Below are 70756 nucleotides of genomic sequence, written 5' to 3' on the forward strand. Positions count from 1 at the left end.
TTTCGTATCGAAAGAGCGTAAATTTATATTTAAATTTTTCATATTATTTTTTTATTTAAATATTTAATTTTTCTATTCGGTACAATTAAGGTTGGCTCTGTCGCACGGCACTTCTTCAAAAACGTGCGCCACAGGAAAAATTAGTTATTTTTATTTCCTGTGTTATTCTTTTTCAGGAAATTTCAAAATTCACGTTTTTTAATCCTCACATTCGTTCTTGTCAAAATATGAAAGAGGGATTGGGTCGTAATTGGTCTCAAAATGTTGCCGAATATAATTTTCACGTCAAACCATCGTGAGTTTTGCTCGATTTTCGTCAGCAACGCAGGGCAGGGGTCGCCTAATTTGTGCAATTGGCGCGTCTTGCCTGTCTCACGAGGTCGAAAAGACTGTTCCTCTAGCCATAATTATTGCTCAGGGGCGGACAAAAGCGTCCGAGAAGGAAGACGACCTGTTTATTGATGATAGCGGAGAAGCAGGAGAATTACCCTCTTGCTCGCGTTTCGTCAGGAGAGCGAATGTGTGTGCGAGTGTGGGTGTGCGGGCAGGTGAGCGCTCGCGAGAGAGAGGCTCTTGACTCTTGCGCTGCCTCTCCTGTGGGCACCCGAAAATGTACGTCATTACACATCGGTACAGAACAATTAGCAATGCGATCGTAATCTCGTCAGTTGCGAGTTGAGCGACCGAATTTTGCAAGTTTTCGAAAAAACACGAAATTTTCTCTTCCTCAAAAGTAGACTGGGTTGATGAAACTTTCACAATGTAATCTTCATCTGATTAAATATTCATTTTAATATTTAATTTGTAATTGGCAGGAAGAGGTAAGCCGCGTTACACTGCGTGCCACTGCACTACACGGCAAAAAGAATTAAAAACGCGCCACGAAAAGGATTTGAGGTCTCAGGTCGGAGAATTCTGAAAAAGGGCGCACACGCAAAAAAAGGAAATATTTTCCCCAGGGGTTCGGTGCGGCGCCCTGTGCCCATTTTGTAAAAATCCCCTCAAGTTTAACATGGGTGAAACGGCCCGCGGATCCAAATTTTGCGATATTTATGAAGCCTTCGACAATGCCGTTAGGTGGCATACCAAACTAAAATCCGGGTCAAGGTGAAAAATCCAAAATTTTTGAATTGTTTGGAAATATTGCCGTAATAAATTCGCCGCGTTTCGAAAAATGGATCGATTTTACAAATTTAGGCGCATCGACTGGCGCACGCGAACCGTGAAAATGGAAGCTCGGCTGCTTAATTGTACTGAAAACATGCCTCAAAATTAATAGCAGGAATGCTTTTTATATTTTTATCTTAAATTAAGGAAAGGAACCCGAAGAATGCGAGTTTAAAAACTATATTCTTACCATTTTTGTTGCGTGTGCAGCGGCAGCGGGAGAGAGAACAGAACACACACGTAGTGAGCGAGCGAGGGTGAATACACGACTGCGAGTCTTGCTTTTAGGAGAGAATCTGTTGGCCGGCCTCAAACGCGTTCCTAATAAATGGTGAAACATTCCCTCCTTTTGACGAGGCTGACCCTATTTATCCTCCTTCGCTGTTTATCTTCTTGCATTCCAGCGTATTTTTTGTTATATCACGTGCGTGCAGGGAAACAACAAAAACCTTTCACACAATGCGACGGATCCCTCGGCCAGGCCAGCCGCGTTTCCAGCAGCGCGGCAAAAGGTTGCTCGCATTCTCTCTCCTCATTTATTCGTATATGTTGCTCCACGCATTTATGCAATATCCAACTTATATATATTATATCCGCTTGTCCCTTTGGGTAGCCAAGCTTCACTTTCGCCGCTCTCATCAGTAAACAGGTCGTTTTCCTTCTCGGCCACTTTTGTCCACCCCGCACCCCTTACAACGTCAATTATGGTGAGAGGAACAGGGTCGGTTGGGCAGTCCCTGCCCCGCGTCAAGTATAATGAACGAACCAGATTAAAAAAAAATACGATGGAGTTGTCAAATGCAGTATATTTTGTGTTCATCTGCCACTAAAATGCATGCAAAAGCAAATCCGTCAAATGAATATTGTTTGCATTATTTTGAACCCGTTTTAAATTTTTCCAGGCCGCAGCCACTGTGCCGGTGCGGCCATTGAGCCGACCGCCACCTGACATTTTAGATATAAATTTTTTACAAATCAATGACGGGATCACAACTTCTAAGAAAATCACTCAGAGTAACGGTGTTAAACAAGGAGGCAGTCTATCCCCTTTTTTGTTCATTTTTGCCATCAGCGACTTCAACGATCCTGATGTTAAGGCAATAATGTACGCGGACGATATTGTTTTGTATAGTGAAAATTTGCTCGTTTTCCAAGATCTCATTCGCGATATTAAAACCTATTTAGGCAAAATGTCTCTATATTTAAATTGGGATAAATGTCAAATTATAAAATTTAGAAATAAAGGTCTTGGTAGATATAGTAAAATTGAAAAAGCATGGGAATCTGAAAATAACTTAAAATTTTCCCCTTCAGTCAACTATCTAGGCGTAACTTTTCAAGCATCTGGCACTTGTTTCAGTCAACATATTGATCGAAGGGTTAAGGCCTCTATTTTCGCAACATTAAAAATAAAAAATCTGTGTAAGTCCTCTATTGATACGGCTACAAAGTTATTTAATTTAGCAATCTCGCCTGTTGCATCCTACGGTATTGAAGCTATTTGGTCACATTTAAATTTAAATGATTTCAATAAATTAGAAAGTGCTAAATCTAGATTTTTTAAAAAGGCGCTAGGAGTTGATGCGTTCGAGATTGGTTTATGAACTTGTACAGACCGACCTATTTGTAAATGAGCTAAAATCAAAATTCTCTCTCACTTGTTCCGAAGCTTTTGTCAAGTTTGTAAGTAATATGAATATCAAAAAGCAAAATATTAATCCAAAATTCTATTATACTCCCGCAATGTTAAATACTGATTGGAAGAAAACGAATTGTAAGGATCGTTCCATGTTAACCAGATATTCATTTCATGGATATCATTTTCTTATTTGCACAAATTCTTGTTTTCACCTGGATGTTACCGACAAATGTAAATGTAGTTATTGTAATGCTGATCTGTATAGTATGTACCATATTCTTGATTGTCCTCTGAAACCTTTGACTTTAACCAAAGCTGCCTCATATAAATGCTGGAAATAGTTGTACGCCGTTGGCGTTGAATAAATATTCTATCTAAATAAAGAATGAATTTTAAATCACAGTTTTTTTATTTATTATTTTTTTTCTTATTAAGGAAGATTTCAAATGCACCGTATGGATTATTCCTGAATAAATCAGTGCATTTAATCGTTAGAATGTCACAGAAGTCAATTTAATTTAACCAGTTTTATTTTCTTTGAAACTGGGTGGTCTTCGCAGCTTCGCGAGAGATTTACGAGACAAGCTGAGCATCAAATACGCTCATTCCGCCTGCTGGCTAGGGGATGCAAGGTCGGTTTCGAGGGAAATAAAAGGTTGTTGCCCGTGGAAAGAACGGCGAGGGCGAGAATAAAAAGAAAAAGAGAGAAAAGACAGTGGTGAATGGAGAGCGAGCCAGAAATCGGGTAAGAGGATTATAGCGCGCGCGGGTTTAGGAAAATAATAAATTTTGAAGAAATGTAGTGTTAAAAATGAAAACACGCATTTGGATTGTTAAAAAAAAGAATAAATCAGATTTTAATCATGATACCGATTAAATAACAATTATAAATGAAGAGTGCAAACTGTTTGTTTCCGATTAAAATATTTTTTTCATATTTATGCTAAAATTACAATTATGCTCATTGGTTGAATTAGTTTGATTCGCACCAAAGGAATAAAATCTGCTCGTAAATACAATTAGTTCTCACTAAAAATAATTTCTTAAAATCACGTTGATGGCTGCATTTCCACCTGAATACCTCACAAAAACCCGCTTTCTTCCGAATTAAACCCACTGCATTGCCAAAAACTGTTCTTTTCGGGGTCACATTCGGAAAATGCGGTAAAACCCAAAACTGGGGGATTTTCCAGAAGTTTTTTGCGCAAAAACCAGTGTTGCAAATTTGGGAAATGCAAAATTGACAAAGCCTTCCGACATACATTAAACCTCACACCACTGTTCTCAACCAAAATGGCCTGACCTTGAAAAAGGCCAAGAAAAACCCAAATTCCAATGCATTAAAGCGACACTGTGATTTACTTCTTGACTTAAACAACCTCTGAGACCTCAATTTGTTCAATGCCTCCTAGGGTTGCATTACCTGTGGCGGCGGCGTCGTTATTTCGATCTCGGTCGCCGGCGGAGCCACGTTCGTAGCCGCCTCGCAAAACTGCATAATTATTCAGGTTGCCGTCGAACAAAAGCTCTTTTCATCTCACTTGTCTTTCGTTTCCACCGTCGCCGTCATTTTCCTCCTCCAAGTCCTTCTTCTCGGACTTCACTTTCAGCTTCTCATCCACTTAACTGTATTCTGCTTCCGATGAAGTTAAATAAATCACAAAACAGAATGGCTTTATTAAGCAAGAAAAAAATGATGCATTAAAAGACAAGCGTTAACTCTCCGCCATTTTGGAAGTTTTCCTATAAATATCGGTCTAGTTAACTTATCAAGTTTTTATAATTTCCAATTAGTGCAAATTCAGTCCTGACAATGGTAGAAAAAATTAATTGCAAGGTCCGCCATCTTGGAATATTGATTAATTTCAGGAGAAACAGGGCAGTTTGTGTAGCAATTGGTTTCTCATTTTTACAGTGAAAAACAGTCATTCGATCTAGCATATTAAATAAAATGCCGAAAATGGCGACCGTTCCCACAACCATATCAAATTTAACCATCTTAAGTTCAAGACCTTAACCAAAGGGAGAATTTAAGTCCAAAACTATCCCAAAAGGAGCTGGCTCGTGAAACGAATATTTTTTTCTTAAAGAACCTATCAACCTTTCACCATCTTGAATTTCAGTTAGTTAAGTGCATAAATATGTGACGAAAAATATTCGAAACTTTTCGTTTCAATCCCATTTGCCGTTAATTCCTTCAAGCAATAAAAGTGGGATACCAGCGGAAATGACCGGTTGTCCCCTCACATCAGTATAAATTTTATAATGAGCGTTTTGCCTCGCTCCTATGATCAATACATTAAAAAATAGTTTTAACTCTTGCTGGCAATTCTCTCGGTAAGACGACGCTTACACTTAGAAATCAAAAGGCTGCAAGCTAAATAAAAATAAGGTAATTTTGTTTCCCTAAATTTAATATAATTGTCTTTACGATTTAATTTTTAGATTCGAAATGACACAACCAGCATGACATTGTTGAGCGTTATTTGTACAATCACTTTCTTAATTATTAATTTCAATTTGATAATTTTGATGGTCAAAATGAAATGAAAGACGCTGCATAACTACTGTTCTCTGGTTATGCAACCTGCACGGCGCTTCTATCGAGCCGGATGCATAAATTTTGTCAGCAACTCTGGTGATATGAAAGATGCAAACCAAACACACTAAATAAATTTGCGAAAGTTTTTAATGCAAATAATTACAAAATAGATTTAGAATTTAATTTCAACATGTACATTTTTGAGAGCAGTGCAACTGAAAGTGGCTTATTGTGTATCGTGAACATTGAGAAGATGTTTTTCCATGTAACAGATGAGCATTTCCTTACCGCATAATGTGCACTTTCCACGGGCGCGATTCAAATGGGAAAATTTAATGTGCTTTGAAAGACTACCTTTCCAGATGAATTTCTTCTTACAGAAATCACATTCAAACTGACTATTGATCAATTTGTGTTTCATCGCCAAATGGTGTTTCAACGAGCTGAGGCATGAAAAGCTTTTGGGACAGTGCGCGCATTGCTTCAAATTCGCTGCGCTGTGTTTGTATTTCAGGTGACTTTTCAGGGTTACAGCACTTTTGAAGTAACATTTGCATGGTCTGCATTTGAAACCGCGATTCTTGTGTTGCAAACCACGCCACGAGTTGTTTCTGTGTGATCTTCTCACGTGGTAATGCAGCTGATACAGTTTTTGGAACGTCTTTGCGCATTTTTCACACTTAAACCGAGTTTTATTGCAAGTTTCACGGTGCATTTGATATAACCCTGAGCAGTCAAAAATGCTTTGACAGCGTCGGCATTTCTGCTTATTTAGGTGGTGGCGGAAGATTTGCGTAGTACCTTCTTCATCGCAAATTGAGCAAATTTTGAAAGAATGATCTTGACGGGCATGAACCTTCAGCAATTGCATCGAAGAAAATAATTTGTCACACTTTTTACACTTGATTGTCTTTGTCAAATGCTTCGCAGCAATGTGAATTTCCAAATGTATTTTTTGCTTTGCCCTATGCCCACAGTAATGGCATTCGTGGATTTTGGCCTCGACTTCCTCCTTGTGAGTTGAGTCCAAGTGAGATTTCATTTCATCAACAGTTTTGAAGTAAATTAGGCAACCTCGGAAAGTGCATTTCAACGTAAATTCAGCGTGAACACGACCAACATGCTTATGGAAGTGATCAATGCGCAGGAATTTCTTGTCACAAAAACAGCATTGAATAATTTTTTGTTCCTTCGGCATCTCGTGGAAATTCTTGACGTGCTCTGTTTTTTCCTCAATTGTGGGAAAATAGGTAGCACAGCTTCGTTTTACACACCTGATGGCGTTTTTGTGCGCATTATTTACGTGTTTCGCCAAGGTATTGCTATTTTTGTATGACTTCATGCAGTAGAAACATTTTATCTTCTTTTGCTCAGTTTCCGATTCTGATTCAGATTCTTCTTCTTCGCTCTCTGACTCATCAATTTCCTCCATCTGAACCCAGCACTGCTCAATTTTTCCATCTTGAAAAGAAATAAAAGTGATGTAAAAATGTTTTTTATTGAACGCGTTTTTAAATAATTTTACCAAAGTAAAATTTCCGCAGCTCTTTTGCCGCGTCATCCAAATAATCCAAATCCTGAGGCCACCAAGAATCAGCCCCAAAATACAAGCCGTGTTTGGCCAGAAACCTTTTAATACAAATTAGAGTAACGAATAAAAAAATAAAATTTTAATAGACTCACTCAACGTGCCAGATGCAAAAGTAGCAAATTAGGTCTTCGTCCTGGATTTCCTCAGCAAATTCGTAGCCGGTGACGTTCAGTAACCAAGTCTGCAGCTTCTCCTTGTCCACGTGGACTGCCTGGACAGCTCCGTCCGCCGTCGGACGCTCGCACAAAACGCAGAGTGGCCTCGCGGACGACATTTCCGAGCGAGGTCCTTCAAAGCAATGAATTGTAAAGAGAAGAAGAAAGGTCGTTCAAGTTCACGAAAATGCGCTTTCTAATTTTGAGGAATTTCGAATATTTTTCCTTCAATCTTAAACATTCAAGGAATTTTGCTGGATATTTTTCGTCAGCGCGAGTCACTTGAGCCTATTCTCATAGCCATGCTACTAAAAGGGTTGACGGCTCAGTCAGCACGTCCGAAAATCTAAGCAGGGTCGTGTTTTTTAAATGCATACCTTTGGATATTTATTGTAGTGGACGTCGACGCAAGGTCTACAGAGCGGCTACCCAAAGGTGGAGCAGGGGGAAAGAAAAAGAGCCAGCGTCGTGCACGGTCTGCTGTCGGAAGGAGAGTCTGCTGGAGTCGGCGCTCAGAATGCGTGAATGTCTCTAGCCCTCTCCGTGAGGGGTAGTTTTGTAGCTCAGGTTCCTCCCTTTGCTCCCCCTTTGGGCGCCCTAATAGTGAACATCGTTTACATCGATAACATTAATATCGATCGAATTCTCGTCAGGCAAACTCCTGACAGGAGTATTTTTTTCTACGAAATCAAGGAAAACATTTTCCACAGATATTATGGATGCATCATCTATTTGAATTCTAATAACTGCTATAACAATGCTTTATATTATGATTATAAAATGGAAAAACAAAAGTTTAAAATTAAAATTTGGTATTTAGGTAAGTTCCATGTTTTTTCCAAGAGCATCCGCTTTTAGTCCTAAATTGTTTTATTTAAATTTAAAAAGAAAACCAGAGTCATGAATCTTTACTTTCAGCCGTTTTTTTGTCCACCAGTCTGAATTATGGGACAGAAAAAGCCAACAACTTATTTTACAAGCTAAATAGCTGCGTGAATAAAATAGCAAAATGCAGATCTGCGGTTCAATTTTAATTTTCCGTTCTTATTCAAGAAAATTATACTGCCTGTCACTTTGTATTTGAGTCGAGCTTGGAACACAGAGACACGTGGCGTGCAGTGATTGAATTAGAGAGAGGTAACAATTTGCTGACGTCACACTTGGTGCGAATGCGAAGAACGAGGGTATCGATTGTTTTGTTGTCGTGGGCTGATTCTTCGCCACGAGAATCTTGCTTTCTCATACTTGAGCCGGGCCATTGTTGCAGGCGAAAAGAGCTGCTTCTTTTTCTCAATGTGATGAATAGCATTGTTTGTCTTTTACCGCCTTCAGATCGAGCAGGCAATGCAACCAGCAACTAAAGTTGCTCGCGACTCATTTGTGACGTCGCAGCAGCATGAATGGATTGGAGGAGGGGGAGGTGGAGGTGGAGGTAGGAGGAAGTAGGCCAACAGCGCCACCAATAAATGGATGAATGTATGACATTCTCAGTCAGGAAAAGGGAACCTGACTGACTGATTGGGAGTGTAAAGGCTGCGCAAAAATTATTTAAAATATAGAATTTTTAGCAGTCAGAATATTTTTATTGCATTTAAAAACTGTATACTAAATTATATTTTTTAAGGGCCAATCTGGCTTCCGTGCAAACTTTATTTAGTTCGTTTATGAGAAAAAATACCCATTGGTCAAAGTATGTCCAGTCAAGGGGAAATCTAAAAAAAAATTAAAAAATATGGTTGATTGGAAACTGGTTTTTATATTTCATTCCAAATATTTTCAACAGGCCCAAATTAAAACAAGCTTAAAAAGACAAATAAAAGATCTGAACATGGGGTTCAGGGTTTAAACATAAAAATCTTTAAATTTTGTGTTCAATAAAAACCATGTTTGGTGCAAAGTGGTGAGATTCAGGACTTCTGGAACGAAGCGAAAAAAATATTAAACAATAACACAATAACAACTATGCAGGCCCGGACTGGCTTGAAAATTCAACCAGGGTATTGCTGGTTCTGCCAGCCTTTTATTGACCCTTTTCATTTTGGAGCTAGCTTCTATATGGCCTATTTTAGCAGTAGCCAACCGGTGCACCTGATGGCCAATCCGGCCCTGATATCAGGCAACCGTTTGAACTTCGAGACATATCAGTTTCTCGGCGCGCCATTCAGTTTCAAAGAGAAAAGAGAGAACTATCGCCTTCATCTTTACCGTTTATTTGGAATAGAAAGAAAGACTAGGAGATTAAATGTTTACCTAAACACAAACACCTTTTTAGATAAATTATCAATATGTGAGAAAAATAAAAATTGGGAAAGAAATAGAATATTTATTTGCTTCAAGATTATATTTAAATCTTTACTATGATCGATTGTCTTGCTGAAGTATTAGTCCCGAAAATCCCTCTCCTTTTCGTTTACCCTGTAATCCACCTGACTACCCTGACGAACTGCAGCTGTTTCGTTCTCATTCGCGCCATTTCGAGTTGCCGTGATGCCGCTGGTAAAGCCGCTCTGCCGCGTTTGTGAGCGTCCGACGCCGGACGGCGCTGTCCAGGCTGTCCAATTAGACAAGGAGAAGCTGCAGACTTGGCTCTTGAACGTCTGCGGCTACGAATTTGCAGAGGAAATCGAGGATCACGACCTAATTTGCTACTTTTGCATTTGGCACGCGGAGTGAGCAGCAGTTGAATTAATTTTATTTTCATTATAGTGACGTATTTTTTATTTCAAGGTTTCTATCCCGAGATGTTCGCGAGTTTGAAGCTTTGCCATGGTGGCCACCGGATCAGGATTATTTGGACGACGTGGAGATGGAGCTGAGGAGGAAATATTTAGGTACACGAGATTGTATATTTTATTTCATAACTAGAATGGAACGTATTAATAGCACAATTAATGACGTGTAGCAAAGGGGACAATAGGAAAGAATACTGAATTCAGAATAACAATAATGTGATTTATGTAATATAGGGCTTACAAAAAACATAGTACCTAATGCGATCACAATACATTGAGAAGTATCTTTGTTTTATACATAATTTAGTTTCACGACAACTAGCTGCTAAAACTATGCTTTTACTTCGTTTGACGGTATTTTTGACCTTGATTTCAATATCTATCTCCAAAAATGATGTGTCGAGATGTATTTTAATATAATAAGTTTTAACGATTAAAATTTTAGCTTTTAACTCTATTTGAACTAAACTAATTGTTTCAGAAGGAAAAATAGAGCAGTGCTGGGTGCAGCTTGAAAAGATTGAGATGCCGAAAAGCGAGAAGGAACAAAATGCAGAGCAAGAGGCATTGCCGAACGATCGAGATTGCGGGAGAAAATGCTTTTACTGTGGACAAGTTGTCGCAAACATTAGCAGTCACATGAGATGTATGCACGAGAATGCCATCAGATGTGACAATCATAAATGTTTCACATATTTCCACACTGTCGAGGAAAAGGAGAGCCATACCAAGGAAGTGCATGAAAAGTCCCAAGCAAAGAAATTGTTCAAGTGCAATTTTTGCGAGAAAAAATTTCGGAAATCCTCACACATTAGAGAGCATATCCGTCGGGTTCATTCTGAGTTTCGCGTTAGATGCAAATTCTTGGGTTGCCTCTGTTATTTCAAAACCGAACCTGAAATGACTGTCCACTTTGAAGCTGTTCACAAGAAAGAAGACGAAGCAAAAGCCTTCAACTGCCATTATTGCCAGCACAAATCTAAAACTAAATGGGACTTGTCGTACCACGTTTCTTGTTTGCATTTGACAAAGACAATCAAGTGCGAAAAATGCCGCAAAATGTTTTCTACAAGGCAGATTTTAGCAGAACATGAAAGACTGAATCATAAGTTGCGGGTGTGCTCAATTTGCAATTCAGATGTTGCTGTTGGAAAAATTAGTCACCATTTGATAAGAATGAACTGCAAGCGCTGCAAGAATGAATTTGAATGCTCAGGTTTGTACCAGTCGCACTGGAAAAAGTGCAAAACAACTCTTCTCAAATGTGACAACTGCCCAAAGGCTTTTAAATTTCTTGCTTTGTTGGATTACCACGTGAAAAGGAAACACAGAAACAATTCTTGGCTTGGTTTGCAGTACAAAAATCTTGGATTCAAGTGCGAGCCGTGCAAAAGGTTCTACAAAAGTGAAAACATACTGAAAATCCACTTGAATCACATCCACAAGAAACTGAATTTGAAGCACTGCGCGCACTGTCAAAAAAGCTTCACTGATTTCTCACGCTTGAAAAACCACTTGGCTTCGAAACACAATTTGATTGAACGCAAATTCGAATGCGGTGAGTGCCAGAAGAAGTTTGTATCTTCACGTTTTCTGGCTTTACACAAAAAATGTACCCATTTGCAGAGAAAAAAACTGAAATCGTGTAACGTGTGTGGAAAATTAATGGGTGAAAAGTCGATGAAACTCCATTTATTAGCGATTCATGGCATGGAAAGTGCGTGAGAAACGTCCGTTCATTTGTCGAGAGTAATAATCATCTGTTAAAAATATTTAGAGTTTGATTTGGATTACTATTATTTCATGATTAGATGTCCTTATAACGGTTTCAGCTACTGTAATATTTGTTTTCCATTCCTGTGTTGAACTGTAGGTGTAGAGACATATTCGATGTACGAACCATATTTTCTGCTCAATCCAACTATCCCCTTTTGTCCCTCTTTTGTACTTCATCTTCTGTAGTTATAAGCGTTAATTCTGCAATCTTTGTATTTTACTTTCAAATAAATCGTGGTAGAGGGAAAACGCAAAAAGTCTTAATTAACTAAATAATAACCAATCCTTTATTATTCAATATTAAATACATTATTATCAGTTTTCTAAGTCTCTAGTCAAACAGAACATCGTGCGTCTTATTATTGGACACTTTTTGTTTAAAGCTCATATTTGGTGGCAAAGAGACAGCTGATTCTTCCAAAGCACCTGAGCCAGGTTTAGTTTTCAGCGCCATCGCTCGGATTTAAAAGGAAACATAGGACAGAAGGAGGCACAACGTGAAATCGAATTCATCCCACTCGTAGACGGTTGTGAAGTTTATGAAGTTTTGACGCCGTTGGCCACACAGATGGCAGCAACCAACGGAGACACTTTATTCGAGCTGAAAGAACAAAAAATCATATTTAAATCCTTTTTTTTAATAAAAATGTGTTGCCTTTGAACATTTTGGGAAATTTTAGAAAAAAACAGTATTTTATATCTGCGCCAGCCAGCCAGCTTTTTTTATTTCCACGTGCCTGAATTATAAATTTCCTCATCGTTACAATTATTTTTAGTAATTTCAAGCACATTGGCAATACTCGGCCACGATTTGAGACCTTTCCCTTCACTGACCTTGCTCAGGTCACGTGACCTGAGATTTAACAGCGGCGGTGTTGCCGCAGCCGCCTCGAATGACCCAAGCAATAAAAGTAGGCGCTTGCTCCTTGTTTTAATTTCCAAAATACAAGAGAATTATTTGCTTCCCTCTACTATATGGTTCAGTGTGTTTTAGAGAGGCAACTGTTGTCACGGCGTTGTCAAAGCTCACGCCGACAGCGCAAATTCCGCGTTGCTCGCGTCTGTCCGGCGTCTATAGTGGCCATCCGGCGCTCTGTTTTGGTTTTGTGCTCGCACCCGATGAATGCTGATATTTTTGTGTCTCGCCTCACTCGAGTCCTTACCTTTTACACTTGTTTTCTGACATTCAAACTAATTTCCTCACGAGATCCGTGGCTACAAAATTACAAAAATTAATAAAAAGCCACTCGAATGCACTCAATCAAATTGTGAAATTGGCCAAAATGGAAAATAAAAAATTCAATTATTTCCGGACGGGGAGCTATAATGGGTTCTTGCATGTTTCATCGCATGCGTAGGTCCAACACCGGTCTGCAATCCGAATTTGAGATTTTTTGTACCCATTGAAAAATTAAAATGAATTTTTTTTTTCAATTTTTTCTCTAGCGCACACGCGAAAAATGGTTTTGTTTTTTTATTAAAATTCAGCCGTTTGTCCGATCTTTGACCACGAACCCTCATCAGACACGTCTTGGACGGGGCGTTGGCCTGAGATACCCTAACGACCTTTTTCAGGGTACCCCAACCTGAAATCCGCTCCCGGAAGGTTTTTAATGCTTTTTCAGCGATTTCGAGCACATTTGGCGGAAACTTATGGGCTATTTTTTAGCCTCAAATGACACCGACCTTCCTCAGGTCACGCAACCTGAACACGTCGCAATTGCAGCCTCCAACTAACTTGTCCAGAGGTGTCCCGTGATTATCACCGCCAAGTTGGCGAATAAATCTACACAGCAAAAATTCTGCCTCGCTGTAAGTATCAGTGGAGTTGCTCTCAATGTATTCAACCGGTTCGACAAAAGTGCAGAGAAAATTGCATAACGGAAGGCCTGTCATTTCTGCTTTAACACGAAAATTGATTTTTTAACAAATTAAGCAAATGACAGTCCAACGCACAGCAATGCCAAGCTGGCTGTTTAATTTTAAACGTCAAACGTATATTCAAGCATTAAATTATTTTATTAAATAAACGGAAACAAAATTACGGCCCTGTTTACAAAAGTTTTATTTTGATTAAGCTTTATCTTTCAGAAAATATTGCCAACAATTGTTAATTATGCGTGGCAGAACGCTCGATACATTTTCGTAGACATTTATTAGAAAATTAGACTGATAATCTCTAGATTAAAACATGGATTAGATAAACAAAACCAACACAGTTTAATTATATAAGGAATATTGCAATATATTTTTTTATTTAAATCGAAAATTCCTACAAATTAAAGATTATCATGTTGAAAAAAGCGATACACCATAAAGCGTTATAATCATCTATGTTTTTTTTTAATTAATCCCCAAGTAAAATGCAACACGCACTTTTTATTTTATGATATTCACAGTAGAAGACTGTTTGCTGTCCGGGAAAACGAGGTTGTCCATCGAAATGTGCCTGGAAGAGGTTTGCATTTTTCTCATCGTCAGGGTCAGCCACGCAATGGCAAGTCTGCAAAAGGATCAGGAACAGGAGAGGGATTAGACTCAGCATAGACCAAAAAATTGTATTTTAAATTAGATGTCTCAGCCAAACGCCGAGTTGCGACGCGCTATAGCCACCAGGGTTCACCAGTGGTGCAAAAGCCGGCTGGAAAAACCCAACAGTCTTGAGTTTTTCCGCATTTTTCGTAATTTATACCAAAAATAGTCGATTTTGGCTCCAAATGAGTCTAAAATTTCGGAAAATTACGTTGAGAGTGAAAATTTTCAGTCTCTTGGTGCAACCAGTGGCTTTAATACTGATTTTGAAAGATCCGCTTTTGGTCATCAATCATGAGAATTTTTTATTTTTAATAAGAATGCATGTGTTTTGAAAAAATGCGAAAAACAGTTTTTTGCAATGCAGTGGGTATTTCCCGGAAAAATGCGGGTTTTTGCGAACCACTGGTGAAAAATTAAAATGTGCCACCTATTTTAAATATATATAATTTAACAGCTGGGATTTTTCTCTTTGGGGACAAAAAATAAACGCACTGGAATTTTTATTGAAAATATCTAAAATTGATACATGAGTTTTTTATCCAAAAATGTCGAACTATAAGCAAGTGAAATTTTCCTACATCTAAAAAATTCAGCACAAAGTTTTACCGTGTTTCTCTCGCAATGGAAAGTGCACTTGAATGTTATTTACCTGCGTCGACTGCAGCCTTGAGTAGTTTATGCCTCAAAGCCCTAATCCTACCCACAGCTACATATCTCTCCATCATCCATAAAATGCCGTTTGTGTCCAAGGCAAAAGTAAATGGCCAATTAACAGCATCATCCAGTTTTCCGACCTAAAAGAGTGCAGTGATTTGATATTGTTAGCCGATAACAAAGCAGAAATTGTGGGTTTTGTGGTGGGTTTTATAAATAATTTTCGGGTTTTATAAAACTTTCAAGTTTGTACGGCAGAAACCAAAGTTTTGATTTTTAAAGGGGAATTTTCACCTCATGAAATCGCTGCTCTGTAAAGGGCTCTGAAATATTCCATTTGAAGAGGTAATTCTGGTTTAAAAAGGCAGCAAACAAGACATTGGATCTATCGATTAGCATTCTGTAAGGGTCTTCAGTCCATTTGCCGATGAACTTCACAGCAGCGCTTCCGCCTTCATTCTTCAGCTCAGAGACAGACACTGAATACAATTCATTGGAATCATATCTTCCAAAAGGTACAACAACTGCCTCGCTTCCCTGTTAGGAGAGAGGGCCAAGGAAAGCCAACGTCTCCCTGGTGTTTTCACTGACCAGGATTTGTCCATTTTTCGGTTGTAAACGATGAAGTGCTCAATTTGAGAGTCCGCGATGTACGCAAGGTAATCGTCTAGCGTTTTGTCCAGCACGATATCACGCAGGTACCTTTTATCATATGAATGAGAGACGACTGAGTCCGGGAACTGGTGGACGCGCTCGGTTGTGTCGTTGTTGACCAGGTTGAAAATCCAAATTTTGCATGGACAATTTCTGTTACCTTCATCAAGCACCCACAACCGACCATCAGAGTCCGTATCCATACCTCTCGCCACCTGAATAGTGTCGCAGTTGTCTTTTTCCTGGTAAGAGAAATAAAAACAGTTACTATTAATATGTTAACAGACTTTCTATTATTAATCGAAATTTAGCGATAAATTCTTAAAGAAGGAAATTAATTAACTATATACTTTTGAAAACTTAAAATAATTTTCTGGACGGAATGATCTCTGCCTTTTGTCTCGTCCAGTACGAGCAGACTCCAAAAATAAAAGAAAATCATTCCAACTGTATAATTTTGCGTTGAACCTCTCACTGATATAAAAAAAGTACAAAAATTGGGGAGAAACTACATAACTCTAAAGAGTGAAGCTTCAAATAAGTCTCGAGTTCGTCTCAGAAACGCAGTAATTTTAGAATTTGTCCAACATTTTAGTCGTCACTCTTGAAATACATACTTTCTGTGAAATGCGAGTTTACTTCACGTCAAATTTTCCAAATTTATTTTAATAGAGGCTTAAAAAGGTTTTTTAATTCAGACTTAGAGACTTACATGTAAATGCCAGGATTGGAAAGGAGCAAGCTTTGGAGGTGCAGTCGACGTGTCGCTCGTTGGGAGCCACACCAAAGTGGCGGGAATTCCGGGATTCGCATCAAGACTTAGAAACAGCCTTTCCCCAAAAACAGCCATATGTGCAGCATAAACATTGCCTGGCTTGTATTCATCTTTAATCTGTCCGATTGAAGTGTCCGCTCCTGATGGCCAGACGAAATCAAATGTGTCCCACTCCCACTCGTAGACGGTTGTGAAGTTGACGGCGTTTGCCAGGCACAGGCCAAGCAAAAAGATGGCAGCAACGAACGCAGACATTGTGTTCGAGCTGAAAGCAAAAATAAGAAGAGCATCAATAGTAAATTTTGTTGCGTTAAAATTATTTGATAAATTCCTTCATTCATTTTAGAACTCTAATTGAAAGACTGAGCGGAGGTAAAAATAGCAAAATTCTCCAAGGTATAAAAATTACGAGAAGCTGCGCGCTAGAAGGATCTTCGATCCTTCGAGTGTCTTGCGCCCTGCGGGCCACTGACCGTAGAGAATCACGCCACTCGCGTCGACTCGCGAGGTCAAGTGACGCAACCAGAGCGTGACCTGGCGAGGGTTGGCGTTTTGGCCTTGCACCTCAAGTGTGCTCGAAATTGCCGAAAAAAGCAAATAAATCGGCTCGGGAGCGGAGGTCAGGTCGGATACCCTGAAAAAAGTCGTCAGGGTAGGGCAGGTTGAAGCGTAGACCGAGACGTGTCCAACGAGGGTTCGTGGTCGACGATCGGACGAGTGATTGAATTTTGACAAAAATAAAGCCTTGTTTTTTGTATCGAAAAGGCTTTCAAAAAAATCATTGTGTAGTATTTAATTTATCCATTGGGCTCCACTGCCCACCCGCAGCTGCCAAACGCTCCGCCAAACGTCGTTAGGAAAAAATATACATAATAGAAGCCAACTCTGCGCTCGAAAATGCGGAAAAAGAATAAAAAACGTGCCTCTGGAGCGATCTCAGGTCTGGGTACCCTGAAAAAGGTCGTCAGGGTATTACCCATGAGAGCCGAGACGAATAGCTATCCGATGAGGGGTCGTGGTCGCGGATAGCACTAGCGGTCGAAATTTGCGGAAAATAAAACCATTCTCGGTTGCGGAGCCGTCGCTGCGGCCAACCCAAAAACACGAAAAAATCGAATTTTAATTTTTCTATTGTTTCGAAAAATCCCAAAATTGGTACGCAGACCCGTGTTGGTCATCAGCGACGGGTGGAACAAATGGCATTCCATTTGGGGTCCGAAAGCAAAAAATCCGCGCTGTGGGGCGATAAAGGCGCTCGATCTGCACGTCCTGTTCGCGCGCGTTATCGCTGCCCCACCGTGAACTTGAACCCGTTTATCTCGGACGCTCACTCCAATGAAATTATATCATGAAGAAAATAGCCAGGCAGTTTTTGAGTCCAGAAAATTAAAAAAAAAACACGTAGGAAACAGGGTTCTCATCAGTGGTGTGAAGCGCAAAAATGCACCACTGGGTTATCGCGCAAAAACCGTCTGGAAAAACCCACCTCATTTTTCGTATTTTAAACCAAAAATAGTCGATTTTCGCTCCAAGAGTCCGGAATTTTAATTTTCAACCCGAATCAAAAGCATAGACGAGTTTCATTAAAAGAGGCCAACACGAAACCTTTTCTTTACCTTGAATGCAGCAAAAACGCCCCCAAGTGTCAGCTGAGCCGAGACGCTGCCTTGACGACGTTTAGAGAGCGTCTAAATTGCGCTTTTACTTTCGATAACTCGTCGGGTCGGAGGTCGGAAATGACGTCATTTCGCGTGATAATTTTTTAGGCGATGAGAGAGTCGCAAATGAATTGCTCGCCAGGCGTTTCTCAATAAATAGGTTTTAGTTCTGAGGTAAATTTCATACTAACCAAAAATTAGCTATTGGCGAATTTTGGCGATTTTATCAAAACTTTGCTTTTTTACTGTTGGTGCCTCAATGAGCAGCGTAAATGAGCACCCCGCCGACCTCCTGGTCAATTTCTTTCCCTTTTGTGATTGAATCACCGCGGGGAGTAAACAGAAACTCAAATCTCGAGTGTGGTAATTGGGAATTTGATTAATTTTTTTCCGTTTTGCTGCTGCATTTTGGGCATTCTTTTAGCCCGGCTCGCAAACACACCAATTTTGGTCTCCGCCCATAGAAAAATTAAAAATAAATGTTTCACGTCTTTTTTTCGCCACGCGTAGTCTCCTACTCGCAAAAATATGGTTTTCTTTTCGTTGGTCCGATCGACGACCACGAACCCTCATCGGACAAGTTTCGGTCTGCGCTTCGATCTGGAATACCCTGACGACCTTTTTCAGGGTACCCCGGCCTGAATGGAGCTAGCAGAGCATTTTTCGTGTGCTTTCCCTGTCTGCTCCTTTTGTGGTTGGCCTCGAAAGTCACCATTCCAGCCTCCAAAACTTGTTCCGTGATTTTCAGTGCCATGCGTGTGCGCTTCACAGCAGAAATTCTGCTTCGCAATGTGTGCAACCGGCTCGACACAAGCGCAGAGAAAATTGCATAAGAAGAGGAAATATGCACCGCTTTACATTTCAGCATTAACACGAACATTGATTTTTAAACAAATTGCGATAAGGAATTTCTAACGCACAGCAAAATGTCAAGCTGGCTGTTTAATTTAAAATGTCAAACGTAATGCAAGCATGAAATTATTATATTTAATAAAGGTAAACTAAAGCAATTTACGCTCTGCTGTTTATGATAATATTATTTTGATTGCAAGCTTGTCAATTTTAAATTCCATCTTTTCGAGAAAATTGCCAATTTTTTTAAGAAAGCAAGGTAGAACGTTCAAGAAATTCTTGCAAGCCTTTATTACAAAATTTTTTAACATGACCAAGATCTCTAGATTTAAAAATAGATTATATAAGAAAAACGAACATAATTTTATTTATTATATAGAGGATAAATTTTTATTTAACTTGAAAAATTCATACAAATTGAAAAAAGGCAAAATAATATAGATTTATGATCATCTCTAGGTTTTTTAAACTAACCATTAATTAAAATGCAAACAAACTTTATTTGATATTAGTAAATTATTTATTGTCCGGGAAAACGGACAGTTCCGCAAGAGTTTCCTTCGAATTGCACCTGATATAGGTTTGCATTCTTCCCATTTTCAGGGTCAGCCACGCAACGACACGTCTGCAAAAGGATCAGGAAAGGGAGAGAGATTGAACTTTGTGGGCGGGGCTGCGTCTTCCCAATAAATTTACTCTGGGGACTCAAATTGATAAAGAAGACTCCGAGTAGACTCTGCGCTTCTCCAGTTTTTAAAGAGGGAGGAGGGGTTGATTCTTCACGAAGGGATGATGTGGATGATTCTATGATTTCCTGCTGTGCTGAGGTCTCATCAAGGGTCGCAGAAACTAAAATTGAATCAATTGGACATATTTTATGAACTGAAATTTAAAATTAAGCAAATAAATGAGCAAATATTCAAAATTCAAATCATTTTAGCCAGTTTAGATGGAATAACTGACTTAAAAATCATTGATTTTGTAGCAAAAGTACATTTTTTATCTTCTGAGAGAAAAAACTGACCAAATTTTCTCAAGAGAACATTTAATTTTCACTGAAGAGGAATTTTTCAAAAAGCAACTCCGAATCTCGGGTTCTAGCCATTAGAATTGCAAAGACCACCCACCGTATGTAGGACTCGTCCCAACCTGCCCTGACCAGGTTTAGGGGTGTCTATACCTTCCACCCCTCGGCATCTATTCTTCAACACCTTCGAAAATAGTAAAAAAGTATGGCATCTCAGGGGTGGAGGGTAAACACCCTTTCAGCTTGCCAGAACAAGTTGTGACGAGTTCAAGTCTCACCGTGAAAATAGGCTAATAAATAGCATAAAAATGGACATTGTGTAAAAAAGAGGGGAAATAAAAAATGAAGAAAAATCATTTAAAACACAGTTTAAATTTATCTGAAACCCAGTTTAGACTATTTTCCATAAAATACCCGTCTTTTTAGACAAATATTAAGTAAATTTATGTGGTCAAGCGCGATATTTGATTTAATTTACCTGTGGAAGCGCCGACTGCAGCCTTGAGTAGTTTATGCCTAGTCTTATTGACAATCCATCCACTACTTTCATCACTATCCGTCATCCATAAATTGCCGTTCTTGTCCAAGGCCAAAGTAAATGGCCGATAAGCATCAAGTCTTTCGAACTAAAAGAGAGAGCAGTGATTTGAATTTGTTTTACCTGATAACAAGGGAATAAAAAAAGACTTTTAACCTTTAAATAAAATTTCAACAAACACGGTTCACCAATTGTATCAATGTGTAAAAATGTTAGAAATCATGATAAAATTTATTTATTGATATTAGAGCTATGAACTTATTTTAGCTTTATTTTGAGGATTTTACAAAATTTTAACACATTACGAGCATACGGAAATTTCAGTTTTTGAAAGGAATTTTTTACCTCATGAAATCGCTGCTCTGCAAAGGGCTCCGAAATATTCCATTTGGAGAGGTAGTTGCAGAATGTAGTGGTGCCATACAAGAGATTGCCACTGTCGATTACCATTCTGTAAGGTGTTCCGCTCCACTCGCCGATTAATTTTACTGTAGCGTTCCCGCCTTCATTCTTCAGCTCAGACACAGACACCGAATACAGTTCTTTGGAACGATCTCTTCCAAGGAACAACTGTCTCGCTTCCCTGTTAGGAGAGAGGGCCAAGGAAATCCAACGTCTCCCTGGTGTTGCAACTGTCCAGGATTTGTCCATTTTCAGGCTGTAAACTGTGATGTGGTCAGATCTCAAGTCCGTGATATACGCAAAGTAATCGTCTTGCGTTTTGTCCAGCACTATATCAAGGAGTAATCTGTCATTTATTGAATTAGAGACGACCGTGGGCGGGAACTGGTGAACGCGCTCGGTTGTGTCGTTGTTGACCAGGTTGAAAATCCAAATTTTACTCGAACAATTGCTGCTACCGTCATCAAGCACCCACAATTGACCATCAGTGTCCATTTCCATACCTCTCGCCGCCTGAATAGTGTCGCAGTTGTCTTTTTCCTGGCAAGACAAATAAAAACAGTGTTTTACTGTTAATTTAAGCAGAATTTCTATTAATTAATCGAAATTTAGAGATAAATTCTTAAAGCAGCATGAAAAATCAAAGAAATAATACATTAAAAATAATTTTTAGGACCGAATGATCTCTGCCTTTTGTCTCGTTCAGTACGAGACTCCGTAAATTAAAAAAAAAACTTATTTTCTAAACCATTTCCCATTCGATAATTTTGCGTTGAACATCGTTAAAAAAACCCAAAAATTTGGGGAGAAAATATTCGATTTCACTGTCATTTAGTATATAATAATTTTTACTAAACAACTCGAAGGAGTATAAAGGTTCAAAGTTTCGAGTTTGCCTCAGAAAGGCAGTAAATTGAGAATTTAATGTCCAACATTTTAGACGTCACTGTTGAAATACTATACTTTCTGTGAAATGCGAGTTTTACTTCACGTCAAATTTCCAATTTATTCTAATACTGTAGAGGCTTAAAACGGTTTTAATTCAGAGACTTACATATAAATGCCAGGAAGGGAAAGGAGCAAGCTTTGGAGGTGCAGTCGACGTGCCGCTCGTTGGCAGCCACAACAAAGTGGAGGGAATTCCCGATTCCATATTAATGCTTAGAAACAGCCTTTGTCCAAAAACAGCCATGAATTGAAGATGAACATTCTCCGGCCTGTATTCGTCTTTAATCTGTCCAGTTGAAGTGTCCGCTCCTGATGGCCAGATGAAATCGAATTTGTCCCACTCGTAGACGGTTGTGAAGTTAATGGCGTTTGCCAGGCACAGGCCAAGCAAAAAGATGGCAGCAACGAACGCAGACATTGTGTTCGAGCTGAAAGCAAAAATAAAAAGAGTATCAAGAGTAAATTTTGTTGCGTTAAAATTATTTGATAAAGTCCTTCATTCACTCTAAATAAAAGACTGAGCGGAGGAAAAAGAAACAAAATTCTTTTTTATTTCTTAATTGTCCTGTGGGGTGGATGGTGATTTTGACGGTCTGGCACTTCATTCGGCAACGCCCCGCGTCGACTTGCCCGGTTTCAAGACAATCAACGCCGATTTGGCAATTTTTTACCCAGAATGATAGGGTGACGTTTTACTCGCGGGGCCCCTGCGATGGGAACGCCAGATTTTCCCGGCTCAGCAAAATAACGTTCGGAGGAGCACAACCTCCGCAGGTCGCCCAGACAGAATGGGAAAAAATCAGCACGCGCACCGTATTATAAGCAGAGTAAGGGAAAATATAAACTGAGCTTTTTGGGAATAGCCGGAGCGAAATTCTCGATGGCTTTGCCTTCTTTAATTCGAGCCTTTTAAAAACTGGATGTTGGAACATAAATCGCGATGATTTTCAGAAAAAGTGGTTGAAAAATGCTAAAAAATATACTTAATTGTTAATTAATTCGGACCTGAAAATGAAAATACAATTATTTTAATGCGCAGTCAACATTCTAAATCTCCCCTTCAAAAATGTGTGTCCTTTAATTCTCGTTAGTGATGATTTTCACGTTAAATTTGATTCAATTTTGGTCGACTCGATTGTGTAAGAGAGCATAAAAATCCGCGCTGTGGGACGATAAGGCGCTCGATCTTTCTGTACATCCTGTTCGAGTAATCGCTTCCCCAGTTCGCTCGCTCCCGATTCTCCGGTTCGCTCAAATCAATGAAATTGACCTGAATATTATTGAATGTTAAAAATCGAGAGTTAGCCGAGCAATTCATGTCCAGATATATTAATAATAAAAAAAGGAAAACACGGAGGAAACGCTTCTTCTCCACTGCTCCAGAATTAACCGAAGCAAAATTTTATCAATCAAAATTTCCAATTCTTCATTATTTATGGTTCTGCCTGCGTTAAATCTCAGAAAATCTTTAATTCTTTAATATTCAATGGTCAAAATTAACTTTATTTTGAATTTAGCTGATGGATTCTTTAAATATTTAACAAAAATCAAAAGCAACGATGTAGCGGATTAGTAGCAATAAATTTGACCAGCATGAATAAATGTTTTCTTTACCTTAAATGCAGCAAAAACCGCTCCCCAAGTGTTAGCTGCGCCGAGAGGCTGCCTTGTCGACGTTGAGAGAGCGTCTAAAATGCGCTTTTATTTTTGATAACCCGTCGGGTTGGAGGTCGGAAATGACGTCATTTCGCGTGATAATTTTTACAGGCGACATTTGCAAAATTTCTAGGACAACTAACGTTCTGAATAAACGTCATGTCTAAATAAATCTGTTATGCGGAATTGTAAAAACGCACCCAAAGGACTGAAGCTAATGGCTCCGAGAGGTTGTCTATTCTTCACTACCAGTACCTTTCGTCAGGGATAATGTAAAAAAATGACACTAGAGTCGACGCGAAATTTATCCGACATCATTTTATGACACAATACGAGTCGATCAGATCAAAATCTTAGGAGGCTGTAGATTTTGAAGTTTGAAAAACGTGATTTTTTGTTTTCTCATGTGAATAACATTATTTGAACTAATTTTGTGACATTTTCAGGGTCCCCTAACCAGAAATGCTCTAATTTATTTTTAAAAATGAAGATATATATTCTCGAAAGTCGCAATTATTCCAGCCTCCAGTGCTGCCCCGTGATTTTTGCTGCCGTGTGCGCTTATCTTCACAGCAGAAATTCTGCCTCGCAAATCACCAGTGAAGTTGAAAATGTATGCAACGGACTCGACAAAAGCGCAGAGCAATTTGCATAACAATAGGAAATATAGAGCGTCATTCATTTCAACTTGAGCATCTTAATAAAAATTGAATTGATACGCTTTTTGAGAGGAACGTCATCTCTATGTAGATTTATAAATGGATTAGATTAAAAGAAAAACCAACACAGATTAATTATATAAAGGGAATATTGCAATATATATTTTTATTTAACTAGAAAAATTCCTACAAATAAAAGATTATTCTGTTAAGCAATAGAGAGTTATGATCATCTGTAGGTTTTTTAATTAACCCACAATTAAAAAGCAACACACTTAATTTTATATCGGAAAACTGTTTGTGTTTCCTGGCTAGAGAGGGGAACAGGGACAGGGATTGGGGGATTCCCGTCCCGTCCCTGAGGGACGAATTTTGTATTTCGGGACAGGGACAATCGGACGAGGGACAGTTTTTTCGGCAGCAATTGCAGCATTAAAAGCCTTAAGATTCTCAGCAAAAAATCTGCTTTTTCGCAGGTTTTTCCGCGATTTTGCGCATTTTTTTCGAAGCACATGTGTTTTTATGGAAAATAAAAAATTCTCATGATGGATGACCAAAAATAGGGATTTTTCAAAATCCCCAAAATCAGTATTACCGCGACTGGTTCCACCAAGAGACTAAAAATTTTAACTCTCTGCATAATTTTCTGAAATTTCAGACTCTTTTCAAGCGAGAATTGACTATTTTCGGGTTAAATTCGGAAAATGCGGAAAAACCCGAGACTGGTGGGTTTTTCCAGCTGGTTTTTGGCGCAAAAAACCAGTGGTGCATTTTTGCGCATTGCAAATTTGGCGAACCCTGCAAAAATAGCTAATTTTAAAAGTAAAGTAGAAATTTGAAAATTACGGATCAGGAAAGGGCTCGAGGGGGGACTAAACAGGGACAAGGTTAAGAGCTAACAGAGACAGGGACGAACCCGAGAGAAAAAATGGAACGGGACGGGATTATTTTTTTGGGACGGGACCAAAAACCCGTCCCGGTTCCCCTCTCTATTCTGGAAAAAGGACATTTCCGGACGATTATCCATCGAAATGTGCCTGAAAGAGGCTTGCATTCTTCCCATTTTCAGGGTCAGCCACGCAACGACACGTCTGCAAAAGGATCAGGAACGGAAGAGAGATAGAGCTTTGTGGGCGGGGCTGCGTCTTCCCAATAAATTTACTCTGGGGACTCAGATTGATAAAGAAGACTCCGAGTAGACTCTGCGCTTCTCCAGTTTTTAAAGAGGGAGGAGGGGTGGATTCTTTACGAAGGGATGATGTGGATGATTCTGTGATTTCCTGCTGTCCTGAGGTCTCATCAAGGGTCGTTGAAACTGTAATTGAAGCAATATTAAGGTTTTGAATTGAAAAATAAGTACGAACACAGAATTATTGACAAATATTAATCTTTTGAACATCGAGGACGGAAAATAATGGAATATTAAAGCCATAAGAACTGAATTAATCGATAACATAATGACAAGTTTCTCTTCCTCGTCTCTCAGTAAAATATTTAGCTTTAAATAGATTATTTTCCTATACTCGAAATCAACAACATTTTATAGGTCTGAAAAGCAGTTATTTGCTATTTTAAAGTGTAGACACGCGTAAATAAATAATATTATTTTATTTTATCCTCGTAATAGAAAGTACTCTGGGGTTTTATTCACCTGTGGATGTGCTGAATAATTTCGATTTCGCGCCGACTGCAGTATTGAGAAGTTTATAACTATTCCCACTCCTAGTTTCCTTTCGCTCCACCATCCATATTGTTCCGTTCGTGTCCAAAGCAAAAGTAAATGGCCAAGCAGCATCCAGATTTCCGACCTAAAAGAGTTCAGAGATTTGATATTGTTAGCCGATATGAAAGCAGAAATTGTCAGGAATGAAAGGAGACTTTTAATGTTGAAATTACATTTCTACAGTCAAATTGCCACGAAAATTTGCCTGTGTGACATCAGATCTGCCTTAAATTGCCAAAAACAGGAAACAGGGTTCGCCAATTGTTTCAATGTGTAAATAAAAAGGCGACAATGTTAAAAATTATTTCGTGATATAAAAGCTATCAACTTTTTTTCTTTATTTTTTGGATCTTACTAAATTTTAAAATTTGTTGGGCAGAACAAAAATTTCTCAAAGGGAATATTTACCTCGTGAAATCGCTGTTCACGAATAAAGGGCACCAATATATTCCATTTGGAGAGGTAATTCTCCCGTAAAAAGGCAGCAAACAAGACGTTGGAACTGTCGATTAACATTCTGTACGGGTTTCCATTCCACTCGCCGATGAATTTGACAGCAGCGCTTCCGCCTTCATTCTTCAGCTCAGACACAGACACCGAGTACAGTTCTTTGGAATCATATCTTCCAAGGTACAACTGCCTCGCTTCCTTGTTAGAAGAGAGGGCCAAGGAAATCCATTTTCTGCCTGCTACTGGTGTTATAGCTGTCCAGGATTTATCCGTTATACGGCTATAAATAACGATGCGCTCAGATCTTGAGTCCGTGATGTACGCAAGATAATCGTCTTGCGTTTTGTCGATCACGATATCGTGCAGCCACCTTTTATCATATGAATGAGAGACGACTGAGTCCGGGAAGTGGTGAACGCGCTCGATTGTGTCGTTGTTGACCAGGTTGAATATCCAAATTTTGCCTGGACAATTTCTGCTACCTTCATCGAGCACCCACAACCGGCCATCAGTGTCAGTTTCCATTCCTTTGGCCTCTTTAATATTCTCGCAGTTGTCTTTTTCCTGGCAAGAGAAATAAAAACAGTTACTATTAATTTAAGCAGACTTTCTATTAATTAATCGAAATTTAGCGATAAGTTCTTAAAGAAGGAAATTAATTAACTTAAAATAATTTTCTGGACGGAATGCTCTCTGCCTTTTGTCTCGTCCAGTACGAGGCAGACTCCAAAAATTAAAAGAAAATCATTCCAACTGTATAATTTAGCGTTGAACCTCACTGATATATAAAAGGGAAAAAATTGGGGAGAAAATATTAGATTTCACTGTTAATCAGTAAAATTACGCAGTAATTTAAGAATTCGTCCAACATATTAGTCGTCACTGTTAAAATACTTTATATTACATATGCCAGTTTATTTCACGTCAAATTTTCCAAATTTATTTTAATAGAGGCTTAAAAGGGGTTTTAATTCAGATTTAGAGACTTACATGTAAATGCCAGGATGGAAAAGGAGCAAGCTTCGGAGGTGCAGTCGATTTGCTGCTCGTTGGCAGCCACACCAGTGTGGCGGGAATTCCTGATTCCATATTAAGGCTAAGAAACAGCCTTTGTCCAAAAACAGCCATGTATTTAGGATAAACATTTTCCGGCCTGTATTTATCTTTAATCTTTCCAGTTGAACTGTCCGCTCCCGATGGCCAGACGAAATCGAATTCGTCCCACTCGTAGACGGTTGTGAAGTTGACGGCGTTTGCCAGGCACAGGCCAAGCAAAAAGATGGCAGCAACGAACGCAGACATTTTTTCGAGCTGAAAGCAAAAATAAAAAAATCAAATTGACTAAAAACTCGTTTTAGCACCGATATTTATTCGTGATGATCAATAGTAAATTTTGTTGCGTTAAAATCCTTCATTCATTTTAGCACTCTAATTGAAAGACTGAGCGGAGGTAAAATAGCAAAATTCTCCAAAATACAACAATTACGAGAAGCTGCGCGCTAGAAGGATCTTCGGTCCTTCGAGTGTCTTGCGCCCTGCGGGCCACTGACCTTAGATAATCGCGCCGCTCACGTCGAATCGCGAGGTCAGGTGGCGCGACATGGTGAGGGTTAGTGGTATTTCGTGATGCACAAAATTTGGCGGAGCACCGTCAAACGTGCTCGGAATTGCCGAAAAAAGCATAAAAAACCGGCACGGGAGCAAAGGTCAGGTCTGATTCCCTGAAAAAGGTCGTCAGGGTAGGGCAGGTTGAAGCCTAGACCGAGACGTATCCAACGAGGGTTCGTGGTCGACGATCGGACGAGCGATTGAATTTTGACAAAAATAAAACCTTTTTCGTGTTGATCAATTAGTATCGAAAAGGCGAAATCATTGTGTGGTATTGATTTAATTTATCCATTGGGCTCCACTGCCCACACGCAGCTGCCAAATGCTTGGCAAAACGTGCGCCGCGCCACGTCGTTAAGAAAAAAACACTAAAACCAAAAAGAAGTCGACGCGGCGCCCGCGTGCGCAAGGTTGACGAATTCAGCGATGAAATGAGCATTGCGGAGTAGCCGAAAAAAAACGTCGGCGTCGGCACTGAAAAAACCTCGTTGAATCAACCCTGAGGAAGGTTGGTGGCGACGACGGTTAAAAATCTACGCCAACTCTGCTCGAAAGTGCGAAAAAATTACCAAAAACACGACTCTGGAGCGATCTTAGGTCGGGGTACTCTCTGACTCTGAAAAAGGTCGTCAGGGTATCGCCCATGAAAAGTAAGCCGAATACCAATACGACGAGAAGTCGTGGTTGAGGGTAGCATGAGCGGTTAAAATTTGCGGAATATATTGGTTGAATATTTCTCTGAGCGAAAATGGAATATAAATCACGATGATTTTCAAAAAAAGTGGTTGCAAAAATAAAATTTTCATTTATTTTGACCTGACAATGGAAAAATACAATTATTTTAATGAGCAGTCTACGTTCAAAATCTCCCCATCAAAAATGTGTGTCCTTTAATTCTCGTTAGTGATGATTTTCACGTTAAATTTGATTCAATTTTTGTCGACTCGATTGTGTAAGAGAGCATAAAAATCCGCGCTGTGGGACGATAAAAGGCGCTCGATCTTTCTGTACATCCTGTTCGTGTAATCGCTTCCCCAGTTCGCTCGCTCCCGGTTCGCTCAAATCAATGAAATTGGCCTGGATATTATTGAATGTTAAAAATCGAGAGTTAGCCGAGCAATTCGTGTACAGATATATTAATAATAAAAAAAGGAAATCACGGAGGAAACGCTTCTTCTCCACTGCTCCAGATTTAACCGAAGCAAAATTTTATCAATCAAAATTTCCAATTCTTCATTATTTATGGTTCTGCCTGCGTTAAATCTCAGAAAATCGTTCATTCATTAATATTCAATGGTCAAAATTATTTATGTTTTGAATTTAGCTGATGAATTCTTTAAATATTTAGCAAAAATCAAAAGCAACAAAAGCGTTGCGGAGCCGTCGCGGCGGCCAACCCAAAAACCCGAAAGAGTCGAATTTTTATTTTTCTATTCTATGGGCATTAAAAAACCCGTGTTGGTCATCGCAGCGTCGGTTGGAATAGGTGGCATTCCATTTGGAGTCAAAATGGGGCGGATTCCGGCAACGCAACCTTGACAGAAAATGGCAACGCTGGGCATAAGGCTTGCATTGTACAGTGTTTCAAGGTCGAGCCAAAAAACGGTGCCGTAATTTGCCCCATTTTCGAAAAAATCTTCAATAATCGATTTCGCGTTTTATTCTTTTTGGAAAGTTAAATAAAGAGCGAGAGGATAGAAATCCCCGCTGTGGGACGATAACGCGCTCGATCTGCTCGCTGCTCGTCCTGTTCGCACGCGTTTTATCGCTGCCACAGTTTCTCAAGGTCGCTCAATCCTATGAAAACATCACGAATAATTTAACTGAAGTAACCTAGCCAAGTAGATTTGTGTACACAAAAATTAAAAAAAAAATAAAATAACACAGGTCTTTCGCACCACCTCTACTTCTGATATAAAACCGAAGCAGTGTCTTAAATTTACGCGGCAAATATTAAATCAATTAATGAATTCATTTCGTTTCTAAATCAGTCCAGTCTGTCTGTTATATTCATGAATATCTTTATTTATGGTCAAAAAAATTCATTTCGTGAATATAAAAACAATAAAAACGTTTTTAGGACTGAGCTGAAATTTTAATTTTTAACACAAATCAAAAGCATAGATGATTCTCAATAAAGCAGACCTACATGAAACGTTTTCTTTACCTTAAATGCAGCAAAAACCGCTCCCCAAGTGTCAGCTGAGCCGAGACGCTGCCTTGTCGACGTTGAGAGAGCGTCTAAAATGCGCTTTTATTTTTGATAGCCCGTCGGGTTGGTGGTCGGAAATGACGTCATTTCGCATGATAACTTTTAGAGGCGCCATTCGCTAAAGTGCTCTGACTGACGTTCTTTAATAAACGTCATGCCTAAATAAATATGTTAATTGGCTGGGAGTTTTTAGTCTCTCTTAACCAAAAATTACTTCGGTCTATTGTAAGATTTTCCCGAGTTTTTTTTATATGGATTAGAAAAAAACAACAATTTAATTATATAGGGAATAATGCAATACATATATTTTTATTTTCCTTGAGCTATTCTTAAGAAAAAAGATTATTATGTTGAAAAAGGCGATAAACCATAAAGCGTTATAATCATCTCAATGTGTTTTGAACTACCCCAATGTTAAAATAGAAAAAAATTAATTTTATATTAGAAAATTGTTTGCTGTCCGGGAAAACGAAGTTGTCCATCGAAATCTGCATCAAAATGGTGTCCATTCTTCTCATCTTCAAAGTCAGCCACGCAATTTCAAGTCTGCAAAAGGATTAGGAACGGGAGAGAGATTAGACTCAGCATAGACCAAAAAATTGTATTTTAAATTATATGTCGCTCACAGCCAACAGCCACCGGTGAAAAAATAAAAAGCGCAAGAGAAAAAATGTCTTCCGGCCCAAAATACTGTCAGCCGCCGGTGGAAATGGCAGCCCATTTTAAATATAGATCATTTAATTTCAACAACTACCATTTTCATTGAAAATATCTAAAATTGATGAGTAATTTATCAAAAAATGTCCGACTATAAGCAAGAGAGAGACTTTCGTAAATCTAAAAAATTCAGCATAAAGTTTAACCGTAATTCTCTCGCAGTTGGAGATTATTTACCTGTGGACGTGTCGAATAAATACGATCTGGCGCCGACTGCAGCTTTGAGAAGTTTATGCCTAGACTTAGACCAACCCTTAGCTTCGTTTCGCTGCGTCATCCAGAAAGTGCCGTTCGTGTCCAAAGCAAAAGTAAATGGCCAAAGAGCACCCAGTTCTCCGACCTAAAAGAGTGCAGTGATTTAATCTTGTTAGACAGACAAAGCATAAAATAGTCGGGAAGATCTCAGGAGAGGATGGTTCATTTTTTTTCTAGGATATTAAAGACAATGCCATGTTATTATCTTCTATTTAAAATTTTGCCCATGTGACAAACCACATGTTTGTTGCAACGCGCTGAAAAGGCAACCATTTGAAAATTACTGATTTTTCCGCAGATATATTACCTCATAAAATCGCTGTTCAAGAAAGGGCTCCGAAATATTCCATTTGGAGACGTAATTCTCGTATCTAAAGGCGGCATACAAGACATTGGCGCAGTCGATTAGCATTCTGTAAGGGTATTCAGTCCATTTTCCGATGAAATTAACAGCAGCGGCGCTTCCACCTCCGTTCTTCAGCTCAGACACAGACACCGAGTACATTTCTCTGGAACCATATCTTCCAAGGTACAACTTTCTCGCTCCCCTGTTGGGAGAGAGGGCCAAGGATTCCCATTTTCTCCCTGGTGTTTTAACGGACCAGGATTTGTCCATTTTTCGGCTGTAAACTATGAGGTGCTCAGAATAAGAGTCCGCGATGTAGGCAAGAGAATCGTCTGGCGATTTGTCAAGCACGATGTCACGCAGGTACCTTGAACCAGAGATGACTGTGTCCGGAAACTGGTGAACGCGCTCGGTTGTGTCGTTGTTGACCAGGTCGAAAATCCAAAGTTTGGGCCGACATCTGCCGTTACCGTCATCAGGCACCCACAACCGACCATCAGCGTCCATTTCCATTCCTTTGGCCTTTTGAATAGATTCGCACATGTCTTTTTTCTAGCAAAAGAAAAATACAAACAATTTACTCCAATTGATCAAATAAATCAAAGGTTTCTAAGAAATATGGTGTACGTAAACTAATTAAAATTGCAGTAAATTGAGAATTTTACCGGCTGCATTTTAGACTTTAGACTTAATAGAAGCATATAATTCAGAGACTTACATGAAATTCCCAGGATGGGAAAGGAGCAAGCTTTGGAGGTGCAGTCGACGTGCCGCTCGTTGGCAGCCACACCAGGGAGGCGGGAATTCCGGGAAAACCCATATCATGGCTAATAAAGAGCCTTTCTCCAAAAATAGCCATGTAGTCAAGATAAACATTGCCTGGCTTGTATTCATCTTTTATCTGTCCGATTGAAGTGTCCGCTCCTGATGGCCAGATGAAATCGAATTTGTCCCACTCGTAGACGGTTGTGAAGTTAATGGCGTTTGCCACGTCCAGGCTGAACAAAAAGATGGCAGCTAAGAACGGAGACATTTTTTGTCTTCGATCTGAAAGCAAAAATTAGAAATCCATATTAAAACGACTCGTTTTAGCACCAACATATATTCGCGATGATCAAGATTAAAATATGTTTTCCGTTAAATTTATTTATTCAGTCTAGCTCTCTGAGTAAATTTAAAATTAAATAATTAAAAGACTGAGTGGAGCTAAAAAATTTGAAAAACTCGGTTAAATTCTCTTTAAAGCGAATTAGGATTTCCAGAAATAAAATGTCGTCCTAAATTGTTTATATATTTTGAACTGAACATGAAAATACATTTAATTTAAATCACTGCTCTTTCGAAAATTTCTACCCTTTAATAAAAGTTGCTGATGATTTTCACGCTATTTCTATTTGCTCGTCATTCGTTCAATTTTCGTCAACTCGATTGTGTAAGAGAATGAAATTATTAAAAGTCCGCGCTGTGGGACGATAAGCAGGCGCTCGATCTGCACATCCCGTTCGCGTTATCGCTTACCCAGTGAACTTGAACCCGTTTCTCGTGTTCACACAATCCAATGAAAATATCACGAATAAATAAATTAAAGTAACATAGCCAAGTAGATTTGTGTACAGAAATATAAAAATTAAAAAAGAAACACACACACACTTCGTCTCCGCACCTCCTTCAGATTTCACCGAAGCGATTTAATATCTAAATTTTTCACGTTCAAAATTAAATCATTAAATGAATTGATTTCTTTTCAATATCAGTCCCTTTCTGTTATATTCATGAAAATCTTTTTATGAATGCTCAAAAATAAGTGTCAGTGCGTGAAGACACTTCAGAACTGAGCTGAAATTTTAATTTTTAACCCAAATCAAAAGCATAGATGATTCTCAATAAAACAGACCAACGCAAAACGTTTCTTTACCTTAAATGCAGCAAAAATCGTTTCCAAGTGTCAGCTGAGCCGAGGCTCTGCCTTCTCGAGGTTGAGAGAGCGTCTAAATAGCGCTTTTACTTTCGATAACTCGTCGGGTTGGAGGTCGGAGATGACGTCATTTCGCGTGATAATTATTTGAGGCGCGAGTTGCAAATAAGAGTGCTCAGACTGACGTTCCTATTTAATAAACACAAATTCTAAATAAATAATACATACGATAATTGGATAAGTTCGTCTTTACCAAAAAATTAGTTCGACCTATTGTAAAGATTTTCCTGAGAGTTTTTACTGGTACAACAAAAGTTTCAGGGTGGAAATTGAGAAAGTTAAATTGTAATATAATTTCAATGTTTAAAAACCTGAAATTGATTGTAATAAAATAATTTTTTCTTGTCCTAGTAATAAAAACATACCAAATTGAACCATTTGAGGTCAATTATAACTTTCAGGGTTTGATCCTGAGTGTCCAAACATACGAAAAAATATTTAAATTATTTTTCAGCTCGTAAATTAATTTAAAAAAAAGATGAACATGTACCTTGCTGGCGCCCTTAATAAGAGTCCTTTATTATTGCGTTTCACAGCGAGAAGAAATAGAGGCGGCCACCAGCAGAGACTCTATGAATGGAATAGCAAAGTGCAAGGGGAATAAAATTGCCAGCAAATTGTCATTTTTTTTAAGAATATGTGGCAAAACTATAGAGAAATTCTTTCAAGCTTTTATTTGATAATTAATTATTAATTATTGAATAGAATTTTTTAAGATGACCATCGTCTCTAGATTTAAAAAAGGATGCGATAAGAAAAACGAACAGAAAAATATAAAATGCAATATTTTATTTGCCTTGAATTATTCTTACAAATAAAAGATTATTTTGTTGAAAAAGGCGATAAACCATAAAAAGCGCTATGTTCATCTCTCTGTTTTTTTTTAACCAACCCAAAACTAAATTGCAACACACTTTATTGTATATAATAGTCTCAGTAAAAGACTGTTTGCTGTCCGGGAAAACGAAGTTGTCCATTGAAATGTGCCTGAAAGAGTTTTGCATTCTTCTCATCCTCAGGGTCAGCCACGCAATGGCAAGTCTGCAAAAGGATCAGATAAGAGAAAGAGATTAGACTTTGTGGGCAGTGTTTGGTCTTCCCAAGAAACTGACTCGGGGAACTCGCTCAGATTGATAATTGATACAGCGGCTGCTAATCTTATTTGAGAGATTCGCCGCTGTTGTCCGGATTCCTTCGTCGGACGTCCAGACTGATTCTTAGTATGATTTTAGGCTTATAAGGGAGAAACAATTAAACGAGTGTGTTCCCTTATTCAGCATCATTGTTTAACTGAAGCTTTTATTTACCGCAGGGCTGCCAACTAGTGGCGTGCCAACATAACATTATATCAAATCCTCCCCCTTTGAGACATCAAATTTTTTGAATTGAGGAGATCAGGAATTTGACTGATAGGGAAAATATCACGAAATAAATTACATCATTTATAGTCTTGAGTGATGGCTTGACTTACAATGCAATGGAGATCACAAAATTTATCTTGAGGTTTTTCTTGCTTAACAATTAATTAATTTTAAATTCACTTTTCACTTTTGGCTTGAATCACTAAACTGAAAATGTTTAAGTCATCACAAAGTCTTCGTACCTCTTTGGCATCTGTTTCACTCTCGCCGACTTCCTCGGAGACGGCGCCGGCAGCTCCATGCTGGCTCTGGGTGTGGCAGGATTTGGCGCCTCAGGTACCTGCTCAGATCCAGCAACAGGAGGTGGCTTTTCCGCTCTCTCTGGATTCTCCCCCCTTGATTGAGAGGATGATCTGTCTGGTGGCTCCGGAGAAGACAACTCGACTTCGACCGGAGTCGGCACGAGGTCTTGCTCGACTAGCGGCTCGAATGGGCCTCGGTGGAGCTTCACTTGGTCCAGGTGTCTCTGGATAGTGCCGTCTGCTGTTTCTGCCAGAATTCGCCTTGGTCCAAGCATTCTCACCAGCTTCGCTTGCTCCCACTTCTGTTTGGGGTCCCGATAACTCCGGACAGCGACTCGGTGAGGCTGCTCAGGTGGTTTAGGCTGCTTTGGGAGGGCTTCCAGCATTTTCTCTTCTCGGGCAACTGTTTTGTCTCTGTGGATCAATGGAACCTGTGACTTGGAAAGAATTGTTAGAGGTCTGCGTCCCAAGTTGAACTCAGCAGGTGCAATTCCAGTGGACGAATGAGGAGTTGAATTGTGGCCCAGCAAGAAACTATCAATTTTAGCTGGCCACTCAGCCTCTGGAATCTTTTTCAGGAAGTTCTTTACAGTTTGTACTCCACGTTCTGCGACTCCATTTGTTTGAGGGCTGTATGGTGGGGAGAAAATCAGGTTTACTCCATTTTGAGCGCAGAATTTCTTGAATGTGTCCGCGCGAAAGGCTGGACCGTTGTCACAGACCAGGGTGTCACATAGTCCTTGCACTCGGAAAAGCCGACGACAGTAACGAATCACCGTGTCAGCATTCATACCTCGGGTTTGTTCGGCGTCGAGCCAGCCTGACAAGCCATCTGCGGCGACAATGAATGTTTTGCCACGCTTCACCTCTAGAAAATCCAGGTGGACTCTGCTCCAGGCACGATTGGGCACTGACCAGGGGATGACAGGCGCTTTCGGAGGGGCTCGGTTGAATAACGAACACGGCTGGCAGTTTCGGCTAATATCTTCGATGTGCTCGTCCATATTCGGCCAATAGAAGAATTGCCTCGCCAGACTCTTCATTTTAGACTGTCCGAAGTGATTGAGGTGTAGCAGGGCAAGAACTTGGGGACGTAGAGCAGTGGGAATAACTGCCCGGTCTGAAAAAGTCAAAATTCCATTTGAGTATTTCAGCCTCGACCAGCGTTTCTTGTATTCGGCGAAGGCGACTGGAAGAGATTGCGGGCCCATACCTTTGAGGAGGTAGTTTTTCAATGCGAGCAAACTGTCATCTTCAGACGTTGCCTTCTGCAGCTCGTCAATTGACAAAAACTTGGCCCCATCAACCACGTTCATGAAGGCGATGGCGGGGGCTTCCATCTGCTCCTCGCAGTCCTCCTCACCGGGCAGGGGCAGTCTGGAAAGCGCATCTGCGTTTGAGTGCTGTTTCCCCGGTTTGAAAAGGATTTCAAAGTCGTAGTCCCGCAAAAAGATACAATAGCGGACTAATTTTGAGGTCAAATCCTCAGAAATTGGGTGTCCTTTCCCAAAGATGCTAATCAGGGGCTTATGGTCAGTCACAATTTGGAAATGCCTGCCCCATACATACTTCTTTAGCTTCCTGACGCTCCACACAACTGCGAGCGCTTCCAGCTCTACTTGGGAGTAGTTTTTCTCAGCTTTCTGCAAGGTGCGTGAAATGAATAAGATTGGAACTTCTTCTCTTCCATCCGCACTCACATGGCTAAGGACAGCTCCCAGGCCTCGCCTACTTGCGTCACACGAGATCCGCACGTCCTTCTGAGAGTCGTAGTACGTCAAGGCGAAGGCACCCAAAAGGCAGTGCTGGACTTCTTCAACAGCCTGCTGGCACTCTTCTGACCAGACAAACACGACGTTTTTCTTGAGCAGCCTGTAAACAGGGGCCAAGATTGACGCCTTGTTCCTGATGAACCTATCGTAATAGTTCACAAACCCAAGGTAAGCCATCAAGTCATCTTTGCTTTGAATCTTGGGCATCTCTCGCACCGCTCGGAGCTTATCCTCGGTCGGCAAGATTCCTTTTGGCGTCATACGGAACCCCAGATACTGAAGCTCTGGAACACCAAAACAGCACTTGCTTAGTTTGACTCGAAGACCCTTGGACAAGAAAACTTGGAGGACTTTTCTCGTAAGATCCGTCAGCTTTTCTTGGGATTCGGCAAAGAGGAGCAGATCGTCAAAATAAACGAACACTCCCCTTAAATGAGAGACGAGAGACTTGATGGTATTCTGAAAAATAGCAGGGCAAACCGACAAACCTGGCGGGAGTCTCTTGAACTGGAACAGGCCCAAGTGTGTGTTGATCGTCAGCACCTGGGCGGACTCGTCATCAACTTCAAGTTGAAGGAAGGCGTCCAGAAGATCCAGCTTCGTAAAGAAATATCCAGGTTTCAGTTGCACCAGCAAGTCATCCACACTAGGAATTGGGGTTGACGCCGACTCGCACGCAGGATTTACTGTGGCGCTAAAGTCGGCACACAGTCGCAAGGTTCCATCACCTTTCTTAACCCAGACCACGGGCGTGGCCCAGCTGCTGAACACGACCTTCTTCAGCACTTGGTTCTTCTCCAAGGCTCGAATCACTTCAGAGGCCCTTTCCTGCAGCCCATAAGGCACAACTCGAGCCGGCAGCCGCACAGGCTCGACGTTCTTCTTCAAGGGAATGTGCACTGGCGGACCCTTAAACTTCCCTAGCTCAGGGCGGAAAACTTCTTCCATGTCTTGGAACTCAGGTGGTACAGATGTCATCTTCAAGACCTGCGGCACCTTCAAAGCTGGGACCGCCTTCTGCACCTTCAACCCTGGAACCGTAACCTTAATGCCCAGCGGAGCAAACCAGTTTCTTCCCAGCAGAGAGGGCCCATCCTGGCTCATAATCAGCAAGTCGAGGTCACAGGGTGGCAGTCCTTTGGGTTCAAGGTGGAGGGAAACCTTACCAGCGGCTTGGATCTCATTCTTCTGACCCCACGCCGTCATCTTCACTGAGCTAGGACGGAGAGCTGCTTTATTTGGGAAAAACTCCTCAAAAGTAGACCAGCCAATCAGCGAGTAGGTGGCTCCACTGTCCACCTCAAGCTTCAGCCTCTTCTTGTTTACCTTGATGCTCAGGTGCACCTTCTGGGTAGCAGCTTCCTCATCCCTAACGCCCTGCATTTGCAGTAGATAATTTACCACTGCCTCTGCTTCCTCCCCCTCTTCGCCGGAGTCACCCTGGACATAGTTTGTACTTGACCTCTGCGATTGGGCACGGCACACCGCCGCTAGGTGTCCTCTTTTGCTGCAAGTGTGGCATTTCTCATTCTTAAATTTACAGTTTGGTCTCGTGTGTCCGGCTTTTCCGCACGTGTGGCACACGAGTTTGGCTTCTGTGGCTGATTTGTCAGACTGCTCCTTGTCAGTCTTTTTCTTCTCATTGCCCTTTTGCCAATTTTTCTTGTTCCGAGAAGGCCCAACTTTAAGGACCTCTTTAACAGCCGGATGCGAGAGGGATTTGGCACTTGCTGCCGCCTGCTCGTGTGCTGTGATGAAGGACGTTACATACTTGAAAGTCAGCTTGTCGTCGTCTTCCGTCAGCAGCTTCTGCCGAATCACGTCGTCGCTGAGTCCTGAAATGATTTTCGGCACCAGGAACAGGTCCCTAAGGTCGTCATCGTCGAAGCCGGCACGCGCGCTTAGCTCAACAAGGTCCGCAATAAACTCGGCGGTCGGTTCTCCCGCCTTCTGGAACCTCCTGAAGAACTTGTCTTGGTAAACGATGCGCTTAGGTTCTACCCGTTGGTAGTACACGGCCAGTCTCGAAGTCAGGTCGTCGAACGACATCTCAGCAATCGGCTTACCCGCGCTGAGTTTCAAAATGACACGAAAGGTTTTCGCGTCTTGGTTGTCGACAAAGATATTTCGTTTGTCTTCGGGGGCTGTGATGCGGCGCGAGCGAAAGTACATATCCCACCTTTGCATGTAGTCCTGAAAGCTCATGTCCTCGTTCGGGTCAAACGCCTGAATACGAGGCTTGTCATTGTAGACAAAAGCGGGCCTTTGATGAGACGCGTCGGCCATGCTCGCCGGTTCTGTAGCCATGCTGCACTCACGTGATGATCTTTTTTACCGCGATTTATCACGGTAATCCTCGTCGCCAATTGATACAGCGGCTGCTAATCTTATTTGAGAGATTCGCCGCTGTTGTCCGGATTCCTTCGTCGGACGTCCAGACTGATTCTTAGTATGATTTTAGGCTTATAAGGGAGAAACAATTAAACGAGTGTGTTCCCTTATTCAGCATCATTGTTTAACTGAAGCTTTTATTTACCGCAGGGCTGCCAACTAGTGGCGTGCCAACATAACATTATATCAATAATAATATCGGTTATTGCTGGTCGCTCCCACTTTTGGCACACTCGCCCACAGTAAGCGGCGTCAATAAGTGACACTTTGCGCGCTAAAAGTGGAAGCGACCAGCAACCAATCAGCGCGCTCGCCCGCGTCACGTGACCAGAACCTCTCGCCGGAAAGAGCATGAGCATGAAATGCATGCGCTAATTTCTCAAAATCGATTCGTTTTTCGTTTTTTGTTCTAAAATGTGTAATAGTTTAACTCGTCGGCTTCCCATTGGTACCGACGAAATATTTTTTGTCCAGTCAGAGCGCTTTGAGGAGCGATCACGCGAGGGTATTTAACATGGCCAGTATAGGGAAAAAAGGGAAAAAAGCAGCGTAGTGCTGCAGCCGAGCACATTTCTTACGCGCGTCACTTTCTTTATACACTTTGGTGTCTTTTTTTTTTAAAAAAATCTTAAATTAACATAATTAACTGGTGAAAGCTTTTATCAAACAAATTCCAACAAAACGCGAAACAGATTTAAGTAACAACTCAGAATTTTTGATAATTCTAATATTTTGAATCTTAATAAGGAGGGAAAATATTGCAATAATGTATCCAAGAGAACTGAATTATAAAAAACATGGCATAATGACAACTTTTTCTTCCTCGTCTCTCAGTGAAAAAATACAAATAAATTAACGATTAAAATTTTTAGCTCAAACCAGAATATTGTCTATTTTTCCGTACTTGAAATCAACAATATTTTATGAGGTTTGAAAATCAGTATTTGATATTTTAAAGTTTAAATGAATTTCAATAAATAACATTGAATAGCATTTATATTTATCGTTTTATGCTCTAGGATTTCATTTACCTGTGGATGTGTTGTATAAATAAGATCTTGCGCCGACTTCAGCCTTGAGTAGTTTATGCCTAATCCCAAATTCAGTTTCATTTCTCTCCGTCATCCAGAAACTGCCGTTCGCGTCCAAGGCAAAAGTAAATGGATATCCAGCACCCAGTTGTCCGACCTAAAAGAGTGCAGTGATTTTATATTGTTAGCCCAACAAAGTATAAATTATCGGGTATAAAAGGAGACTTTTATATAATTACGTTAATTAAATTTCCACCAAAATTTGCCTGTGTAACAGTAGCAGATTGTAAAAAAGGGTTCACCAATAATTGTTTCAATGTTTAAAAAGGGCGTCCGTGTTAGAAATCACGATAAAAAATTTTCGTGACATAATAAAACTATAGATCTTTTATTCTGTTAAACATTTTTCTCCATTTTGCAGAACATTTGTTAGGCAGCACCAAAATTTCAGTTTTTAAAAGGAAATTTTTACCTCATGAAATCGCTCCTCGTGAAAGGGTGTCGAATTATTCCTTTTAGAGGTGTAACTCTGGTAGTTAAAGGCGGCATACAAGACATTGGCGCTGTCGATTAGCATTCTGTAAGGTCTTGCAGTCCATTTGCCGATTAATCTCCCAGTAGCGTTTCCGCCTTCTTTCTTCAGCTCAGACACCGACACCGAGTACAGTTCTTTGGAACCATATCTTCCAAGGTACAACTGCCTCGCTTCACTTTTAGTAGAGAGGGCCAAAGTAGAAATACGTACCCCTGGTATTTTGACTGACCAGGAATTTTCCGTTTTACGGCTATAAACGATGATATTCTCAGAAGAAACTTGCGTGATGTACGCAAGGTAATCGTCTTGCGTTTTATCCAGCACGATATCATGCAGCCACCTTTTATCAAATGAATGAGAGACGACTGTATCCGGGAACTGGTAAACGCGCTCGGTTGTGTCGTTGTTGACCAGGTTGAATATCCAAAGTTTGCCCGCACATTTCTTGTTACCGTCATCTAGCACCCACAACCGTCCATCGGTGTCCGTTTCCATACCTTTGGCCCACTGGATAGAATCGCAGTTGTCTTTTTCCTGGCAAGACAAATAAGAAAAACAGTTACTATTAATGTAAGCAGACTATTATATCGATTTTTTTTTATTAATTAATCGATATTAAAAGTGATGAAAATTATTATAAAAGCAGCAACAAGGAAATTAATTAACTACTTAAATTAATAAAAAATGATTTTTCCGACTTAATGAACTCTCCCTTGTGTCGCTCAGTACCAGACTACTACAAAAGTTAAAAGAACTTTTTCTAATTTTTCCAACTGTATAATTTTGCGTGGAACACGTCACTGAAATTTGCTGTTATGTAAATTTTTATTTTCACTAAAAACTCAAAGGAGTGAAGGTTCAAAGTCTAAGAGTTTTCCTCAGAAACGCATTAATTTGAGAATTTGTACGACATTTTAGACGTCATAACTGTAAAAATATTATTTATAATATGCAATTTTATTTCACGTCAAAGTTTCTCAACTTATTCTAATATGGTATAACATAAATTAGTATTTTCAATCAGTAGAGATTTACGTGTAAATTCCAGGAAGGGAAAGGAGCAAGCTTTGGAGTTGCAGTCGAAGCTCCACTCGTTGGTAGCCACACCAAAGTGGCGGGAACTGCGGATTGCGTTTCAATGCTGAGGAACAGCCTTTCTCCAAAAACAGCCATGTAATCAAGATAAACTTTCGATGATTTAAAATTCTGTTTGATCTGTCCGTGTGAACTGTCCGCTCCTGATGGCCAGATGAAATCGAATTCGTCCCACTCGTAGACGGTTGTGAAGTTGACGGCGTTTGCCAGGCACAGGCCGTGCAAAAGGATGGCCGCAAAGAACATTGTGTTCGAGCTGAAAGCAAAAACAAATCAAATTGAAAAACGTAAGTAAAACATATTTCATCACTGCTTTTCCCCTAAATTGTTATTAATTTTTTGTTAATGTTTTGCTCAACAAACACTCAAAAAGGAAGTTATCATCAATTATAGATATCAAGCGCCGATATCGAGAGATCAGAATCGTGAAAATATATATTTTTCGAAACATAAAATATTTTCTAACGAGTCTACGGTGAATGGCTGGACTGATTTTGGATTTCAGCACGTTAGAAGAAAGCATACGAATGTACTGGAGCAGGATTAGGATTGAGTCTGAAATCGCAGCGGAAGTGCCTTTAAATTAAAATTTTTAACAGAGTATACGGTGGCGCCATCTGTTTGCGGCTTCAAACATTAATATGGCTCGTGCAATTTTTGTTGTCTCGATTGAGTAAGAGAACGAATGAATAAAATCCGCGCTGTTGGACGATAAGCGCTCGATCTGCACGTCCTGTTCGCGCGCGTTATCGCTTCCCCAGTGAACTTGCACCCGTTTCTCACGGTCGCTCAATCCAATGAAAATATCACGATAAAATAAACTGAAGCCGATTTTGTGTCCAGAAATTAATAAAAAAAAATTAGTCTTCACTCCTCCTTCAGATTTAACCGAAGCAATATCTCAATTTTCGGGTTCAAAATTAAATAAATTCATTTCTTCTATATACCTATCTGTTAAATGTCTAAAAATCTTTATTTAAAAAATTCAATGGTAAAAAATAGTTCGATTTTGCGCTGAGCTGAATTTTCAATTTTTAACCCAAAAGCAAAGAGTTGCAATAAAAGAGATCAACACGAAACCTTTTCTTTACCTTGAATGCAGCAAAAACCGCTCTCCAAGTGTCAGCTGAGCCGAGACGCTGCCTTGTCGACGTTGAGAGAGCATCTAAATAGCGATTTTACTTTTGATAACTCGTCGGGTCGGAGGTCGGAAATGACGTCATATCGCGTGATAATTTTTAGTCGCAAATTTACTCGGGCTCACGTTCTAAATAAATATGTTTTTAGTCCGTGTTTTATACCAGATTCAAAAGGCATTTTCGTGCACATAGAAAAAAAAATAAATGGTTCACCATTTTTCTGCTTCACCGCGCATGCAGATGAACTGCTCGGGCCACTGCGATAGAGAGAGCGTTTGATATCACCCCAGTGGCCATTCCACGTGGACTCCACGGGGATCCTACGTGGATGATCCACGGATCCCACGTGGAAACCACGTGGATGGTCCACGTGGATTCCCCGTAGAAATTGTCCGCCCGAAATACGTGGTATCCACGTGGATGATCTATGAAGATTCCACGGGGATAGTCTATGAAGATTCCACGGGGATGATCTATGGAGATTCCCCGTGGAACGGCTACGTGGAATCGCTGGGGATTTTTCGTGGATATTGTTTCATTTTTCTGGGTAATAATATCGCAAATAAAATTCATTTATTTGTATTTTAAATTTTTTTATTTATTTATTATTATACAATTTTGATTACAAAAAGATGACACAATACATGTACAGTAACAATAGATCAATACAGAGAATTTTTATCAATTTACAGTAGTGTCAATAAAGTTATGAGAAACAAGAAAATTAATTAAGAACGCTTAAAAATTTTAACATTCACACGCTTCGAAAACCCCTTAGTGTAATAATGCTCCCGAAAAATGGTGCCAGCTGTTTCTTTTAATTGAGAAAATAAGATTGAGAAAATAAAGACACACGATCTTACCGCTCTGCATTCAAAACCCTTTAATTGATTTGATTTGATGTACTAAAAGCAAAAGTCAGTCTAGCAAATCCCCTTCGAAACGTCAGATTTGATAAAAATATTATTTCCATGTTTCTACGGAGATTGGCTGAACTGATTTAGGTTCTCAGAATCAAAATAAATTATTTAAAACCCATAAAATAGCATGATTAAATCCTTGACTTAAGTCAATGGGAATTTAAATTGGAAGTATATACGGCTACGCCGACTTCGAACACTGAAGGCTTACACAAATGGCAAATTTAAATCCTATAATGACTATCAAAAATATTTAATTTAAAATTTCCAGCTGCCTAAACGTTTCTGGCAAAGAAAATTCAATGAATGAATGTCAGCTTCAACATAAATTTATTGCACACATACCTGTATTCACTAAAATAATGTTTGGAATTTAATTTAATTTTAATATCAACATTACAGTGAACACAGGTATGTGTATGCAATAGCTATTAGCCTTAAAATGAATTCTCTATACATAAAATATAACAATTTAGCTAAAAAATAGCCTCACTTAAAAACAAAATTACACATGAACCACTCAATCTTCGTCAAAGTTGTGGTCCAGCAATCAGAAGTCCTGTCACATAATTATGTAAGCTATTCGTCTTTGAGCTCCGAAGTCGCGTCGATTCCATCCGAGTCATAAATAGCACCAGCAGATTTAAGACTGAAAAATAAATTAAAATTGTTAGTATTCATGTTCATTATTGCGCAAAAAATTTAACTGATTACCTGGAAAATGCAGCATAAGTTCAGTGCAGGCTGGAATCCATCGTGCTGGAAGCTCTTCCCATCCATGACCGTGTCTTGACATCGTCGGCCTGATCTGCCGCAGCCAGAGTATACAAGCCTACAGACACAGACATAGAAAGGATGATTGTAAATATATGTAAAATGATAATTTTGGTGTCGGTGTACCTGTTAGCTTGTATTGATCTTGCACTTCAGCTGCAAACCAGACATCCTTTCAATAATTACATTACATAGTGTGTGGGGATCGCAAAGTTTCAGGACACAGCTTGCTCGAGTTGAATTGTTGTCACACAAAAAGTCAGCCTCTGGCACAGGTCTGCAAAAAACACGGCCAGATAATTAATTACAACGGAACAAATTGGCTTAAAACCAACTGAATTAACTATATTTATGTAGTTGAACTTTAAAACAGCGGCGAGAACATGACGTAACAAATAAATAATTCCAAGTCCTTACCTTTGATTTGCGGCATCTTTGCTGGGAGGGTTGAACAGGACAGGATTCGGATTTCACTGCAATCACCGACTTAAGAACATTGCTGGTCGACTTAGTGGCGAAATTGTGGCCGAAAACTGACATTAATTACGCGGCGGCGTCGTCCAACGGCTTTTTCGTTGCGCTCGGCTCGCGCGTCCGCGGTCCGCGCGCTCGCGGTCGTCTGTCAACAAACAGCAACAGGCAAGCGGCAGCGCTCATTGGCTTGCTGCGGCCAGTAAGAGTGCGCGCGCTTTTCAAAAGTTTGAAACACGGCTGCGGCTATTCTGGCGAGGTGGCGAGTATAGATTTCGGAATATATTTGGAAATATTGAGTTTTCTGAGCTAGCAATTAACTTTGATGATGGTTTATTAAATAATACTAACAATTTAACGTACCTATAGGAAATACCAACGAACCAAAAATGTTTTAAGTGTCCGGGGATTCATCCACGAAAACTCCACGGACACTTAACCAATTTCCAAAATTTAGAAATTTAAACAAGAATGACATGACCAATGAATTTAAAAAAGCGAAAAGGGGCAGCTCATGAACTGAACAATTTGCTTCAAATACATGCTATTTTTCATTTTTGCGTTAAGAGAGTTCCGTGGATCATTCGCGGATCATCCACGGAGCATCCACGGAGACCTTTCCACGAAGTGAAATTACACAAAATTTTAAAGAAAAATCAAATAAAATAGTTTTGGAGAGGCACTTAATTCATTTACCGATTATTATTCAGACACATATATTGATTATAAACACATGCTTTTGGGAAATTGGGGATCATCCACGTGAGTTCCACGGAGCATCCACGAAGACTTTTCCACGGAGTAAAATTTTAAAAAATAATAAAAAATTAAATAATCTAGCTTTGGAGGAGCACTTAATTCATTTACCGATAATTTTTAGACACAAAAAGTGATTTAAAAACACGATTTAGGGAAATTGGGGATCATCCACGTGAGTTCCACGGAGCATCCACGAAAAATTTTCCACGATGGGGAATTTTACAAAATTTAAAAAAATCAACTAAACTAGTTTTGGATGAGCACTTAAAATTCATTTACTGATAATTTAGACACAAAAGAGTAATGAAAAACATGACTGGTGAAATTGGGGATCATCTACGTAAGTTCCACGGAGCATCCACGGAGTTCCGTGGATCGTCCGCGGAACATCCACGGAGCATCCACGGAGACCCTTCCACGAAGTAAAATTTACAAAAAAATTAAGAAAAAATTAAATGAAATAGCTTTAGAGGAGCACTTAATTCATTTACCGATAATTTAGGCACAAAAAGAGCTTCAAAAACTCAATTTGGGAAATTGGGGATCATCCACGTGAGTTCCACGGACGTTAATTTTGCCCTAAAACCCCAAAAATTCAAACTAAATCTGCTCAAAAATGGTCAAATATCGAAAGGGAAAGTATTTCCAAACGAGTGCACTAGAAAAAATGGCAAAATAGGTTCGTGGAATTCATCCACGTAAAATCCACGGACGAGGTTTCGTGGTGGCAACGTGGATGGCCACTGGGGCAACTCGCGGTGGTTTTCCTTGTTTGTATACTGATTGTGAGCCGCTAAAGCAGTGCTCGGAAGGGTACGAAAAATAATAATAATAATAATAATAAATTCATTGCTAAATTAGCTCACGTAAAATTATTCCATTTTCGCTGGCTGAGTCATGAATATTTTTTACTGTTTAATTACTAATTACTAAACGGTATTCACCGGCCAGAAGAGCGTTTTGCGCGTGATTTTCCGTCTCTCCTTGTGCGGTCGGGCGTTCGCTAGAGTATAAATAAATTTGCAAGGATAAGAATGTCAACATTTTGAAAAGAGCAATCACCGAGTTGAATTAAAAAATCAAATTTATTTTAATTTATTAGAAAAATAGATGATTGCTTCTGTGTTATATGATTCCTTAAAAATTACATCATCTCTAAATATACACTTATAAATGGATTAGCTAAAGCAAACACGAGAGTTTAATTAGGGAAAAAGCAATAAATATATTTTTATTTTGCTCAAAACATCATAACAAGAATAGAACATTTTGTTATAGAAAAATAAAAAAACCGTACGAAGCTTTATGATCAATTTCTAATATTTTCATAAACTAATTATTTATTAAAATAAAACACACGTTAATTTATATTAGTCTCAGTGCTTGCTGTCCTGGAAAAACGTACATTTCCTCATTATTGTCCATCGGATTCTGCCTCAAAGAGGTTTGCATTATTCTTCTCATCCTCAGGGCCAGCCACAAAATAACAATACCGCACAAGACCAAGCAACTGAAGCAACACACGAGCAACCAAATCAGAATTTTGTTCGAAGACTGACATTTGCGATCATCTTCTGCAATACCAGCAGTTTCCAAGCTTTTCACGACTTCCGTAGTCTCTTCATTCGCGTAAATTGTAGTCAAGGTTGTGAGGGGAGGGGCAGACGAGTGCTGGCGGGTAGAAGCCGTAGTAAAACTCTGCCGAGTTTGCTCTTCTGTTGGATTTTTCATCGTAGTCTTAGAAACAGGAATCCGAGAAGACGTGGTCACTGATGTTGTTCCATTTGCTTGAGGCGTAGTCATGGCTGCGAAAGCAACAACAACGGGAGAGAGATTTTAGACTCTGTTGGTCGTTTTTTGGCGGGTCTATCTCCCGAAGAAATTGACTCAGATTTAAGTTTTTGACTCTAGTTTTTAAAGAGGGAGGAGCGGTTGATTCAGAACGAAAGGATGATGGGGATTATATTCTGTGGTTTTATTTTAGAACTGCTGCGAATCAGTATTTCTATACACATATTGAAATAAATATTTTGTGGTAAAGCACAAAATTTTATCCTAGATAGAGAGTACAATTTGATTTTATTTACCTGTAGACGCGCTGACTGCAGCCTCGAGTAGTTTATGCCTTTTCACATTGATAATAGTTTTATTTCGCTCCGTCATCCATAAATTGCCGTTCGTGTCCAACTCAAAAGTAAATGGATATTCAACACCCAGTTCTCCGACCTAAAAGAGTGCAGTGATTTGATAGTTAGCCTCAAAAATCAACTATTAAATCACGAGGAAAAATAATTTGGGCGTTAAAGTCAAAGTAATGCCACATGAAAAATATTTTTCTTTAAATTGCATGCTTTTTAACGTTCGTGTGCAGCATAATTAAAATTTAATCAATTTAAGCATAGGTATATTACCTCATAAAATCGCTGTTCAAGAAAGGGCTCTGAAACATTCCATTTCGAGATGTAACTCTGTTCGTAAAAGGCGGCATACAAGACATTAGCGCTGTCGATTAGCATTCTGTAAGGTCTTTCGGTCCATCTGCCGATGAATTCCACAGCAGCGCTTCCGCCTTCATTCTTCAGCTCAGACACAGACACTGAATACAGTTCTTTGAAATGATCTCTTCCAAGGTACAGCTGCCTCACTTCCCTGTTAGGAGAGAGGGCCAAGGAATACCATTTTCTCCCTGGTGTTTTAACTGACCAGGATTTGTCCATTTTTCGGCTATAAACGTCGATTTGCTCAGATCTTGAGTCCATGATGTACGCAAGGTAATCGTCTGGCGTTTTGTCCAGCACGATATCACGCAGGAACCTATTATTATATGAATGAGAGACGACTGAGTCTGGAAACTGGTGAATGCGATCTGCTCTGTCGTTGTTGACCAGGTCGAATATCAAAAGTTGGCCCGGACATATGTGGCTACCATCATCAAGCACCCACAACCGACCATCAGTATCCGTTTCTAAACCTCTGGCATTCTGGATCGTGAAACAGTTGTTTTCTTTCTGGCAAGAAAAATTAAAACAGTTGTTATATTCAAGCAGAATATTATTTTAGGTTGTTTATCTAATTGATCGATATTTAGCGATAAATTCTAAAAGCAGCAAGAAAAATCACGGAAATGATATTATTTAACATATTTTTTTGGACGGAATGATGTCTGAATTTTGTCTCATTCAGTACGAGACTCGTCTCTGTTGAAATACTTTTTATTAAATGCGAGTTTATTTCACGTCAAATGTTCCCAGTTTATTCTAAAAAGTTTTATTTATTCAGAGACTTACGTGTAAATCCCAGGAAGGGAAAGGAGAAAGCTTTGGAGATGCAGTCGACGTGCCGCTCGTTGGCAGCCACACCAGCGTGGCTGGATGATTTCCCAAAGACGAATCAAGGCTTAGAAATAGCCTTTCTCCAAAAACAGCCATGTATCGAAGATTAATATAGATTGGATTAAAATTTTGTCCAATCTGTTCATTTGGCCACATGAATTCAAATTGATGCCACTCGTAGACGGTTGTGAAGTTGACGGCGTTGGCCAGGCACACCCCAAGCAAAAAGATGGCGGCAAAGAACGCAGACATTGTGTTCGAGCTGAAAGCAAAAAAAAAATCAAATCGAAAAACGGATTTGATGTTGTTAAGAGAAAAAAAGTATAAAAAACACCGTTGTGGGACGATAAGGCGGTGGAATTGTACGTCCTGTTCACGCGTGTTATCGCTTCCCCAGAGCGTTTGTACCCGTTACTCCTGCTCGCTCAATCCAACGAAAAGGGGAATAAAAAAAACTGAATAATAATAGCCAAGCGGTTTTTTTGAGTCCAAAACACACCTCTTTTAGATTTAACCAAATTTTTTACTCAATAAATTAATTCATAAAATAAATGCATAAATTTTCTTACTCTCCTATCTGTTAAATCTCATAAAATATTTTTTTTTAAATATAAACAACGGTTAAAAATAATTTAATTCTGAACACAAATCAAAAGCATAGATGAGTTTCAATAAAACAGACCAACACGAATAGTTTTCTTTACCTTAAATGCAGCGAGAATCGCCCCCAATTTTCAGCTGAGCCGAGGCACTGCCTAGTCGACGTTGAGAGAGCGTCTAAATAGCGCTTTTACTTTTGATAACTCGTCGGGTTGGAGGTAGGAAATGGCAAACCGCATCATTTCACGTGATATTTTTGAAAAGTGCTTGGCCGGACGTTCTTAATAGTTAGTAAACATCCTGTTTAAGACACATGTTAATCGGCTGTTTTTAGTCTTGAGATATTTCTTAACTTACACCATCAAATACAACTGGCGGGAGGCGAGGAATAATTTAAAAAGAGAAATTGTAATCGACAATGCTAACAATAATGAAATTAACTAAAAATTCTAGAATTTATTAAAAAAAATGCTGGTAAAATTATTTATAAGACAAAAAAAATCAGAATTTTACGTTACTCAGTCTTTCCTGTAATTCATTAAGATGTGCATCATTCAGAGAACGATAATTATTATACAAATTAAATAAACAAAATTTCATAGATGAACTGGAGGCACGGCGTTATCTAAGCCAATGCTAACAACTGATTGCGGTTTTTTTCTTGTTTGTGGCAACAGCCGCAAAAGCAGTGCTTGGACGGGCACGAATTTTTTATTTATTTTCGGTAGAGTCATGTAGAAAGGAATAATTATTAATTTATTTACTATGAGGTTTTCACTCGGTAAATGTTTCGAGTGTTTTTCCCTGCTGTCTCCTTTGGGAGTTGAACACGAATGCGATGTTTTGAAAAAGAGCAGCACAAGAAAAACGAATATATAATAATCAGATTTAATTTTTAATAAAAATAGCTTGATGTGAAATGCTTCTTGTGCCCTTAAAAAAATTAAAAATTTATTTAAAAAGGATAAAGATGCTCACGAAAGTCTCAATTCCATCCTTCTTCACGTGCAGTGCTGCGCCGTGATTTTCACTGCCATGTGCGCCTTATCTTCACAGCATAAAATTCTGCCTTCTGCCCCCAGATATAAGGCTAGAGTTGTTGACAATGTACGCAACCGGCTCGACACAAGCGCAGAGCAAGTTGCATAGCCAGGGGAAATACACACAGACTTTTTTTTGGCTTGACTCTTAAAATATTTTAAAATTAAATAGTAAAATTAGGAAATGTACCGTTCAAACTCAGCAATGTCAAGCATTTTATTTAACTTTATTGTAAAACGGTGATATATTTGCAAGTTTTATAAGAAATTTATTAATTAGAATAGTTAATTAACACGGCCATCATCTTAATTAATTTTTGTAAATTGATTAGATATGAAAAACCAACAGTTTGGTTAGGGAATTATGCAATATATTTATTGATCTTCAAATATTCTTACAAATAAAAGATTATATATCCTGTTTAAAAATACGAAAAATCATATAAAGCGTTATTAATAATTTAATCAAATGCAACACTCTTTATTTTATATTAGTATCAGCAGACAACTGTTTGCTGAGAGATTAATATTACAGCAATGAAGAATGCAGAATAAATCTCATTAAGTTGGCCACTAAAGCCGAGTTTAGCCACTCTTAGGTAAAACCTCAAGATATTGCACCGACTCTGGTGGCTTGCGTCTCGAGTTTTTGTTCCGTGACGGTCCAGAAAAAGGTCCTAGTCCGACGTCATCGTAAATACATATTATCCTGCTCCGTTTTACCAACTTCGTCTTAATCTGGTTAATTCTGATCCCTACGAGAAAAACACGTGTTGACGTTGACACGAGTGCGGATTATCAATTGTAGACAAAAATATGAAAAGACATTTATTGGTTACTCACGGCATAGACAATCCTTAACAGTGCTCTTTTTTAAAAATATTGTTGATTTGCGGGGGTGAAATTTATATATTATATGTACTTTCCTTTCCAACGATTATAATTTAAATTTATTCTAATATGAAACCTTTGGTAAAGCATGAACGGACAAGCATTTTTCAGCAATTTGAGATGAATAAACAAATTTCCATTTTTTTCATCCGATTATCCAAAACGATGAATAATATGCAACCTGTAGCTTTACTTTCTAATAAATTGTTTGGAATCAAATTTGAATTTCCCTTGATTAACCAACAACGGCGTGAAATATTCCAAAAATGATAGAAACAGTTTATATTTCCGCCACTGCGTAGCAAGAGCAGGTTATGCAACCCGCAATAAGAGTGGCACGCGACTCGAGTGACGTCAGTGGCACACAATTGAAGGAGGGAGGGAGGAGGAAGAAGGCCGACAGCGCCACCAATGAACGAATCACATTTCCAGTTATAAAAAAGGAGGTGTTCTGGAAAGACGGCGCAGATTCTGATGTGATGAGTGATGAGTAAGAAAATAAGCTTTTCCTTATCCTCCTTGCATGCCATACGCGTGGAACGCGCCTTGTAAAAACTGTTCTCTGGTTATGCATCCTGAGAGGCTCATCTGTCAAGCCGGTTGCATACATTTTGTCAGCAACTCTGGTGATATAAAAGATGCAAACCAACCAAACACACTAAATCAATTTGCTAAAGTTTTTAATTCAAAGCAATTACAAAATAAATTTCGGATTTAATTACAACAAGTACATTTTTGAAAGCTGTGAAACTGCAAGTGGATTATTCTGTATCGTGAACAATAAGAAGCTGTTTTTCCATGGAATTGATGAGCATTTCCTTGCCGCACAGTGAGCATTTCCCACGAGCGCGATTCAAATGGGAAAATTGAATATGCTCAGAGAGACGACTTTTCCACACAAATTCCTTCTTACAGAAATCACACTCAAACTGACTTTCGATCAAATTGTGCGCCCTCGCCAAATGGTATTTCAACGATCTGAGAAGAGGAAAGCGTTTGGGACAGTGCGCGCGCATTGCTCCAAATTAGCTGCGCCGTGTGTATATTTCAGGTGAATTTTCAAGGTTCGAGCACTTTTGAAGTAACATTTGCATGGTATACATTTGAAGTCGAGATTCTTGTATTGCGAACCACGCCACGAGTTGTTTCTGTGAGAACTTCTCACGTGGTAATTCAGCAGTGAAAGCATTTGGAACGTCTTTGCGCATTTTTCACACTTAAACAGAGTTTCCTTGCAAGTTCCCCTGTGCGTTTGGTATAACCCTGAGCAGTCAAAGTTGCTTTTGCAGCGTTGGCATTTCTGCTTTTTCAGGTGGAGACTGAATATTTGCGAAGTTACTTCTGCATTGCATATTGAGCAAATTTTGAACGAATGATATTGACGGTCATGAATCTTCAGCAATTTCATCGCAGAGAAACATCTGTTGCACTTTTCACACTTGATTTTCTTGGGCAAATGCTTCGCAGCAATGTGATTTTCCAAATGCCATTTTTGCTTTGCCCTATGCCCACAGTAATGGCATTCGTGGATTTTGGCCTCGTCTTCCTTCTTGTGATTGGTTTCAAAGTGAGATTTCATTTCATCTTCAGTTTTGAAGTAAATTAGGCAACCTCGGAAAGTGCACTTCACCGTAAATTCAGCGTGAACACGACCAACATGCTTATGGAAGTGATCATTGCGCAGGAATTTCTTCTCACAAAAACAGCATTGAATATTTTTTCTTTCTGTTGGCCTCTCGTGGAAGTTCTTGACGTGCTCTGCTTTTTCCTCAATTGTGTGAAAATAGGTGGCACAGCTTCGTTTTTCACACCTGATGGCATTTTTGTGCGCCTTCTTTACGTGTTTCGCCAAGGCATTGCTATATCTGTATGACTTCATGCAGTAGAAACATTTGCTCTTCTTTTGATCAATTCCAGATTTCAAATCAGTTTCAGTTTCTTCTTCTTCGCTCTCCGGTGACTCATCAATTTCCTCCAACTGAACCCAGCTCTGCTCAATTTTTCCATCTACAAATGCATGAATTGTGATATAAATTTTCTTTATTGACCACTTCTTATAGAATTAATTTACCGAAATAACTTTTTCGCTGCTCTTGTGCCGCGTCGTCCAAATAATCCATATCTTGCGGCCACCAAGAATCAGCCTCGAAATCCAAGCCGTGTTTGGCCAGAAACCTTTTTATAAAAAAGAATATAGTAACGATAAAAATGACATTTCAAGAGACTCACTCTCCGTGCCAGACGCAAAAGTAGCAAATAAGGTCGTGATCCTCAATTTCCTCTGCAAATTCGTGGCCACAAATGTTCAGTAACCAAGTCTGCAGCTTCTCCTTGTCCACGTGGACAGCCTGGATAGCGCCGTCCGCCGTCGGACGCTCGCACAAAACGCAGAGTGGCCTCGCGGACGACATTTCAGAGCGAGAACCTATGAAGCAATGAGTTTTAATGAGGAGAAGAAGAAGGGTCGTTGAACTGCACGAAAATGCGCTTTCTAATTTAGAGGAATTCGGGATATTTTTCTCTAACATGTCAAACATTTAAATTGTGTGGCACCATAAGAATTATAGACCGAACCAAGGAATAATTTATACACTGATATTATCGGGAAGATTCCTCTATGTCAATTATAACAATATTAAATTGATTACTTTTCTTTATAGTTTTAGTTATTTACAATTCAAATGAGTCTGTGAGAGTTTAGTTCGTGGGGCTCCCGGCCGGTCGTCATCACCGCATCGGCCGTCGGGGCCCTAGTTACGTGTCTCCTCCGTGTAATAATTCGTTCGGCTATATTGAACTCATAAAATACGTATAGTTTCTCTCTTCCTTCTTGGCATGCTTCATTTTGGGCAAGGGTTGCGAGAAAGGGAAACAGTGATTTTACCTTATTTATGTTTGTTGGGTGCCGGTCTGCTACAATCAGGGCTGCGAGAGTGGAGAGAGAGATATATAGGGCTCGACTGCTTGCGTCGGTGGTTCGTCTTCGAATTTCGTCTCGTCCGCTGTCCTCTGTTCACCCTCGCCTAGCTAACAGCTGTTAACTCTGTATTTGCCCCCTCTCTTACACCCTGAACGACACCAAATCGATTCATTCAGATATCGGTTACAGTAACATTGATCGATCGATTGCTTCCGCCAGGGTAAATCTTCCCTGATAAATGTTTGATTTTTAATTAATTTCAATTTTCCAAAAAATCTTTCGAATTAATTTATTTAATAAATAGAAAACACGTCTGCTAAAGACTGTATTTTCATCAATTCGTAATACATATTTAAAACAATAATGAATAGGAATTAATTATTTGTAAATCTGTACTATCTTACTAAATAAAATTTATTACAAGTTTCTTTTCTTCCTATCAAATTTGAACCGAATACGAATCTGACAGCCAAAATAGTTGTCTTTTTAGATCTCAGTTTCGTTTTACTCAATTGATGCGAGATGTTTCTGGCGTAGGTGTTTTGCGGTAGCCTTGGGCTGCTGAAAGCATCAATTTGCGCTTTTTCCTGCGGGTTAATGAAGCAACACTGAAATACATACATTAATATGTTTAGAAGCTCTCTCGCAGAACGAGTCTATCTTCCTCTTTCGCCAACGTCGAGATTGAATCTGCAGTTAATTGATTTCCGCGCGGCAGATAATGCACTCGGCTGTGGATTTTTCTTTTGTGTTCCGACTCGCAGGAAAAGTATTAAAAGCACGTGGGACACCGCCATTGAAAAGAGTCGGCGCAGAGGCTGAAAGTGTGATTCTGGACATGAACGTTTACAAGCTCTACATTTGCTAGTTGCTAAAGTTTTCATCATTAAGATTGTCACCAGCCGTGGATGCACTATTCTCATGCATCGGAAATTTCAATCAAGGTCGTTAAAAAATAAAGAAGTTGAGTGAGATTTGCGAATTGCGAGCTAAACAACTCCGGCAACCGTCGTGGAACATCAGACGACGCGCCATAGAGTTTCAAAGGGTGAAAAGAGAGTGGGAGAGTACTGTTGCTTCTACCCCTGCCACTCTATATTTAGTATGGGAGATTTATCTGGAGTTGAATTAACTTAAATACTAATGCAGTTACTGATAATAAAATTTTTAATTCATATTACAACTATTTGACAGTATTACAAAATTGATAATAATTTGTTTCAATTTTTAGTTTTTCCTTTTCAAATCGATAGATTTGTTGAAGTATCATCCGGTGATTCCTTCTCCTTTTTGTTTACCCAATAATCCACCTGACTACCCTGACGCAGTGCAGCTGTTTCGATCTCATTCGCGCCATTTCGAGCTGCCGTGATGCCGCTGGTGAAGCCGCTTTGCCGCGTCTGCGAACGTCCGACGGCGGACGGCGCTGTCCAGGCTGTCCAATTGGACAACGAGAAGCTGCAGACTTGGTCCTTGAACGTCTGCAGCCATGAATTTGCAGAGGAAATCGAGGATGGAGACTTGATTTGCAATTTCTGCATCTGGCACGCCGAGTGAGCAGCAGCGGGATTATCTTTTTTTCGATTTGAGCGACGATCTGATACTTTTTATTTTAAGGTTTCTGTCCAAGTATGTTCGCGAGTTTGAAGCTTTGGCTTGGTGGCCATCGGATCTGGATTATTTGGACGTCAAGGCGAAGGAGCTGAGGAGTAAATACCTAGGTAAACAAACGAAAGGAAACAAAATATTATCAATTAATTCTTCTCTCGAATTTAACAAATTGACACACTTTATTTAAAACTTGCATGCTTGAAAATTAATTTTAGATTTATTTAATGTAGATATAGCTAGCAAGCCATGAGTGTTATGTGAGTGTTATGAGCAAGAAGGTCATTATAAAGCTTAGGAAATATAAGAACCTAAAACAATCATGTTATATCTTTCAAGTGATATAAACAAATATCGCTCAGAGCACTCGTAATTTTTAATTTCATGAAAAGTGTGGTAAAAAATTAGCTTAGTGGACGGTACATTCCTCCCTTGTAATTTCAAATTAGATGAAAATATTTTTAAGGTATTAATATATGTTATTAATTAAATAACCACCTATTGTACTGTAAATTGGACTGCATTAATTATTACAGAAGGAAAAGCAGAGCAGTGCTGGGTGCAGCTGGAGAAAATTGAGCTGCCGAAATGTGGGAAGGACGAACATGGAGAGAATGAGGCAAAGACTGAAGGTGGAAAAAGCAATAATAAATGTTTCTACTGTGGACAAGTTGTCGCAAGAATTAGGGATCACATGAGAAAAATGCATGAGAATGCCATCCGGTGTGACTATTATAATTGTGCCACATATTTCCACACTGTTGATGAAAAAGAGAGCCACGCTAAGGAAGATCATGAAAAGTCCAAAGCGAAGATATTGATCAAGTGCAGTTTTTGCGAGAAAGAGTTTCATTGGTCCAGTGACGTTAGAAGGCATGTTCGTCGATTTCATTCCGAGTTTCGCGTTAGATGCAAATTCTTGGGTTGCCTCTGTTATTTCAAATGCGAACCAGAAATGATTGCCCACTTTGATGCTGTTCACAAGGAAGAAGACGAGACAAAAGTCTTCAATTGCAACCATTGCGAGTTCATATCTAAATTGAAAGACAAAATGTCACTTCACGTTTCTAGTTTTCATTTTCCAAAGACCATCAAGTGCGGCAAATGTCAAAAAATGTTTCCTACAACGCAGATTTTGGCAGAACATGTAAGACAGAATCATGAGTTTCGAGTGTGTTCAATTTGCAATTTAGATGTAACTGTTAAATATATGAGCCACCATTTGAAGAGAAAGAACTGCACGCGCTGCAAGAAAGAATTTGAATGCTCTAGTTTGTATCAATCGCACTTGAAGACATGCAAAGAAACACTATTTAGCTGTAAAAATTGCCCAAAAACTTTCCAATATCCATTTGAACTGAAATACCACTTGGAAATGAAATGCAGAAACAATTTGTGGTTCGGTTTGCGGTATATAGATCTTGGATTCAAGTGCGAGCCGTGCAAGAGGTACTACAAAAGTGAAAAGTATTTGAAAATCCACTTGAATCACACTCACAAGAGGCTGAATTTGAAGCACTGCGCTCACTGTCCCAAAAGCTTCAGTAATTTTGCACACTTGATAAACCCCCTACGAGAAAAATCACGTGTTGACACGAGTTTTTCGTGACCCCTTCGAATATTTTTTTCGATATTTTTCCTGGGTTATTTGAGGCCCCCTTAATCGATTTTGACCGAAAACTTTCTTTTTTTTGCGTGTTTTTGATATTTCCGGAACACGTGATAATCACGTGATGAACACGTGTTTCCGGACACGAGTTAAAAATTAAATACCTTGATATTTGCTTCAATTGCATTCAAACTATATTTTTTGCAGTTTTCTATCATTAATAAAACTATTTTACGGCAAAATTATTAAATTTAGCAACTCGCATATATTAACTCGAGTTTAACACGTGTTACACACGTGGCTTTAAACACGTGTCGGAGATCACGTGTTTAAACACGTGTGTTTAACACGTGTTCAACTCGAGTCAATATATGCGAGTTGCTAAATTTAATGTTTTATAAAAATTTATTTAAATGTTATAAAATTTATACAAATAAAGTGTAGAAATTTTCAAAATTCTTAGAAAATACGTGGTCAATTAAACTCGTGTCGGAGATCACGTGTTTCACACGTGTTTAACTCGAGTCACGTTACACGAGTAGCACCGGTTAATAATTTGCTCTCAAAAAATTTTAAAAAAGAAAAAGAAATGCAAAAAAGTAAGTGGGGATCCTACATAGTATATGGTGTAATGTGTATAACATATTTTTCACAATTTAAATACATAATTTATTTAGGGATTCATTTTTAAATTTATATTTGCTATGAATAATTCACCAAAATGGTTTTTTTCGTTTTTTTATTTTAAATCATGTGGAATAATTATTTAATTGAATCAATTAAACAGCCGATTCTAAAATTAATAAACAAATTTGAATTTTTTTCTTCACATTTATATTTAATTTATTTATTTTAATCTTTTTGCTTTTCATTTTCTATTACTTTTGATATTGCAGCAGGGAATAATCATTGAATATCACGAATTCTAAAATAAGTTTAATTTTTATTATAATTTTAGCTCCTATGAATTCTTTGAAGTTAAAATTTTCTAATTATTTTCCGCCACATATCCGGGGGATAATTATAACAAATTTTTTGCTGTTTGCGGTGTGGAACATAAGGGATGCGGAATTAAAAAATTCGCTCGCATACATTTTAGTGCAGGGCGCTGGTAATCCCACTGCTTGCGCTTCGCGCGGTTGGTTTTTCACCAGCTTTTCAATTTCATCCTCGCGCGCAAGAAAGATCGCAGCTAGGAAGAGCAAGGAGGGACAGGAGGGGCAGGAGCGGCTGGTGTTGCTGCTTGCAGCGTAAGCGGCAACGGCAAGAGAGAAAAAGCGAAAGTGGGGGCGGGAGTTAGCATGCACAATTGCACAGGCAGGATCGGAAACAGAGTGCGTGCGCAGCCAAAGCCAACGGCAAAAAGAAAATCCATCGACAAAAGGCACACACGCGCGCATTAACGTCCAGCTTTTACGAACAATTAAGGGCACAATTAGCTAATTATCCGAGTGTTTAGTGCACCAGTATGCAAGTAACGTGTCGCGCGACTGTTTTGCTCAACCGTTCATCATCTACAAAGATAATTCTCACTGCTGCGGCTGCTGTACGACATTATGGATGAGCGCAATGACGCCAGGTATGTGTTAAAATCATTTTAGTTTTCTGTAATCTATCCGTAAATAAGTAAAATTTGCATGTCAATCACTAATACACATGGAAAAGCTACAGTTTCTGCCGGGTTACGCATCACCAGTTCGTATGAGAATACCATTTTGGGGTTGTAAAAACTGTAACTCGGCGGCGAAAACTAATTTTTCCATGCACAAATTTGATTCATTACATAATTAAGTATGTGCATACATATTTAAATATTCGCATTTTTGTCCTTTCGCCGGACAATATTACTGTCTAGTATGTGTGCTACATACATAACAAGCATTAATGTATCTAGTCGTAAATTCTGACTGACGCTTAATTCTTCTCGACTGTGCATACATAATGGAAAATGACACTTCGCCGCAAAGTTACAACCCTAATTTTATTATGGGATTCTCATAAAAACTGGCGAGATGTGTAACCCGGCAGAAAATATTGCTTATCCATGCATTTATGTACATTATTATTTGTTTTAAATTTATTTTTACTCATTTAAACAATTTGCAGTATTTTCACTGCCGTAAATGAATAAAAACATAACGTGTATGCATACTTTAAATGTGCTTGAGCGTAAAACACTCAATTAAAAAAGGCCTAGACTTATTTAATTTTAAAATCGCATTTTTAGAGAGCAATAAAATGCTATCATTGTTTATTTTGTATAGAGTTTAATTGTGTGTTGCTCCTAATTCTCAAAATTGATTTTGATTTCAGACAAGACGGAATAAAGGATGAGACGGATGATTAGCCACCAGTGTGGAGCTGCCAAAGAGCAAGGCTGATGGGCATTCAGAGTAAGTTTGCTTTACTATATTTAAAAAAATACAAAGTGTTAAGAAAATTATGCTAAATTATAGTAGTTCAACTCGACGCCAACATTTTGCCACTTTTAATTAATGTAGGTGCATCTCAATTGGCGTTTAATTTCCAGCTAGTTTTCTGACCTATTTGATTTGCAGTGGCCTATTTAATTTTCCTCGTAGTGTCCTCTCGGCTAACTCTTAGTTTGCTACACGTTTTGTGGCCGCCGGCTGATTCAGGGCGCACACAAATTTTATAAAGAGAACGTTATTAATTTATGTTAAGTTCTGAGTTCGCTGTTCATTAATTATCGACATATGCTACTGAGGAGATAAAAATTAGGAAAATTAGATTTTATTTTCAACTCGTTTGGCCTATTGAAGTATTGAACCATGATCAAGCACCATAATGAAATAACGCTTCTCGTATGAAGTTTTCATTGTTTACAGTGTGGATAGATACAGGCCAACAATTAAAAATTATTTGAATTGTTGTATGCAATAAGCAGTTAATAACTTGTCCTTCATTCCCAATATTCAAAAAAGTAATTTGCTTCAGTTTATTTTCAAATTTTCTTCAAAAATCTGTCCAACAGCGCATGAAACCTCTTAGGGAAACTCATATTTTTGAAGTAATATTAGATTTCAAGTAGGGAGACGGTCCTCACCATTTGAAAAGTATGTTAACTTTGCAGCCACTTATCTAAATAATTTACAGCGCTACTTTGGTCAATTTTGGCTTCCTGTGAATCAATCCTAAGGGATAAGTGCATGCATAAATTAATGGCAGCAAAGATATTTCTGGATTTTGCAGTATTTTAATTCTTCTTAACCTATAGCATCTTGGTAGTGGAAAAAAATGCGCATATCTCAACAACCAAACGCGAATTTCCTTGTTGCAAGAAAGGGCAACAATTATTATCTATTCTACAGTGAAAAATTTAGGTGTTTGTTGAGCGATGCGCAAATTTACCGCCACCAGGACTCTAAAAGAGGATTGATGCTGTAAAGTCCTTGATAATGCTTGTTGCCAATAATGCATGAACTCATCCCTTAGGATTAACTTGAAGCCTAAACTGACCTAAGAAAGAGTGTAAATTTTTGAGAAAATAAGCTGACAAAGTATCACGTTTTTCATTTGGTAAGGACTGTCTCCCTACTTGAAATCTGATTTTATTTCAAAACAAAGAGTTTCCCCCATAATTTGCCATACTCTGCTGGACAGATCTTGACGAGAGGAATCGAAATCTGCCAAACAAATGTGGTCAAGCACTGTATATTTTGGAGAAAACCTTAAAATTTTGACTGTAGCAAGGTGCTTTTTTAATATCAACTGTTTCTTGCATCCAACTATTCAAAAATTTTCAATTGTTGCCCTTAATCAATCCTTAGCATCAGCAATGTCAACTGATTTTCATTTTGGTCCTATTTCAGAGTGTGCAGGCCTCCTTGGTGGTGGTTTTGACCTTGAAAAGGTTGAAACAGATGAAGAAAAAGGAGGTGGAGAAGAAGGAACAGCGAAGGAAAAGGCTTAAGGAGCAGTAGAAGGAGCTGATGAATATTCCAGCCGCTGAGAAAGATAACCAAGAAGAAAAGAGCCACGTGAGAAAATTTGTTCATCGACTGACTTGAAAATTGTTTTAAATATTTCCCCATTAAAGTCTAAAAAAATCATAAGTTCATATTTTATACAGTATTTCAAGAGGGTTGGGCTGGGCACTACTAATCTTTGTTTAAAAAAAAACCACTTCCTGGCTGAGCCCCTCTTAGTGCCGAATGCGTCTGCTGCTCGAGACTTGTTCGAGCACCTCGGAGAGCTCGGTACGCACTCAAGAGGGGATTCTAACCTGGCTCTCTCGCAGGGAGGGTGGTGGTTGTGGTTTCAACCACAATCACCACCCTCCTTGCCAAGGTTAGAGCGCTAGAGCCAGGTCTAAATCTCTCTCGAGCGCGAACCGAGCCCTTCGATGAGCTCGAGCTAGCCTCGAGCAGCAGATGCAGATGGCCCAATGTACTAAAAGTAATTAAATGAGCAGACCTAGTAATTGAAAACTCTTTTGAATAGAATAGTTATGTTACTATCGTAAAATCTACTATACTATGCTCAAGTTTTTAAACTTTGATGCCCTGTTCTAGTTAAATGGAGAAAAAAATAATTTAATGTGACACTATATGTATGAACAATTGTAATTATATCATAATATGTTTATAATTCGCTGCAAATAAATATATTAAACGCAAATTAAAGCATAGTTTCAACTCGTTCCAAACCCGTGTCAACTCGTGACTCGTTCCCAAATCACGTGATTTGACACGAGACTTCACACGTGTCTAACTCGTGGTAGACACGTGTTTCGAAACACGTGAACTCGTGTCAAAAACCACGAGTTTTTCACGTGTCTACCACGTGATTTTTCTCGTAGGGCCACTTGGCCGTGACGCACTTTTTGATTGAACACAAATTCAAATGTGACCAGTGTGAAAGGAAATTCGTTTCCTCTTCTTTCTTGGCTAAACATAAAAGACAAACACACTTGAAAAACAAAACTTTAGAAACGTGCGTGGAGTGCGGAAAATCAATTACTTGCCAAAATATGTAAAGTCATTTAGTGGCAATTCACAGCATAGAAATTTCTTAACTGTGCTCTTTCCAAAATACTAGAGAATAATCTACTTTGTTTGACGAGCAGACACGTTAAAAAATGAGTAATATTCTCAATATAATTGTCTTGTAGGACCGATATTAATAATTCTGTACTTTTGTTCGTATTTAATTTTGCCTGACACGACATTAATCCTGCTCCAACCATATTGTCATTTTTCAATGTTCTAAATCGATTAGTAAGCGTAACTTCTGCTTTCTGCGACGTTTGTAACTTCATTTCCTAATAAAATATTTGAAATCAATATAGATGAATTTTCTTATGATAACCACTTTCATTTTATTTAATTTAGCCACTGTTATATCAGTGCAGTTTTCGGCCGGCAGATCAAGCAGCTTATGCAAAAACGTTGAACTTTACTCGAGTGACGTCAGCGGAAATGGATGACTAAGTGGTGGAAAGAAGATAAAGGCCGACAGCGCTACCAATGAACGGATGAATGAGATTCCCCGTGAGAAAGTAGATCAGTGAACGAGTGAACTGGAAAGACCGCGCTGATTAAAAAATGATTAGTGCGGAAAGAGCTTTTGTTTCCTTGTCGTTCCTTGCATGCCATGAATGTGGAACACATCAAGCGGCATCAAGTGCCACTTTACGCTAACAGTGGAAGCGACCAGCAACCAATCAGCGCGCTCGCCCGCATTACGTGACCAGATCTTCTCGCCGGAAAGAGCATGAAACGTATTCTATAATTTCTCGAAATCTATTCATTTTTCGTTATTGGTTTTGACATAATGTTAAAGTTTAAATAATTGGCTTCCCATTGGTACCGGAGAAATATTTTTTTTTTTGCCATACGAGAGCGCTTTGGGGAGCATTTAACATGGCCACCATAGGGTAAAAAGCAGTGTAGTGCTACAGCCCAGCACACTTCTTATCCGCGTCACTTTCTTTATACACTTTCTTTTGAAGCAGTGGCTGGCTAAACGGATTAAGACAAATTTGAGCCATTTTAAAATGACACAACCAGCTTAAAATTGTTATGCGATATATAGACTGTCATTTTCTGAATTTTGGATTGAAATTTATGTATAATATTTATTTTTTTTCAAGTTTTAGCTTAAATGGAAGATAATGCAACTTAACTGTTCTCTTGTTATGCAAACTGCACGGTGCTTATGTCAAGCCGGTTGCATACATTTTGTCGACAACTTTGGTGATATAAAAGATGCAAACCAAACACACTAAATAAATTTGCAAAAGTTTTTAAAGCAAATAATTACAAAATATATTTAGAATTTAATTTCAACATGTAAATTTTTGAAAGCAGTGCAACTGCAAGTGGATTATTGTGTATCGTGAACATTGAGAAGGTGCGTTTCTATGTTACTGATGAGCATTTCCTTGCCGCATATTGTGCATTTCCCACGGGTGCGATTCAAATGGGACAATTTATTATGCCTTGAAAGATGACCTTTCCAGTTAAATTTCTTCTTACAGAATTCACACTCAAACTGATGATCGATTAAATTGTGTTTCATCGCCAAATGGTGTTTCAACAAGTAGAGATAAGGAAAGCTTTTGGGACAGTGCGCGCATTGCTTCAAATTAGCTGCGCTGTGTTTGTAATTCAGGTGATTTTTCAAGGTTACAGCACTTTTGAAGTAACATTTGCATGGTCTGCATTTGAAGCCGAGATTCTTGTATTGCAAACCACGCCAGGAGTGGTTTCTGTGTGATCTTCTCAGGTGGTAATCCAGTAGAGAAAGCTTTTGGAACGTCTTCGCGCATTTTTCACACTTGAAACGAGTATCTTTGCAAGCTTCCCAGTGCATTTGGTATGACCCTGAGCAGTCAAATTTGCTTTTACAGCGTCGGCATTTCTGCTTTTTTAGGTGGTAAGTGAATCTTTGCGAAGTAACTTCTTCATCACATATTGAGCAAATTTTGAACGAATGATATTGACGGTCGTGAATTTTAAGGAATTTTGTCGAAGAGAACCTTTGGTCGCACTTTTCACACTTGTTTGTCTTCGGCAAATGCTTCCCAGCAATGTGTCTTTCCAAATCTCTCTTTTGCTTTGCTTTATACCCACAATAATTGCACTCGTGTTTTTTGGCCTCGACTTTCTCCTTGTGAGTTGAGTCAAAGTGAGATTTCATTTCATCATCAGTTTTGAAGTAAATTAGGCAACCTCGGAAAGTGCATTTCAGCGAAAATTCAGAGTGAACCCGACGGACATGCTTGTGGTAGTTACCATTGTGAAGGAATTTTTTCTCACAAAAACAGCATTGAATTATTTGTCTTTCTTTCGGCATCTCGTGAAAATTCTTGACGTGCTTTGTTTTTTCCTCAATTGTGTGGAAGTAGGTGGCACAATTTTGTTTTTCACACCTGATGGCATTTTTGTGCACCTTCTTTACGTGGTTAGCCAAGGAACTACTAAATTTGAATGACATCTTGCATATGAAACATTTTCTCTTCCTTTGCTCAGTTCCCGATTCTGATTCAGTTTCTTCTTCTTCGCTCTCAGACACATCAATTTCTTCCAACTGAACCCAGCTCTGCTCAAGTTTTCCATCTAGAAAAGCAATAAAAGTAATGTAAATGTTCTTTATTGACCACTTCTTCTTATAGAGTTAATCTACCAAAGTAACATTTCCGCAGCTCTTTTGCCGCGTCATCCAAATAATCCATATCTTGCGGCCACCAAGAATCAGCCTCGAAATCCAAGCCGTGTTTGGCCAGAAACCTTTTTATAAAAAAGAATATAGTAACGATAAAAATGACATTTTAATTGACTCACTCTGCGTGCCAGATGCAAAAGTAGCAAATGAGGTCTTCATCCTCGATTTCCTCGGCAAATTCGTAACCACAAATGTTCAGTAACCAAGTCTGCAGCTTCTCCTTGTCCACGTGGACAGCCTGGACAGCGCCGTCCGCCGCCGGACGCTCGCAAAAAACGCAGAGTGGCTTCGCGCACGACATTTCTGAGCGAGACCTTTTGAAGCAATGACTATTGTAAGAAGAAGGTCGTTGAATAGCTGAAAAATCCGAAAAATGCTCTATATAACTTTTAGAGGAATTTGGGACATTTTTCACTAACATCTTAAACATTTAAGAATTTTGAATAGTGCTGGGGGGAATAAATTAATATTAATTTTGATAAAATCAAGGAATAACACTGGTACAATGCATATTTTGTTTTTTATCTAACAGTGTGCTTTGTGCTATTATTATTTTTCTTAATAGTGTGGAATGTATATATAATACAAATTAATCTGTGAGAAGTGAGTTCGTGGGGCGCCAAGCTTGGCCATCGCCACTTGAGATGTCTACTTGGGAGCCTGAGATTATTCCACCTCGGCAACCTATTTACGGGGGCGCGTCTCCCCCAACCCCAGTACTAATATTCGATCGGCCATATTAGGCTCGTATAATAGTTTCTCTCTTTTCTCTTTGGGATATCTCATTTTAGCAAGGGTTGAGCGCTTGTAATCAGAGATTTTACCTTTTTCAATATGATTGTTGGGCTGCCGGTCTGCGAGAGGGGAGAGATGATAGGGCTCGACTGGTTGCGCCGCTGGTCCGTCTTCGTCTCTCGTCTCTTTCGCTGTCTCTCCTCGACTGCAACCCTCCTCCCCCTCCTGCACCCTGAGCGCCACCACGTCGATTCATTCGGTTATCTCTGTTACATTAATACTGATTGATCGATAGCTTCCATCAGAGTAAGCCTCTGGCAAATGCTCCATTTTTTATTCACGAAGGCCTAAAATTGATTTAGAAGTAAAATTTTTATTAATTAGAAAAACCACTCCTGCTTATTTTTTCCCAATGCGTCATAAATAGTGAAAACATAGATTTGAATTCGTGAAACTGTATTTATCTAAATAAAATAGATTATTACCAATGTATTTTCTCCATATCTTGGTAAAAACAAATTCGTTTAATATCTTTGGGGAGTAGGAAGTGGGTTGAAATGATGAAGACCGATGAATTCAGATGACGGATTATGTTGGAGGAACGTTTTCACAGTTGTAATCCGCTCGGATACTTAATTAAGTACAAGAACCCTTTGAAGCGGGTTCTGCTCTATTAAACGAATCACGTCAGCACCGTGTGGCTGACGGACGAAAACAAATATCTTATTTTAAAATCATCTTTCTGCTGTTAAACAATAATGCAAAATTACAATAATTCAAACTACCGACAATTGTTGGCTTCCAACAAAAAGCACGACCGCGCTGTTGTACCGCTACATATCTGTTAAATGTTTATTTTTCAAGCTTAATTATTTAACATTTGCATGCATAATTCCAATCAGGAGACGTTTAAATTAAAATAATATATAAAATAAAACTATTAGGTTCATTGCCAGTGAGTCGCAAAAGTAATTTTCTCTACGCGAGAAAAAAACATTTTAATTGGAGTTCTGGGAAAGGGGAGCTTAGGATGCTACTTCGCTCTTTTTGTGCTTTAATATCACATTTCTTGAAAAAATAAAAGCATCTAAAGAAGTTTCGAATAAATTTTAATTGAACTGTCTGCTAACCACCTCATCTAAACAGTCAATTTTTCTATAAAATAGAACTGAAACTGCAAATCCAAAACTAATTGGGAAAATGAACAGAAAAGAACAATTTAGGTTTTGAGGTGATTTTAGGGCCGGCAACAGTTTACAGATTGTAAAATCCGAACTTAAAAAGAATCTGACGGCAAGAAAATTATCTTTTTATATCTCAACGCTATTCGTTTTAATCAATTCAAGCGAGATATTGTTACTCGAGCGGGTCTTGCGGCGGCTTAGTGCTGCTGAGAGAACCAATTCGTTTTCTGCGGGGAAAGCATGAATGAAACGTAAAATATTAGCTGCAGTTCCTTCTTTCGATCATAGTTTTTTTCCCTCTTTCACCCATTCGATAATGGACTCGACTCTGGATTCTGTTCTGCGTTTCCACTTGCAAGAAGAGAATTTCAAGCATGTGTGGGAACCCGCCGTTGAAAAGATCAGCGCTGGCGGGAAGGGTTTCTGGACAGTTTTAATAATTATGAAATGACACCAGCCGCGGATGTACAATTCTCATGGATCAGAAATTTAAATCAAGGTCAGCAAAGAAAAAAGATTTGCGACTTGGGGGTAAATTAATTAGCCAATGCGCCAACCGTTATGCCAAACATAGTTTCCCGCCGATGCACTATTTGATTTTCAAACGGAGACAAGTGAGCTAGTTCTATTTTACAGTCGCCCTCTAGCAGCGTTTTTATCATGGGAGATTGATCATGAGCTGAAATACAAACAAATTTTTAATTTTTAAAATTAAAACAAACGGGAAAAAATTTCACAATTTATTTCAAAGTCATAAATAGGGTTGGGAAACTTAGACTGTTTTTTTGTACAAAATAGTCGACTATTTTTAGACGCTTTTTGCCCTCAAAAAGACTGTTTTTTAGACGGTTTTTGGTGATTTAGACGGTTTTAGACTGTTTTGAGAATACTAATTTCTGGTGCCAATTTCATGCATTTTCAATATTTTTCCAGTTTTTCTTTCTATTATTAAAATTATGGGCCAAATAATTCACTTAAATATTACCAAAGTTTCTTTGAAACAGCGGGAAAATGTTACTTATACAGTGAATTTTTATTATTTTTGTCACACAAATGACACCACCGACGACATATCTAATAGAGCACTGCACGGGTGTAAGAGTGCGGGTTTAAACCCGCGGTTATCTGCACCGCGTGGCGGGTTGGTTGAATTTTTTGTCATTTCTGGTGGGTGCGGTGCGGTTGCGGGTTTATGCACTTAAAACCATGAAATATTTTGTGAAGCCACCAAGAGCTGGCGCCACCGTATACTTTCAATTTTAAGGCACTTGCAGACTTAATCCTACCACCGTGCATTCTTCACTTGACCTTTTTTTACGTGCTGAAAACCAATATCGGTTAAGCCAATCGGTGTAGAATTGTGAGAAAATATTTTATAAATTTAAAATATTTTCCGACGTTTCTACGGTGAATGGCGGGACTGATTTTGGTTTTTAGCACGTCAAAAGAAAATAAATTAAGTGAAGAATGCAGGATTGAGTCTGAAATCACAGCGGCCTTAAAAGAAAGTGCCTTAAAATGTTTTTCTGAGAGAGATGAGTCGCCATTTGAAAATAATGAACTGCAAGCGCTGCAATAATGAATTTGAATGCTCAGGTTTGTACCAAACGCACTTGAAAACGTGCAAAACGTCTCTTTTCAAATGTGACAAGTGCCCAAAGGCTTTTAAAATACCTGCTTTGTTGGAGTACCATGTGAAAAGGAAACACAGAAACAATTCATGGTTTGCAGCACAAAAATCTTGGATTCAAGTGCGAGCCGTGCAGAAGGTACTACAAAAGTGCTGAATCCTTGAAGAAACATTTGAATCGTATTCTCAAGAGACTGAATTTGAAGAACTGCGCGCATTGTCCCAAAAAGCTTCACTGATTTTGTTCACTTGAAAAACCACTTGGCTATGAAACACAATTTGATTGAACGCAAATTCGAATGCGGTGAGTGCCAGAAGAAGTTTGTATCTTCATTTTGTCTGTCTTTACACAAAAGAAGAACACATTTGCTGAGCAAAAATCTGAAATCATGTGTGGTGTGTGGAAAATCAATGTTGGAAAATTGGATGAAAACCCATTTACTAGCGATTCATGGTATGAGAAGTGCTTGAGAAATGTCCGTTCATTTGTCGAGAGTATAAGTATTATCAGTTAAAATAGGTTTAGAGATTGATTCGGATTACTGTTTTTTTTATGATTTGATGTCGTAGTTTTCAGCTTCTGTAATTTTTTTCCATTCCTGTAATCATCTGTAAATGTAGACATATTTGATGTACGAGCCAAATTTTCTGCTCAATCTAACTATCCCCTTTTGTCCCTCTTTTGTTCTTAATTTGTAGTTATAAGCGTAAATTCTATCATTTTTGTAATTTAATTTTAAATAAATCGTGGTATAGAGGGAAAATGCAAAAAGTTTTAATTAACTTCTTAATAACCAGTCCCATAGAAATCGATAAAATATGCTAATTATTGTCATTTGCCTTAGTCTATCATCAAAAAGAACTGCGTGCGTCTTATTGTTAGTATGGGACACTTTTTGTTCAAAGCTCACGTTTGGCGGCATAGGGACAGCTGATTCTTCCGATTTCTGGCTGACCAAAAAATGTATTGAAATAGCAATCAGTTTATTTTGCCGCCTGGAAAAAGAGAAGGTTATGCAACTCGCAACAATTGCGGCACGCGACTGTTATGACGTCAGTGGCAACGAATGGAGTGTAGGAGGGGGATGAGGAAGGAGGCCAGCAGCGCCACCAATGAATGGACGAATGAATGACATTCCCAGTCGTAAAGCGGAGAGTGCGCACAAATAGTCAATACAATTAATTGTGGCTCCTTAATGAAGTCAAGTACTTTTGAAAGCCTAAAAGCAATATTTTTAAGAAATTCGGATGTTTTTTACAAAAGGGATTAATAACAAAGGATTAAATTTAATTATAAAATATTTAAATTCAGTAATGCTTTGATCTGACACAAATTATAATATTACACAAAAGATCGTAATTTAAATAAAAATATATACATATACATATTTGGCAAACAAAACATTCATGATATTAAAATGACCCAACGCGCCATCCAGTTTCAAAGAGGGAACTATCGCCTTCACCATTTCTGCTTCATTTTATAGAAGATAATTCTGGAGCTTAAAAATTCGTTCAACAAAAGCTATTTTTCTAGAATTTATTTTTTTAAACCAAACCACATATTTGTGGGGACAAATAAAGTAACAATTTAGCTAAAAGTCAATAAATTTCAATCTTAACAATTGATTGCTTTACTGAAGTTATAGCTTTATAAAATCTTCTCCTTTTCGTTTACCCTATAAACCACCTGACGACCCTGACGAACAACAGCTGTTTCGA

At 39.0% G+C, this 70756-nt stretch overlaps 5 protein-coding genes and 1 long non-coding RNA gene across 6 annotated transcripts; all 6 read right to left on the bottom strand.

The window, feature by feature from the left end:
- Window positions 1–13651: 13651 nt before the first annotated feature.
- LOC135936361 (protein yellow-like) lies at window positions 13652–17917 on the bottom strand. The gene is made up of 5 exons (XM_065479143.1): window positions 17837–17917; window positions 16158–16485; window positions 15086–15687; window positions 14787–14931; window positions 13652–14105 (listed from the first exon to the last, which is right to left on the bottom strand). The coding sequence occupies exons 2-3, from the start codon at window positions 16473–16475 to the stop codon at window positions 15253–15255; spliced, it is 753 nt and encodes a 250-aa protein (XP_065335215.1). The 5' UTR covers window positions 16476–16485; window positions 17837–17917; the 3' UTR covers window positions 13652–14105; window positions 14787–14931; window positions 15086–15252.
- Window positions 17918–19111: 1194 nt separating this feature from the next.
- LOC135937387 (protein yellow-like) lies at window positions 19112–22063 on the bottom strand. Its single transcript, XM_065480538.1, has 4 exons — window positions 21752–22063; window positions 20641–21237; window positions 20236–20383; window positions 19112–19579 (listed from the first exon to the last, which is right to left on the bottom strand). The coding sequence occupies exons 1-4, from the start codon at window positions 22061–22063 to the stop codon at window positions 19251–19253; spliced, it is 1386 nt and encodes a 461-aa protein (XP_065336610.1). The 3' UTR covers window positions 19112–19250.
- A 2046-nt stretch (window positions 22064–24109) lies between these two features.
- LOC135936748 (protein yellow-like) lies at window positions 24110–29963 on the bottom strand. The gene is made up of 5 exons (XM_065479686.1): window positions 29909–29963; window positions 27124–27444; window positions 26092–26697; window positions 25612–25768; window positions 24110–25275 (listed from the first exon to the last, which is right to left on the bottom strand). The coding sequence occupies exons 2-5, from the start codon at window positions 27433–27435 to the stop codon at window positions 24980–24982; spliced, it is 1371 nt and encodes a 456-aa protein (XP_065335758.1). The 5' UTR covers window positions 27436–27444; window positions 29909–29963; the 3' UTR covers window positions 24110–24979.
- Window positions 29964–30207: 244 nt separating this feature from the next.
- LOC135936554 (protein yellow-like) lies at window positions 30208–33268 on the bottom strand. The gene is made up of 5 exons (XM_065479409.1): window positions 33187–33268; window positions 31990–32318; window positions 31233–31823; window positions 30848–31010; window positions 30208–30499 (listed from the first exon to the last, which is right to left on the bottom strand). Exons 2-5 carry the CDS (start codon window positions 32302–32304, stop codon window positions 30480–30482), a joined length of 1089 nt encoding a protein of 362 aa, XP_065335481.1. The 5' UTR covers window positions 32305–32318; window positions 33187–33268; the 3' UTR covers window positions 30208–30479.
- A 747-nt stretch (window positions 33269–34015) lies between these two features.
- LOC135936773 (major royal jelly protein 1-like) lies at window positions 34016–42870 on the bottom strand. Its single transcript, XM_065479723.1, has 5 exons — window positions 42825–42870; window positions 41674–41989; window positions 40576–41172; window positions 40104–40260; window positions 34016–34287 (listed from the first exon to the last, which is right to left on the bottom strand). Exons 2-5 carry the CDS (start codon window positions 41977–41979, stop codon window positions 34268–34270), a joined length of 1080 nt encoding a protein of 359 aa, XP_065335795.1. The 5' UTR covers window positions 41980–41989; window positions 42825–42870; the 3' UTR covers window positions 34016–34267.
- A 591-nt stretch (window positions 42871–43461) lies between these two features.
- LOC135936274 (uncharacterized) lies at window positions 43462–45157 on the bottom strand. Its single transcript, XR_010574303.1, has 4 exons — window positions 44984–45157; window positions 44693–44843; window positions 44507–44624; window positions 43462–44441 (listed from the first exon to the last, which is right to left on the bottom strand). It is a non-coding gene; the product is annotated as an uncharacterized LOC135936274 (long non-coding RNA).
- Between the last annotated feature and the right edge of the window lie 25599 nt (window positions 45158–70756).

This window comes from Cloeon dipterum, chromosome 2, assembly GCF_949628265.1.
Source record: "Cloeon dipterum chromosome 2, ieCloDipt1.1, whole genome shotgun sequence".
Classification (NCBI taxonomy): domain Eukaryota; kingdom Metazoa; phylum Arthropoda; class Insecta; order Ephemeroptera; family Baetidae; genus Cloeon; species Cloeon dipterum.

Coding starts and splice junctions, on each gene's coding strand:
- LOC135936361 (XM_065479143.1), bottom strand. CDS start 16,475: ATGTCTGCGTTCGTTGCTGCCATCTTTTTGCTTGGCCTGTGCCTGGCA. Junction 15,688..16,157: donor TCCAATCCTGGCATTTACAT/GTAAGTCTCTAA, acceptor TTCTCTTACCAG/GAAAAAGACAACTGCGACAC.
- LOC135937387 (XM_065480538.1), bottom strand. CDS start 22,063: ATGTCTGCGTTCGTTGCTGCCATCTTTTTGCTTGGCCTGTGCCTGGCA. Junction 21,238..21,751: donor TCCCTTCCTGGCATTTATAT/GTAAGTCTCTGA, acceptor TTGTCTTGCCAG/GAAAAAGACAACTGCGACAC. Junction 20,384..20,640: donor CAGAGCAGCGATTTCATGAG/GTAAAAAATTCC, acceptor TCTCTCTTTTAG/TTCGAAAGACTTGATGCTTA.
- LOC135936748 (XM_065479686.1), bottom strand. CDS start 27,435: ATGTCTGCGTTCGTTGCTGCCATCTTTTTGCTTGGCCTGTGCCTGGCA. Junction 26,698..27,123: donor TTCCATCCTGGCATTTACAT/GTAAGTCTCTAA, acceptor TTCTCTTGCCAG/GAAAAAGACAACTGCGAGAA. Junction 25,769..26,091: donor GTGAACAGCGATTTCACGAG/GTAAATATTCCC, acceptor GAACTCTTTTAG/GTCGGAAATCTGGATGCTGC.
- LOC135936554 (XM_065479409.1), bottom strand. CDS start 32,304: ATGTCTCCGTTCTTAGCTGCCATCTTTTTGTTCAGCCTGGACGTGGCA. Junction 31,824..31,989: donor TCCCATCCTGGGAATTTCAT/GTAAGTCTCTGA, acceptor TTCTTTTGCTAG/AAAAAAGACATGTGCGAATC. Junction 31,011..31,232: donor TTGAACAGCGATTTTATGAG/GTAATATATCTG, acceptor GCACTCTTTTAG/GTCGGAGAACTGGGTGCTCT.
- LOC135936773 (XM_065479723.1), bottom strand. CDS start 41,979: ATGTTCTTTGCGGCCATCCTTTTGCACGGCCTGTGCCTGGCAAACGCC. Junction 41,173..41,673: donor TCCCTTCCTGGAATTTACAC/GTAAATCTCTAC, acceptor TTGTCTTGCCAG/GAAAAAGACAACTGCGATTC. Junction 34,288..40,103: donor TTTATACAACACATCCACAG/GTAAATGAAATC, acceptor ATCCTTTTGCAG/ACTTGCCATTGCGTGGCTGA.